The sequence below is a fragment of the Gorilla gorilla genome, chromosome 1, assembly GCF_029281585.2.
Source record: "Gorilla gorilla gorilla isolate KB3781 chromosome 1, NHGRI_mGorGor1-v2.1_pri, whole genome shotgun sequence".
NCBI lineage: Eukaryota > Metazoa > Chordata > Mammalia > Primates > Hominidae > Gorilla > Gorilla gorilla.
Genome location: NC_073224.2, coordinates 97,597,498 through 97,669,021, shown reverse-complemented (window position 1 = coordinate 97,669,021; position 71,524 = coordinate 97,597,498). Strand labels below are relative to the sequence as shown.

Here is a 71,524-nt window from a genome sequence, read left to right as displayed (position 1 = left end):
TAATCCCGTAGGAGATGCAGAGGCAGTGAAGGGTTTTAAGTAAGGGAGAACGATGATTTGATTTGCATTTTAGAAAGATCACTCTGGCTGCAGCAGATAATTTCAAGAGTGCACAGTGAAGAGGCTTTTTCAGTAGTCAAGGTAAGATATAATGGAGATCTGAACCACAGTAATAGAATTGGCTACATAACAGTAAATTGAAGGAAGATTGATTTGATACAAACAGTTTTGGGGAGACAAAACTGGCCATCCAGTCTCTTAAGCCAGAAATGTGGAGTGAGTCAAGGCTCCTCTCCCTAAAACTTTATCTTCCAAATTTAATCAGCTACTAAGGTCTATCCACTCTGTCTCTTTAACAGCTCTCAAATGTATGCCTCACTTTCCATTCCCACTGCTCTTGGCTTAGTTCAGATAGTTCATCCTCTGTAGCCAGGACTATTTGCTTGTTTATTTATTTATTTACTTATTTTGTTTTTTTTAATTACAGTTTAAGTTCTAGGGTACATGTGCGCAATGTGCAGGTTTGTCACATAGGTATACATGTGCCATGTTGGTTTGCTGCACCCATCAACTCATCATTTACATTAGGTATTTCTCCTAATGCTATCCCTCCCCCAGCTCCCCACCCTCTGACAGGCACCAGTGTGTGATGTTCTCTGCTCTGTGTCCAAGTGTTCTTATTGTTCAATTCCCACCTATGAGTGAGAACATGCGGCGTTTGGTTTTCTGTCCTTGTGATAGTTTGCTGAGAGTGATGCTTTCCAGCTTCATCCATGTCCCTGCAAAGGACATGAACTCATCCTTTTTATGGCTGCATAGTATTCCATGGTATATATGTGCCACATTTTCTTAATCCAGTCTATCATCAATGCTTATTTTGGTTGGTTCCAAGTCTTTGCTATTGTGAATAGTGCCACAATAAACATACATGTGCATGTGTCTTTATAGTAGCATGATTTATAATCCTTTGGGTATATACCAGTAATGGGATTGCTGGGTCAAATGGTATTTCTAGTTCTAGATCCTTGATGAATCGTCACACTGTCTTCCACAATGGTTAAACTAATCTACACTCCCACCAACAGGGTAAAAGCTTTCCTAATTCTCCACATCCTCTCCAGCATCTGTTGTTTCCTGACTTTTTAATGATCGCCATTCTAACTGATGTGAGATGGTATCTCATTGTGGTTTTGATTTGCATTTCTCTGATGACCAGCGATGATGAACATTTTTTCATGTGTCTGTTGGCTGCGTAAATGTCTTCTTTTGAGAAGTGTCTGTTCATATCCTTTGCCCACTTTTTGATGGGGTTGTTTTTTTCTTGTAAATTTGTTTGAGTTCTTTGTAGATTCTGGATATTAGCCCTTTGTCAGATGGGTAGACTGCAAAAATTTTTCTCCCATTCTGTAGGTTGCCTGTTTACTCTGATGGTAGTTTCTTTTGCTGTGCAGAAGCTCTTTAGTTTAATTAGATCCCATTTGTCTATTTGGGCTTTTGTTGCCATTGCTTTTGGTGTTTTAGTCATGAAGTCCCTGCCCATACCTATGTCCTGAATGGTATTGCCTAGATTTTCTTCTAGGATTTTTATGGTTTTAGGTCTTATGTTTAAGTCTTTTAATCCATCTTGAATTAATTTTTGTAAAAGGTGTAAGGAAGGGATCCAGTTTCAGCTTTGTACACATGGCTAGCCAGTTTTCCCAATACCACTTATTAAATAGGAATCTTTTCCCCATTTCTTGTTTTTGTCAGGTTTGTCAAAGATCAGATGGTTGTAGATGTGTGGTGTTATTTCTGAGGCCTCTGTTCTGTTTCATTGGTCTACATATCTGATTTGGTACCAGTACCATGCTGTTTTGGTTACTGTAGCTTTGTAGTATAGTTTGAAGTCAGGTAGCGTGATGCCTCCAGCTTTGTTCTTTTTGCTTAGGATTGTCTTGGCAATGCGGGCTCTTTTTTGGTTCCATATGAACTTTAGTTTTCTCCAATTCTGTGAAGAAAGTCATTGGTAGCTTGACGGGGATGGCTTTGAATCTATAAATTACTTCGGGCAGTATGGCCATTTTCACGATATTGATTCTTCCTATCCATGAGCAAGGAATGTTTTTACATTTGTTTGTGTCCTATTTTATTTCCTTGAGCAGTGCTTTGCAGTTCTCCTTGAAGAGGTCCTTCACATCCCTTGTAAGTTGGATTCCTAGGTATTTTATTCTCTTTGTAGCAATTGTGAATGGGAGTTCACTCATGATTTGGCTCTCTGTTTGTCTGTTATTGGTGGAGAATAGGAATGCTTATGATTTTTGCACATTGATTTTGTATCCTGAGACTTTGCTGAAGTTGCTTATCAGCTTAAGAGTTTTGGGGCTGAGAAGATGGGGTTTTCTAAGTATACAATCTTGTCATCTGCAAACAGGGACAATTTGACTTCCTCTTTTCCTAATCGAATACCCTTTATTTCCTTCTCCTGCCTGATTGCCCTGGCCAGAACTTCCAATACAATGTTGAATAGGAGTGATGAGAGAGGGCATCCTTGTCTTGTGCCAGTTTTATAAAGGAATGCTTCCAGTTTTTGCCCATTCAGTATGATATTGGCTGTGGGTTTGTCATAAATAGCTCTTATTATTTTGAGATACCTTCCATCAATACCTAGTTTATTGAGAGTTTTTAGCTTGAAGGGGTGTTGAATTTTGTCAAAGGCCTTCTCTGCATCTATTGAGATAATCATGTGGTTTTTGTCGTTGGATCTGTTCATGTGATGGATTACGTTTATTGATTTGTGTATGTTGAACCAGCCTTGCATCCCAGGGATGAAGCTGACTTGATCATGGTGGGTAAGCTTTTTGATGTGCTGCTGGATTCGGTTTGCCAGTATTTTATTGAGGATTTTCGCATCAATGTTCATCAGGGATATTGGTCTAAAATTCTCTTTTTTTGTTGTGTTTCTGCCAGGCTTTGGTATCAGGATGATGCAGCCAGGACTATTTGATATTTTAATAATCCCTCACTTGTCTATGTGTAACCATCCCTGCTCCCTTTCTGCCAATCAGCCACACCACCAACAGAGCAATTATAATTTTTCTTGAAGGCAAAACCCCTTAAAGTTCTCTCTTGTCCAAAGAAGAGACTAAAAGCCATCTGTGATCTGATTCCCATCCATTTTTGCAACATCAGTTACTATTATCCCCCAGCCTCCCCTCTCAGCTTACATTTTACAATAAGTACTTAGAGTTCTCAAAATGAAAAAAAAAAGGTTCCTTTTCCATACTAATATGACTTGGTATGCTGCAGTGGTTTCTCTTTTTGGAATGCCTTTCTCCTGTCTCCACCCTCACATCTGTCTGGAAGACTGTTCCTCCTCTTTGAAGACTCAGTTTCAATCACCTCATTTTTTATAATATCTTCCCTGACATCCACCACAACCCCAAGCAGACTGGATCACACCCATCTTCACACCATTACTGCACCCTGTGCATATGGCTGTCGGAGGACTGAGCACTCTGTAATGTACTCAATTTTGTGAATCTCTGTTCCTACCAGAGAGAGAGAAACTTGAGTTTTTTTACCCTTGATAGTCTGGGCAGTGCCTGGCACATGGTAGTTGTTCAATGTATGTTTACCAAAGAAAAAGAATCAACAATCAAAACCACTAGAACAAGTCTTTGTCCTCCTAGCCACATATCATCCTATAATACCACAGTTCTTGATTTTTGTAATGCAAATATTAGATGGGAACTCTTAAAATGACACTGAGAACTTTAGGCTTCTTCTGCTGGTCTACTTCAAAGTGGTAGAACATTCAACTTTCTCCACACCTCCAGTTTTCATATCCAGTCTATTCAATATTTCCTACTTGATGGGTTGCCCTCAGCTTAAACTCAATGTAATCTAACAAAATTGTTACAAATTGATTATGTCTCCTGCAAATTTAGATGTTAACACTCTAATCCCTCATGTATTTAGATGTGAGTCCTATGAGAGGTGATTTGGTCATGAAGGTGGAACCCTAATAAATGGAATTAGTGTCATTATAAGAAGAGACACAGGGAAACAATCTCTTTTTCCACCATGTGAAGACACATTGAGAAGGTGACTGTCTGCAAACCAGGAAGAGGACACTCAACAGGAATCAAATCCACCAGTACCTTGATCTTGGACTTCCCAGCCTCCAGAATTGTGAGAAAACAAAGTCTGTTGTTTAAGCCACATAGTTTATGGTATTCTGTTTTAGCAGCCTCAAGTAAGACACTAATCCTCCTTCATTCCAAAATACTAAACCCCACAAAAAGCTTCTCCTAATTCCACTATTTCTTTTCATGGTTCAGCATTTTCCAAGTCACTCAAAAGCCAAAACTGAGAGCTGCCTCAGCCTTCTCCCTCTGTCTTGCTTCCCATAACCAACACCAAACGTAGCACCTCTTTTCCATTCCCAATTCCACTGCCCTTGCTCAGGACTCTTTTACTTTGTTCCTGGATTTCTATAATCATCTTTTAACTCATATTCTTAGAATAAGCGTTTAATTTTAAAAAAATTAATCATTCAGTACATAGGCACACCATTATTATAAAAATATGAAGTATATAATATGGACAATTATAGTCCCCCTTATGACTTAAGTCTCACTCCTGGCCCAGAAAATAATTTTCCAAGTTTAATATGCATCTGAACAATAGAAACACTCAAGTGCCTACTATGTGCCAGGTGCTATTTAAAGCAATTTAAATAGATTAATTTATTTAATTTTCACATCATACCACCCTAGGGGTCATGTAAAATTATCTCTATTTTCCACACAATGAAAAAAAATGCTGAGGCGGTTAAGTATCTTGCCTGAAGTCACACAGCCAGTAAGTAACTATTCATTTACTTAAACACGTATTTATATGCATATAAGATTTTGCATACACATATGTATATGTTTTATGCTTTTTTCCCATTTTACACAAAAGGGATAGCAGTATGTGTATTTTCTTTGTATTTTCACTGAACAACATACCTTCTGTATCTTTCTATGTTGGTAGATATAAATTTACCTCATTCTTTTTAACTGCAATGTGTTATTACAAAGTATGATATAGCATAATTTATTTATCCAATTCACTATTGATGAATATTTATGTTGTCTTCAATTTTTCACTACTGGAAAAAAATGATGTGATGCATATCTCTGCACATAAATCAGAGCACTCATGTGTGAACAGATCTATAGCATAATTTGTAGAAATAGCACTGCTGGTATTTCTATTTTTAATTCTGATGCATTCTGCCAAAATATCTCCAAAAAGGCTGTGCCAATTTACATCCTCCCTAACAATATATAAAGGTGCCTATTTCCCTAAGCCCTTGCCAACACTGAATATTATCCATCATTTTAATTTTTTAACAATCTGATGGGTTCTTTGATGCTTTTTAACAGTCTAGGATCTCTTTGGTGCTGTAACTTGTATTTCTCAAAATCCAAATGCCGTTGATCATCTTTTGAAATGTTTATTAGACAACTGTATTTTTTTTCTGAGAATTCGTACTCATATCCTTTGCCCAATTTTCTCTTGGACTGTTTGTCTTTTTTATGTTTATTTGCTGACTATTTTGCATGTTAGCAATTTTGATACTTTGGCATATATATTGCAAATAAAATCTTCCCAGTCTGTGACTTACTTTTACGTTTTGTCTATGGGTCTGCAATTATATCAGTTTTAAAAATTATGCAGTAAATCTAATTGGTCCTTTCCTTTATCGATTCTAGGTGTTGTGTCTCGCTTAGGAAGGTCTTTCCCACTCTAAGATTAAGTATATTTTTCGACAGTTTTTGCAAACATTTTTAGTGTTGTTTGGTTTATAAAATTTAGCACAAGTCCACCTGAAATATATTGTCGTATATGGCATAAGGAAAGGCTAAACCTATCCCATACCAACTGACAGACAGATAACCAATTATTCTAATGTCTTTAAACAGTACAACCCTCTAGTCACTGATTAGAAGTGTAGTATATAATGAAGGTAGCACTCTTCATACACTAAATTTCCAAGTTGGTTTGTAACTACACTCTCTCTTCTGCTCCATGGTTCTATTTATGTATTCCTGTGCCAAGATTTCATGTTTTAATTGCTATAATTTTAAAGTTGCTTAGGATAGCTAGAAAATCATCCTCCCCCTTAGCCCCATGTGTTTAAAAAATTATGGCTATTTACTCTTGACTTTATCTTCCAGGGGAATGTTAGAATAGGCTAGTCAAGTTCCATAAAATATCTTATTGGAATTTAGCATAGTATTGCATCAAATTTATAAATTAAAAATTACCATCTTTACCACACCGAATCTTAGAATTAATCTTTAAATACCAATTCAACAACATAACGTCCTGCTACAATGTTTTTTCCAACTGACATTGGGATAAAGATAAAGCTCTTCAGTGTCTAGTTTTCAAATCCCACCTCCCAAATTTGGTTTAAACTAGCCATCTCATCAAATTGATTCCCCTTATTTTTCATCCACAAAGCTTTTCAAACCAGTATACTGATTCTATCCTAAATAATCCTTCATTCCCTGTGCTAGAGATGCCATGCAATTAGGAAAGGGATAAGGCAGTTATATTCTTTGTCTACACATCCTCACTTTGAAGTGCTAACATTCTGGGTCAATCCAAGATCCATCATTACCGTTTAACAAGGCAAGAATAGGTATACTTTTCCTTATTAACTTAAACAGATTTGAGTTTGCAGGGGGAAAAATAGAGCTTTTTATGATTAAATAATCTACGACAATACAGTCATCCCTCAGTATCTGCTGGGGATTGGCTGCAGGACACCCACACCCTTGCCACAGGATACCAAAATCTGCACATACTCAAGATCTACAATTGACCCTGTGAAAACAGCAGAACCAGCAGAACCAGGAAACTGGCATACAGAAAAAGTCTGCCCTCCATATCTGCAGTTTGCCCGTCCGGAGAATATTGTTTGGTTGCAGATATGGAGCCTGGAGATACAGAGGGCAAACTGTATTTATTGAAAAAAAATCCACGTATAAGTGGATCCACACAGTTCAAATCCATGTTGTTCAAGGGTCAACTGTACATTGTTTTTTCGTCATTCATGGGAAAGAGAACTTGGTGTTGAGCAAGGAAACAGATAATGTGATCTGAAGCTTGAGGAGACCTCACTGGGTCCAAACTCTCAACATGCAGGAAAGAATTCATGCAGTCTTTGACAGATCGGTAAATATTAAAAAGAAGTGAGAAAAGGTTAGAAGAACTGAGATAACACTACCTGAGAAGAGAAGACTAAAATTAAACTGAAAAATGTTTCAGGTGTGTGTTAAAACTTGGAGGAGGTGGGAGTTGGGTCTGCCAAGAAGTCTGGGAGAGGCTGCATTGCAGCAAAGTCACCACACTGAGGGAGCAGAGGATCAGGAATGACAAAGGGTCAGGGTGGCCACACGAGGGTAGTAGAGAGCAGGTTAACAGAGAGACCTTGGCAAAAGTGAAAAAAGTTATTGGAACTGAAAATCTAGATCCAAGCAGTGCTTTATACTCGGACAGTGAACACAGGGCAAGATTCTATGGTACACTCAGAGAAACAGAGGAACATCTCCCTGCTCTAGGGTGACGAGGTCACAGAGAAAGGTAACTAACAAACATGTATTGGGTTCTATGCTAGGAGTTTTACATAAATGTCCTCATTTAATAATCTTTATAAGCCTACAAGATAGACAATAACAATGTCTGATGTTTAACACATGAAAAGACTGATTTCAAATGACATAAGTGGCACAGCTGGTATTTAAGCCCAGATGAGTCCACTTTCTAAATCCAGGCTTTCTCACTCTCCTGCACTCTTCTGCCTTTCCAATGAGTCAGAAGTGTCTCCTTGGAGCTGGGCCCAGAACCTGGTTAACTTTCTCAAAGCAGCACACACAGTCGTTCCTAGGCCTTCATAGTCCACATGAAAACAAGCTATGGCCTTTTGTGAACATGGTGAGAACACTAAATGTATCTGCATCCATTCTTGGCTTAGCCACAAGGAATAGCAGCAGCAGTCATCAGCCTGACAGGTATGGGCACACAGGCACAGCGGTCCACAAGGAAGCCCTGGGACTGGAAACTGGTGGCAAACCTCAACAGATGTCACCTTGCTAGGGCATACTACTTTCAGTAATAGCAAGCTCTGGAATTTTAGGGTTTAAAAAGATTTTAAGACCAAAATGCACCACAAGAAACAGATTAAAAATAATCTGAAAAGAAACAGATTAAAAATAAAGAACAGTAAAAAACATACAAGAGGGCATGGAATAGCATATCATAGCTTATCATGTTCAACTCATGACCATCAGCCATAGCCTCACTCACCTACTGGACCTGTTCTGAACACAACTATTTAAGTGAAAAGGATCAGAGAAAAAGTACTAAAATGATAAAAGAAATGGCAGAAGGTTAAGAATTAGGACATTTCACCTAATGTAGAGGAGGTTAAGGGGCAATTTAATAACAGTCTTAAATCCTCTAGAGGGACATTATACAGAGGCTCATGAAAAGAAAGAGATATCTTATTTCATGAACCAGAGGAAAAAAGTCTTAAATGGCAGTAGGAGGTTTACTTTGGACCTAAGACAAAAGTTCTTGCTTGTAAAAATCAAAGTGTAAAATCAAAGAATGTGAACGCTCTTCTCTAAATCAACCAGCATTTAATAAGCACCTATTATGTGCCAGCTACTGTTATGTGCAATATCCCCTAAGTTCCTGGCAACTCGACTTTGATCAAAGTTGACAGGGTTTGTTTCCTCATGGAATTTACATTTACTAGGAGAAGGAATAAAGACAATAATAAACAAAAGATAAATTATTAGGAAAATAGAAGAAAATGACAAGTGATTGCAAGGGAATGAGATGGCCCTTTTGAGGAAGTTAATTTAGGCTGAGATGTGAAAGCAGAAGTGGCTTAGCATGAAGCAGGGCAGGAGCGTTCTGGTTCAGAAGGAAGAGCCAGTGCAATGGCATAGAATGGGAATGGGCTTGATGTGGTGGAGATACAAAAAACAAACAAACAAACAAAAAACAGATACTGTGGCCATGGGGTTACATGAGGTTAGAGAGATAGGGAAACGCCAGATTACACAGGATCTTACAAACAAGGTCAGCAATTGCTGGAGAGGAAGAGTCAAGAAAATTTGTTGAAAGACTCAGTGATATTTTTTGGTTTTACACCTTAACACAACTGTGTTCTAATGAACTACTTACACGTATGGTTCCCTCAGGAGCTAATGAGCTCTTGTCAGTAGACCCAGGCTATGGTGAGTCATTTCTCAGGCTTGTCAGGGCATAGGAATCACCCGGGAGCACCTGTTAGCACTATGGTCAGGAATCCTTATTATTAACCTAGAACCGAAATATCCTAAGCATCTGTATCATTTGTAACAGGTGGCTCCAGGTAACTGTTTGGATCAGGCACAGATGGGGATGCTGGTTTACTGGCATGACCAAGTTTTAGAGACACACCTAAATTAAGATCTCAGCCCCACCAGTTAAGGTGTGACTTGTAGGAAGTTACAAAATTCCTGAGCCTCATTTTCCTCATCCATAAAATGAGAATAATACTACCTACAAGTCATGGGGTTGTGCATAAGACTAAACGATAGAGCATAAGCAAGGTGCCAAGTGCATAGTAGGCACTCCATTAATGCTGAATAAATAAATACATGCATGAACATATGAAACCTATGGGTAAATAAAAAGCTAAATATATTCACATTCACTCTTTGTAATGCTTGCTGTTTTGAGCCTGCAATGTTCCTTACCACCAGAAAGAGCCCAAGATCTCAGAGAATGAAGGTAGGATCCTGGATAAGAAAAAAACCTCCACATTCTGCCTCCTACTTAGCCTTTCTTCTTCTCTCTCCTCCCATTCAATTGGCCTAGCTATTCCGACTCACCACCCCCTACCCCTTTCCCACCTCTACCCTCCCCTGAAACAGAAAAAAAAAACAACCTCACTTGGCTTTCCTCCCCCTCCAATCTGCCCTAGAGATGACCCCCAGCTCGTTGCCAGGGAGATGGTCTGGGTAACAGGTGCTACTGAGGGAAGGCTTTTTCTGCCAGGAACTGCTTAGGGTGACCAACCATCACAGTTTGCTCAGGACTTTCCCGATGTTAGCACTGAAAGTCCTGAAAAACGACTCAGTCCCTGGCAAACTGGGACAGTGCTCATAATCCTTCACACTTTACTCTACAAAACCTTATGTCGCTGCACACAGTTGTCAGCATCTGTGTGCCCTACAGCACTGTCCACCCTGCGTATCGGTGTCTGGGTCCTGTAACAGTGTTCTGCGTGCTATCTCTACCTTACCCATAGGAGCTAAGACAGGACCACACTCACTGGGTCCTGTTTAATCTCATGGTACTGGATTTGGGTCTCCAGAAGGGTCAGGCTTCTGTATCAAATGATGTGTATCCCTCCAATCCATCCATCCACTACTGCCAGAGTTATCGCTCTAAAATGTAAATCTGGCACTGACATTTCCCTGCTTAAAATCCTTCCTTGACTCCTTGTCTGCAGAATAAAGAGCAATCTCTAGCATAAATTCCTTTCAAAATTTAGCCACAACTAACCATGCTGCTTCCTGTTTTAGTGTTTTTGCATATGCCATACCCTCTTTTGTAATGTCTTTCATCCCTTAACCTGCCCCACACCTAGTCTTAAGGTTTTTCACAAATTTACTCTTTGCCTCCTCTCTTCTCTCACTGTGCCTTATACATAATTTTACTGTAGCACTTATCACATGATGTAGTGATTGTGTGCTCGCAAGCCTATCTTCTCTACTGAACTATGAGTTCCTTGAAGGTAGATTTCATGACTTACTCATCTTTGTATTCTCAAGTGACTAGCACCAGACGTTGACATTTTGTTGTAGCATTTTTTAACATCCACTTCTATTTTATGATTCTGAAAAGAAAACCATGACTGTCAGATTGGTCTTAATTACCAAGTATTTTGCATCCCCAAATATTATCCTATCCCCAACCCTTGCATTATCCTTCACAGCTAAAATGAGTCTCAAAAATGGGGTGGTAATTGGGAATAAGGGTAAGACCACCCACTGAACGTTTTATTCTATATATTTTTAAAAGCTAGGAGCTTATAAATTTTTTAATAGGCTGCAACAAAACATCCAGGTCAAAACAATTTCAACTAGCATTGTGCAGGCACATAGACACGCAAAAAATAAAATGAAATAAATCGCCAGGCGTGTTGACTCACTCCTGTAATCCCAGCACTTTGGGAGGCTGAGGCAGGTGGATCGCTTGACGTCAGGAGTTTGAGACCAGCCTGACCAACATGGTGAAACCCCCTCTCTACTAAAAATACAAAAATTAGCCCTGCGTGGTGGCATCCATGTGTAATCCCAGCTACTCGGGAGGCTGAGGCAGGAGAATCGCTTGAATCCAGGGGGGCAGGAGTTGTAGTGAGTCGAGATTGCACCACTGCACTTCAGCCTGGGCAACAGAGTGAGACTCATCTCAAAAATGATAATAATAATAAATTAATATTTTTAGTAAGTAAATAGTAAATAATAAATAAAATAAAACTATAAATGAATGAATAAATGATCAAGAAGTTCTCTTCTGGACATAATAACTTTTTGTGTTCTTATACACAAACACATTTGTTTCCCAGGCATGATATAAAATTGTAAGACTTTTGCTTGATTTTGTTTATACTAACAAATATACCAGAATGACACTGCTCAGAAACCTTCTAGAACTCCTATTTGGTAACTGCCTTAAGAACCAACAAATAAGTCAGCTTATAAGTCATTTACTATTACTTTAAAGCCAAGTCTTGTTTGTTAATATTACACAACACGAACCACCAACTTATCCATAAGACTTGAATCTCAAAGATGTCTGGCTATTTTTTAAATTAAAAGCCAGACTCAAAGGATAAACATTCTCCACAACTGAAGTTATGCAAAGGGCTGTGGCAGGTTCTAAAATCAATTCCAAAAATTACAAAACATACTTCAAGTAAGTGGATGAAAATATTTGTATATTAGGATCAGTTACTTTATTTTGGGGCATATTATATCAATGTGATCACATGCATATATAGCTGCAGGGGGTATGCCAATGAAGTCTAGTTATATGCATGTATGTGCTTCTGGGAATAAAATGATTTGTCAAGCCTATGTATTTACAGACATATCATTTGGGATTACCTCGGAATTAACTAAGAATCTATACTTTTTCAGTTTCCACACAAAGCACTCGGATAAATGAGATTCACAAAATATCATTCCTGCCCTCAAAGAGCACATGGAGGAGAAAAACATAGACAAATCATTGCAACACAAAGAAGTGTAATAGTGGAGATATATATTCAATACAGTGGTAGCACCTAGCAAGGAGTGATTATATGTAGATAGGAAGCTTCAAAGACAGGCAACACCTCATCAAAGTTTGGATGGATAAATGCGAGCACAAGTTTCATCAGGCTTAATGAGATGGGCAATCCAGGTATAGAAAATAGTATGTGCAAAGACACTGAGGCATGAAACAACATAGTGTGTTTGGGAAATTACAAGCCATTTGATATTGCTGGAGCACAGAATCTAAGGGAAAGAATACAGAGATATTTCGTTGGAGAAGCGACCGATAGCCATGTAACTGAAAATGTGTATTTTGGTTTGCAGATGATTATGTGTGTCTACTGTCTTTCCATAGTACATCAATCAGCCTGTAGCTGGAGGAACAGTGACACATTTATTTATTACATGATTTTATTTTTGCCTGAATTTATCACAAAAAAATGTCCCTGGTCTCTGCTCATATTTGTTTTACTCCCCCATTACTCTCTCAACTTTTACTCGTTTCCCTCTGCAATCTAGTTTCTAGCTCCCTTTCCCCTTGGAGTATCTCCTCCCATATTGATCTGAGTTCATCTACAGTCTCATAGGCCATTCTCTTTTCTAATATCATGCAACTCCCATCTTTCCTTCAGAACCAAACTTATATGACCTCTTCTCTGAGAAGCCTTCTTGGCTAAGTGTAATGACTGAAAATTTAGAGTTTGCAGTAAGACAACCTGTATTTGAAACCTGAGTCTGTCATTTACCATCTTTGTGCTCTTGTACCAGTCATTCTGCCTCTTCAAGCCTCACTGTCATCATCTGTTAAATAGGGGTAATGAATACTGACCAGCATGCTTGTGAATATTAAGACGGATAATAAATGTAAAGAACTTAGTATATAATTTGACCCTTAATAGTTATTGCTAATAATAAATTTAACTTGTCTAGAAATTCTCATGCCTAAGTCATATGTATATATAGGGTGATTTAATTTGGTAGTTATTTACCTTGACTTTATCTGCTTTTCTGGGAAGCCGTGGGAGGCAGTGCTGCTGCTTTGCACAACTCCAATTTGAACAATGCCCCCTGGAGTTGTGCAATATGGCAACTCTGGAAAAGAGGAGGGTTTTGTTTCCATTTATAGTTTGAATATTTTAACTTTATAAATAAATTAATGTCTTAAAAGTGTCAGTGGGGTCTCTGGGCCAGAAGATTTGGAGGCTTTTGTTGGGTTGGTTTGTATTTTGTATCACTATTTAAAAAGAAAAAAAGACTAAACCAATAATCACATGCTTTGAAGAAACTCAGTCTTTTAGAAGTCATTCCAATCGGTATTAGTTTTTAGTAGAAGTTCAATTAAAAAGTATTTATTGACAGAAAGAAGAATGAGCACAAGCCTTCAGGTCAAGTAGACCTGGATTTGGATTCACTATTTACAAACTACATAATCTTGTTAAACCTTTGTTTCCTTGATTTGGTAAGGGAGCTAATCATTCCAGACACACTTAGGTACTTTCTGGTACTTAAGTGAGCTACTGTGTACATAAAGTACCCAGCACAAAATCTGGCATTTGATGGGTTCTCAATAATGGTACCTATGATCATTTTTATTATGTGCAAGTTGCTGCTCTGGTTGCTGGTTTAAAACTGGTTAGAACCAAGATGCTGGTTAAAATTGGTGATTAAATTCAGGTTGGTATTAGGATTAATAGTCAGAGCCTATAATAGATTAGGGTTAGGACTGAAATTACAATTCCATTAAGGTTACAATTGTAATGCATACAGGGGTTATTATTAAGGTTGGTGTTAATTAAAACTGGATAATAGAAGTAAGAAGCAGTATGAGGAGTACTGGTTTAGCTGGGTAGAAAATTGAAGAGGAAAGCAATGTGGAAACCTATGTAGAATTTACTGATACAGAAAACTCATAGAGGAGAAAAAAGGGTTAGAGTACAAAGCAGAATCTGAATGGATATTAAGCCTTCTTAATTTTTTCCCTACAGGTGCTGTCATCTTCTCCCTGATGAATATGTAAAATTCACCCACTCAGGCTGAGTTCTTTCCCTTTTCCCTCCCGGGCAGGAGCAGCGTGGGGAAAGGAATGCCCAGTGCCCACACAGCTGCGTTTAGTCCAGCACCAGTGCCAGCATCACATTCCACACCCCCAGCTACCCAGGCTGTTGCTGAGTGGACAGGGGCACCTAGGAGGCAAAACCCGCCTTCTCTCCACTCCCTTTCCCTGCTTCCTCAGATTTTCACTGTAGCTACCAGCTCTGTAATCCCACAGACAACCTACTCCAGACTTTGTGCACGTCTCTGGGAAATGCATATTGTATGTCACAGCGTTCAGAGTGGAAAGTAACCATAGAGATCACAATCCAACATGGATACTTTTATTTTACCTATTTTCATGATGGGGTTAATCCTTGTAGGTCAATCTTTCTTTGTAAAACTATATTCTTAGTGAGTACGGTGGGCACCTGTAGGATGCTGGGTGCACATGTAAAAAGGGCATTAGAATGACTACAGGCAAGAAGTTATTCCAAATGCTAACATCCACATCAGTAGGAGAAACTACTCTTTCACTCTGAAATATGCAAGGGTGAGGAATTCCTCAAACTGGACACTGCTCCAGAGTTTTGGGAATGATTCCTCTTATCCTTCCTGCCTCCGAGGGTACTATCTCCCATTCCTCACCCAGTGGTGGCAACCCTTCTACCAGCTAGCTGTATGAACACAGAAAGTCATTTAGCTTCTCTGAGTTTCATTTTCCTCATCTGTTCAACAAGCGGTATTAATTAGATAATCTTGAAGGTCCCATACAACTCTAACATTCTTTTATTCTGTAATTCTAAAAGCCAGTGACAGTTTCCTATTCCCAGGACTTAAACTGTTGCCAAACTGATGCTGATGATGCAGAAAGGAGAAGAGGAGCCAGTAGGAAAAGAGCATTCCAGAGTCTCAATTGCTAACTCTTAATACTCTCTCCAAAACAGCTTTCCTCCTTACCTCTCACCCTTGGTTCTTGCCCCATGCAGTTACAGTAGAGAGTAGGGCCAGACCAGCAAGTATTACAGAATTAAGGGGGTCAGGCAGAAGGGGATCACTGCAGAGCAGCAGATGGAAAAGACAGATTAATTAGAAGACTATGAGACCTAATCCTACATCCTGCCCTCCCTATCCCACCCATCCCCACTCTCACTCCCCTCCCCCTCCATTAACCTGTTCTCTCTTAAGCCCACTTAGATGATCTCTAAGATGTCTTCTAGCCGCAAAGATAATATTCTTTATCCACTAAGATGCTTTAACTAGGGTAGTCTGATCTTTCCCTTCTGAAGCTGATTTGTTTTGAAAACACCCACATTACTGCCTGCTCTCTGCATAACTAACTTCATGCCAACATGGCCCCACCTCTGTGGGAAAGTTCAATCTTTCCTATATCTCTCTCCCACCCCCTAGCCCAGCCTCTTCTCTCTTACATCCAGGTTTCCACACCCCTCAAATATAGTACCCCCTTTATTTTCACTTTTTGGAGATTCCAAGATACCAACAAACCCTAGGAGACAGAATGGTCTGGAGTCACTAAGATATATCAAGTCAGGCAAGTCAGACAGCCAAAGATGGTCAACACTTCCCTGCAAGAAAATCTTAACTATCCAGGCACTCAAGAAATGTCCAAGAGGCAGGCAGAACTCTTCTCCCAGAAACCACCAACTCTAACAACCCTAAGAGAAAAACTGTGGGGCAGCATCCTGACAATCCAGAAGGATTTCCCTGGGGAATATTTCCCCTGACCTCTCCATCATTGCTTGTAATTTATATAGGACTTTACTGGTAACCAAGTACTTTCCACACCCCTGCCCGTGAGTTTCTGGGTGACAGAGACATAAACTACATCACAGAGGGCTGAAAAACTCTGTTTTCAAGAAGGAAAGATTACCCAAACATTAAGGATTAGCCCAGTGAGACAGTCATTAGCATACAAAGAGAGCTGGTCTAAGAGTTAGAAGACATGCACCCAAATCCCTCATCTAGGGATAAAATATTAGCCTCACAGGATTGGAAGACACTTTAAAATCATATTGTTGCACTTCCCAGCCAACACTTGTGTCTTCTACTATTAACTGTCAGTGTAACCTTGGTTCAGTTAGCCTCCTTTGAGCCTCAGTTGTACCTATATAATTAAGGGGTTGGAATAGACATTTTCTAAGAATTCTTACATATCTAAAATCATTTTATTCTAGAATTCTAACATTTAGAAATGTATTTCCAAAAGCTAAGTTTCAGTAAAACTGATTTAGAAAGATCCCTTTCTGAGATATATCAAGACTCGGAGATACTCAGTCACAAAGAATGGCAAACACCAGGGACTTGGGACACTTAAGCCAAGATCAAGTACAAACACCCTGTATCTCTCATCTTGTTATATCTGGCCTCAGGAATGACAGCTGCTTTGGTCACAGACGCAGGGGTCCTTGGAGGGTTTCTAGATCAGACTCTTCATCCATGAACCTTACTAACTCAAACTTGAGATGGGCGAGATCCTGCAAAAGAACAAGAAAGAAGAAAAAATATTGGAGAAAGGAACTGGAGGTTAAAGGGATGCAATAGGGAGGGTTAAGAAAGAAAACGACTGAGTTGCTTTGTTAGGCTGCCAGATTGGGCAAGAGTCTGGGGTGAAATCATGTTTTCAGAGGGTGAGTTATTTCCTTGACATGAGATTGAGGGAGACATTGGTTCCCAAGGCCTGGGAGTTTGTTGGAAGATGCCTTTCAAGGGAGATTGCCTGGGGCCACGAATTGTTGCTGGACAGATAAATATGGGCTCTTGGGTAAGAGGAATCAGGGATGTTAGGGTTTAGGAGAATGATGAGAGTTAGCAATTAACCACTGGACAGGTGTCCCTGGGTACACTGTTGATGGGGGACCCCAGGGTTTAAGGCCGGGGGCCACAAATTGTTGCTGGACAGATAACTATGGGCTCTTGGGTAAGAGGAATTAGGGATGTTAGTGTTTAGGAGAAGGCTGAGAGTAGTTATCCACTGGAGAGATGTCCCTGGGTACACGGTTGGTGGGGGACCCCAGGGCTTAAGGGGATCCCCAGTTGCCAAAGGATGGAGGGCGGAGCTGGAGGATCTCAAGCTAGTGGGCACGCCCTTGCCCAGGCCTGCAGTGGCCGCACTCGCCAGCTGGCCCATGGCCCTGTCCGACTCCCCTCCCTCCACCCCAAGCCTAAGAGGGGTGAGCGCAGGGTCCCACTGCTGAGCCAGCTCCCTCCCTCTGATCCACACCCGAGCCCGGCTGGCCGAGCTCCCGGGGGAGAGGGTGGAAGGCACCACGAAGGCAAGGAGGGGGTGTGGGAGGCGGGGGGTGTGGGGAATGCAGCAGCCTGGCCCCCCCGCGACCAGCCCAGCCCCCCGCCAAACCCCCTCCACCTCCAACCAAATGGTTTGCTCCGAGCGCCCTATTTAATCCCCGCGACTGCAGCAGCGCCGGCTCCCTCCCGGTCCCCACCTCGGCCCCGGGCTCCGAAGCGGCTCGGGGGCGCCCTTTCGGTCAACATCGTAGTCCACCCCCTCCCCATCCCCAGCCCCCGGGGATTCAGGCTCGCCAGCGCCCAGCCAGGGAGCCGGCCGGGAAGCGCGATGGGGGCCCCAGCCGCCTCGCTCCTGCTCCTGCTGTTCGCCTGCTGCTGGGCGCCCGGCGGGGCCAACCTCTCCCAGGACGGTGAGTGAGGGAGGGGGCGGCGCCTGGGGAGGTGGGGAGTGACCCGAGGCGGGGGCTGGGATCCGGAGTCTCGCGGAGGGAGCCTGTTGGCTTTGTTTGGAACCGGGGTTAAAGTCACCAGCCGCTGCTAATACCCTTGTGTCTGTCTCTGAGCATCCGTGTCTCTGTGGACTGTGGGTGTGCCGGCGTGTGCACCCTTCTGTGTACACCACCGAGCGTGTGTCTGCGTGTGCACCGGGGTTTGGCTCTCGGGGCTGATGTCCGTTAGGAGCAGCCCGGGGTCTGGATGTGTTGCTGTCCGTGTGCGCGCGCGTCTGTGTTGGTGTCTGGCTCTGCGTTTCTGTGTCAGTATCTGTGTGTATGTCTGTGTCAGTGTGTGTTGGGGGCGGAGTGAGATTTGTCGCTGTTTCAGTCAGGGCGTGTGTCGGGTGTTTGTGTATGTATGTCTGTAGGGGTTGGGTAGCCAGTGCAATCCCCCAAACTGCTGTATGCAAACATTTCTGCTCCCCCGCCCGTCCCCCACCACCCGCGGCGCAGCTCCGAGTGGGCAGAGAAGGGGGCCTGGGTGAGGCTGCTGAAGGGGGCGTGGGCAAAGAAGGGGGCCCTTATCCTTGGAGCAAAACAACAACACAGGGCGGAGGGGGCCCAGGATGGCAATATCCCTGGCAGTGGTAGAAGCTGGGAAAAGAAATCCGACAGGAGCAGAGGCGGGGTGGGGGTAGGGGGGAGCGCAAAAGAAAGAATCAAGATATTTGGGGAGGAGGATGCATGAGAAACCCAAAGCTTTCCTGGGCTAAGCACTGATTTTCCCAAATTTGGGATGGGGTAGCATACCTAGCCCCTTTGCCCCAGTCTGGAACTCAAACCTTCTTTGGTTCCTAATGGTAGAGAGATGAAGGAAGGGAGTCGGGGGAGAAAGGAGGCGGGGCCAGGGGTGAGGGGACTTGGGGAAGAGCCCCTCCCGCCCTGGGCCGGGCTATGTAGGTCAGCGCTGTGGGGGCACCTCAGCTTTCTTAAAGGCTATTAACGGTTAGTGGGATGGCAGAGGGGCAGCCTGTAGGGAAACCCGGAAGGGGTCCACAGCTCCGAGCCTCAGGTCCCTGAGGAGGGAGGGCAGGCTGTGAAGAGACTAAAGGAATGCATTCTCCTCTCCCCACCGCCCTGTCGGAAGAGGAGGAGGGCTGGGATGGAGGAAGGGGGAGAGGGAACAGGACCTCTGTGGAGCAAAGGGAAGTGGGGAGAGTGAAGGGGGAGGGTGGTGGCTATGCCCGGCCAGATGCCAACGAAAAACAGAAAGAACCGCAGGGGAGGAGAAAGGGGAGGTGGCTCCTGGGCGATGGACCCAGTGGCCAGCAGGGATGGGCACAGGGCGGGGCGGGGGTGGAGAGGGGAGGGGTTGAAACTGGGAAGGATGATGTAGAGAATTTCATCTGAGGAAAACAGGCGAAGAGCCAGGGTGCTGGAGGAATAATCGCTCCACCTCGCCTGACCTCCCCCATCCCTGTCTCCATCGTGATAAAGGAGCTTCCTCTGGTATGGGGACCCTGGGGATCCCCTCCCTATAGTTGGCTGGCGGACTCCTTCTGCCCTGTACCCATCAAACTCCCCAAAGGGAGTTCCCGCCCTAGTCACCACAGAGACAGCAGCCTCTCCTTTCCCCTACGTGGAATCCCCTTCCCCAGAGGACTGCACTGATGACCCCACTCACTGAGGAGCTGAAGGGAGTCCTTGGGGAGAGCAGGCTAAGTGCACGACAGAGAGGCTGCTGGGTGTTTGTGCTTCACTAATGACCCTGCTACTAGGCCTTGACTTTCAACTGCAGCCCCTGGCCTTCCTAACCTGCTGAGTTTTATGACGAGAGGCAAATATGATCCAAACTGCAACTGTTCGGCAATGGGAACTGATGGTGCTAGGCTGGGCCCCAAAAAGAGAGAAAGACGTCATCCAGAAAGCTGTGAGCTCTTCTACTCTAAGATGTAAAAAAAAAACTATAGACTAGAGTAAATCAGTATACTAGCCAAGTCTTTCTTCACCAACTACACTCTTCTTTCTTGGTCCTCAAACTGGGGGCTCAGCCCCTATTCAGGCTTAAAGTTGAGAGGAAGAGAAATGTTACATCCTCATATTTAGAAATATGCTTCAGAGCAGTGGCCTGAGAGAAACAGTGGAAAGCAGTAACTTCTGAATGGGGAATTTCTAGAGAAGAGGTGGGGAAGTGGGAGATGAACAGGAGGGGTCTGTTTCCAAAGAAGAGTCAAACCAAGCATCATTTTCCTTGAAGAGCATTATCTTTACAGATAATGGACATCTGTCTGGTGTGCAGTATCTCAGGACACACTGACGCATGAGACATAACCACCATATTTTCTGTCTTAAATTAATTCTATCTTTTAGTTTCTGGATCTAAGAAGGCCAGTGCTGATGGTGGGAGGTAAATGCATAGATTTAACGCTCATGGACAGTAATCCTGAAGACTATTTTGCACACAATCATGGACATGTGTTTCGTACCCCTGAGTTGGCCTGGGGCCCCTAGGAAGAAAACTAGACAATATGTATATGTATCTTAACTGGTAACGTTTGACCAAAACTATGAGAGATGTGGTGGGAAGGTTTAAGGACAAGATACTCTTATGGTGATGTTTGAATTGTCAAGGGTGTTGTGGTAGCATACCTATTCCCATTTAAAATAAGGAAAACACACTTAATGTGCTGCTGGGGCATATCATTCCCTGGAGCACAGCATAAATTTTTTAAGCTTCATAAGGCTGAACACGGATTGAGAGGGCAAGCAACTGATAACTAAGACTGGCCATGAGTGTTGTGGCTAGCTCAGGAACAGGTAAGACATTTAGAATGTCCTATCTGCCCTTCCTTCTCACATTTCCCCACTAGTTTTCACAGTGGTTGACAATTCTGGGTTTGGAGGACACAAGTCCTGTGAACTTAATGTGTCCTCTCTCTGGTGAACAGCTCAATATTCAACACTGTGACCAGCTTTCTTGGGCTCTTCCTTCTGAAGTTATTTCCAGCACTCTGTGACTTGGCCTAGGGTAAAGATAGATAGACGGATAGCCTCTCTTTGTTTCAGATAAGGTTATAGCAATTTAACCTTGTACTGCACTGCCCCACACATGAACATCTATTTCTTCTCAATGACCTCTGTCCACTACCATTCATTCTACAGCCCCCTGGCCAGATGCCCAGTAAGGACATCGTGCCCAATGTGCCACAGAAGTCCAGCAGGCATTCACTCTAGTGCTGTCCACAGATCTGTTTGGCAGATCAACTCCATCCAGTTTCTGTTCCTAGTTGCAGCTGTAACTGTTCTGTTTCTGTTCCTGTTCTCCTCCTAGTTGCAGCTGTAACTCTTGGGAAGGATATGCTCTCCTTTTAGACATGTGCATTTTCTGGCACAGAAAAGTTAAGACCATCACAGAGACACTTGCATAGCAGAGTTTAGTCAATTCCATGAAGAATCAGTGTGTTTCATGTAGGTCCTAATGTATGTAACGTCAACTGCCTACCCAGCAGTTATGCCATTCTATTCTAAGCTTCTCCATAGATCTGGATAGCACTGTTAGTTTTAATAGTTTCCTCTAGGGCAGCAGTTTTCTCATTTGTTTTTAAAACAAAGATATGAGACATTTTTAACAAATGAGGAAAACATATCAAAGGAGAATGCTGTTGTTGAAATAGTGAAGTAAGACCTATATCCCTTTTCCCTGTCTTACTGGCTTTTACACATTCTTATAATCCTTAAGGAACTACGTGGGGTTCTACCACACAGTTCAAAATCCTCTGTCCTAGACTGATAGAATGAGCCAGCTTACTACCCTTAGGCTCTTTCTCTTTCCTCTTCCAACTGAAGAAGAAAGAAGGTCCAAATCTAATTGCAAGAGTGCCTTGTTGGAGATATTCACTATTCACTTGGAGAGAGTGACTCATAGTTCTGCAGCCATAAAATTCCACAGACAGCATCGCTTTGGCGTTCTGGTTACTTTGAAATAACAAACTGAGAGGTTGTGCCATTGCTCTGTAAATTCTTAGATTTGATTTTGGTACTTCTTGATGTTACTACTTTCTTGCAGTCCAAATAATATGTAAAACAGGATCAAAAGTTTATTTTCCTTAAATCACTTGGTAGGAAAAAATATCACCAGAGAAAGAAAACCCCTGGGGCTGTGACTAGTCTTATTCTTTGTTGTTTCCTACTCCAGTGGAACTGCATACTGGCTCAACAATCCCTTTTTTGTCATCTAATTCTCAGTAATGGAATTTTACCTAAGGATGGTGATCTAGGTTCCAGATTCTTGTTGAAAGCAAGCTGTGGATTGGACCAGCTCCTTACTGACTACTGAGTGAAAAATTCAAAGTTATTATAAAGTTTTGGTAATTATATTTTCTTTTATTTTTCATGTTAGAATGTAATGTTTCATGTTTAACACTGACTACAGGCCCATGTACTAGAACATTTTGTTTCCTGTATGGGGTCTTGTTTTAGAGGTCCACCCTTAATCTCTGAGAATAGCAATCCCCATGGAAATGCTTACAAAAGACAGAGAGAAACAACATCAGAAAAGGACCCTGGAGAAGCAAGCCATCGGAAAAAGATTCTGTTTCTAAGAACTTGCTCAGATTAAGTATAAACACTTCATGTCATCATAAAATGAAGAAGAACAAGTTTCCAGGGCTAGAGACCTGTTTCTGCCTCTGGGATCAGCAGTAGTGATGATTTTTTACAAGGTCAGAACCAGCTGGTGCCCAGGGCTCCAATAACTACTCAAGTAAAAACCCAGTCCAATTCTGTTATATATGACAAGAAGATCCATCCCTTCTAGTACAGAGAAGTCGAGCTCTCAGGAGGCTTGAACGCATGAATCTGTTGAGATTTTTACACAATAGAAGCTAAGATGCTAAGAAGTAAAGGTACATATTCTTCACTGAAGCAGCAACTACTAAAGAATCATTTCTTTCTTTACCAAAATTTTCCTAAGCCTTAAGGCCGTCATCAAATTCCTCAACTAACAGAGAAACTTCTAAATCCTGAGAACAATACTCTTCTTAAGAGGCATGATTCCATACCTCTCTTCTAGTGTGATTGTCTGAACTACTTACAGCAATTTTGGATACATTGGGACATTCTGAGTCTGATACGTCTCATACCCTACCTGACGAAAATACATATTTTGACTTTCTTGCATCCTACTGTCTCTGAGGGGGCACAGGCTCTCTGTTCCCTCTTTAGAAGATAGGCCTAATTTTACTCATGATAAGTTGTAGCACATTAAAAGCCCCTCCATCACCACTAATATCTAGGTATTTAACATAATCACAGAGGATCATGTTGACAAACTGAGTCTGGTGGTGGTCCTCATTTTTCAGCACAGTCTCTTGACTGTGTATCAACCAGACAGGTTCAAATAAAGCACTTCAGGAGGCCTTATAGAGCAAGTGATGAGCGTAGAGTGATCCTGATAGAAGCCATGATGTCTGTTCTTTTAGTTCCTTTGCTTGAGAGCTGGCTGCCTTACCCCGTGATCCCAGTTCCCCTGTTCTTTATGGAGCAAACTATTATACCTGTGCTTTGAGCTCTCCATGGTGCTAGCCCCTGACAGTGACACTCCAGGCTTTTCTTGTTGCTCTCCATGGTCCTGTTTTACCTCCAAGTTTCATAATCTCCTTATTCTCCACAGTGCAGTCCCCAGAACAGGGCTGGAATCTCCCTCCCTGCCACCACAAACACGCACATGTTCTTGGTTATGCTCCCCGACCTGTTCCACCACAAACACATGACAAAACTCTGAGATATAGATCTAGGAAGTCCTCACAGCCATCTGATCAACTGCAGAAAGGGAACAGAAGGGCAAGCAATTCTTAGGTTAAAAAAGAAGTGCTAGAAGGTTTTTGTAAGATGCTCAGGAAATTGTGGCCTACAGTGACCTCAAATGGCCTCAAAAGAACTGAATGTTTTGTCATATCTGGATTCATAGATTAAAAATACAACTATATATAGTTCTGTTTTAGATTGAGATAGTATTGCTCTTATATGATAACCATATACAGTTGTACTTTGGTATCCATGAAGGATTGGTTCCAGGACCTCCCACAGATACTAAAATCTGCAGATGCACAAGTCCTTGATATCAAATGGAGTGGCATTTGCATATAACCTATGCACATTCTCCTGTATACTTCGTTATCTCTAGATTACTTACAATACCATATACAATCTAAATGCTATGTAAATAGTTGTTTTACTGTATTGTTTAGGCAATAATGACAGGGGAAAATGTCTATACAGGTTTAGTACTGGCACAGCTTTTAAAAATATTTTCAATCTTCAATTGATTGAATCTATGGAGGTGGAACCCATGTATATGCAGGATTGACTGTATACACTATAAGTGTGGAATGTAAAATGAATCCTACCCAGTTTATAAACATGTACCTCTTAATAGCACTCTGAGCATGACAACCAACTCTAACTTTCCTGTCATGGTGCTTTTTTACCCTTTTCCCTCAACCTTAGCAAAGACAATACATAACAATGGGTTATCAGAATAGATAATGGAGGAATCCAGTAAATGAGAGGCATAGAAAACAAGTATCAAGTATACATCCATACCATCCTGAAAGCACCGGATCTTGTCTGATCTCGGAAGCTAAGCAGGGTTAGGCCTGGTTAGTACATGTATAGGAGAAAACAAATATCAAAATCTTGACTTAACTTCCCCACCTTTATAACCACCTTGTACAAAACTAAACGGCTTTAAATATAACCATCTTCTCCCAGAGCACAGGTCCTTGGCCATATCTCAGTAGATGCATCTTTAAACTCTACCCTGCTATGCTTTAAGGGTATCTTCCAAAAAGCTGATGATATCAAACGGTGTAGGGAGCTGAGAGTGCTCAGCCCCTGTCAGTCTTAGATTAGCCAGCCTGTTCTTCACATCACATCAGAACTACACAACCTTCTCATCCCCTAAATGCTGATTTTCCCATGTCAATTTATGGATAAGAGTTAATATAATAGTTAATACTTATGAGTGACCTACAGCAGAGTCTAGTTGGAGAGGCAGGCTTTCAGGATGAATTTCCAGGACTCCTCTTTCATTTCTTCATTTGAAACAAGGAGAAACTTCATTCCTCAAGGACAGGTAATGAGAGTGATTTATCTCTATGAGCGAGCCTTCAGCAAGACAGAATTAGGGTTATAGTAACAGCTGGAGTGTCTCCCATCTACTCATCTTCCTAAGCCCCCTGTTCTCATGAAGAGCAGGCAGGTTTCAGAAAGGACTCAAATACAGAAATCTCAACATATTTTTCAGCACATATATCATTCTTTAATGTGAACTCTTACCCCTGGGATTCTTCAAGCTTCTCTTCTCTCTCTCTCTTTCTCTTGGAAGTCTCCAAGAGAACAATAAGAAAGCTAAATAACTTAAAGAACAAACTAAAATGTTGTCTTCTCTAAGGATTTATTTTCCCTTTCCCCAGCTAGACTTACACTAACTGTGTATTGATTGCTAATTATAAGCACCTTTGGCTCATTTACTTCTAGTTCAGGGTCAAAAAGGTCAGGTGCATCACCTTGCTCTAGGGAAAAAAAAGAAAAAGAAATGAAGGCTGATGTCTCAGGCACTCATCTGTAGGCTAGCCATTATTCATTTCTCCCCTTTTTTCATATACTCCCAAATACTGGCAAGGTAGGATGAAGAACTAGTACTTCTGACACCAGATTTTATTGGAAATATGCAGATTCTTGTTTCATATTTTACTTTTACCCTTCTATGACCTGGCGCTTTGCTTCCAATTCTGATTTCAGTAAGTACATCAATGGCAGGTAACTTGGAACTTAGCATAGCGGTCAGTCAGTCTGAAGAGCCTGGAGCTGAGTTCTTGAGTTATTATAAAATGAGAAGCCAGTTTTACCATCTGCTCCTAATCATTTTTTTTTTGCCCAGCAAATGCAAAAATTACAGTGAAACAATTGCACTCACTAGTTCTTGCTGTAGTTCTTAAGGATGAGATCTTTCCAAATACATATTATATGTTTCTTCCCATAACTTCTATCTGCTAATCTCACACAAATATAAAAATTACCACCACTAAGCCCCTGAGCCTCCCATATTTTCATTTATCCTCAATTGCCACTTAATGCCAACTCTTTTCTGGTTTCCAAGCCCTGGAGTCCAATGTCAGTGACAGATGGACTGAGCCTCAGCCCTGGAGAGGAGAGGATTCTGGCCCTCTCCTGGGGAGTTTGAGCAGAAAAGAGAGCCTGAATTCTGCTTTTGGGAGAATCTCTGAGTTTAAGCCATATGGTATTCTGGAAGTAAGGGGTTCTGATTAATATGGGCATGTGAAAAGGGCTCTGTATCTGGGTCATAATAAAATCTGTGTGTTCATGTCAGAAAAAAAACCCAGAAATATGATTAGTGAGAATCAGAGTGTCTTGTGTGTGTGTATTGAGGGGCACATGTCAAAATATGCATCTATCTTAGGGAACAAAAATGCGTGTTTGCCCACATCAAATAAGGGACACTCAATGGAGGTTTAAGAAGAGAGATAAGAGTTCTTTATGTCAGAACAATATTATTGTCCATTTCGGGGACTGTGAGATCTGTGGACTTGGGAGAATGTATCTATTTCACAGAAGAGTGAAATTCTCATAAAGTGAGGCTAATGCGAACAATGTACCACAATTTTAAAAATACAGATTTTTTTTTTTAAGTGAGAAGAGTGCAGGGAGACTAAATAGCAATTAGGATTGGGGGAATCAGTGAAACTAGAGTAGTGTGGGTGTGTAGAGAAGAACACATTTTTCTTCATGTAATGCTCCTAACCATTGCCCTGAACCTGTCATCCACACCCAGACTCTGATCATCCAGTGAAGGGAAACAGTAAAAACAAGTCAGGAAAATCAGAACCAGCAGAGATGAGTGCTTTCTTGCTTGACTTCTAACAAATTAAACTTTTCCACAGCATTGTTTTCCCACCACACCAAGCCATCAGCCTGTAATATCTAAAGTGCAACATAAGGAGCATAGGAGAATAAGACAGAGCCCACTGAGAAAGGGAATTCATCCATGCCCTCAGACAGGTATTGGGGCACTGGGATAGGTACTGCAGAGTATGAGCAAGTTGTTGGAACCTGGGCTGAGATTTTTCATCTCCAGAGAATATATTCTTTATTTCTGACTTTCTGGGATTTCTGGCCCATTCCCAGTCTCTATTTTCCCACACCCTTCCAATGAGCTAAATTGAATTATGCGTTTGACTCTGTTATGTTTCCTTTCTCAAGTACTTTCCTAAGATGAGGAACTTTTTCCCCCCGGTTTTATTACATATGTGTGAAAACAGCAAGACAAATTGAGGGAAAGGGTATAAAATCCCTCTACTTAGTTTAAGAGGACAACTAAGAGTTCAAAGTCTGGCCTCCTGACTGTATTGCATTAGAATGCAGATTTCAAGTCATACCTGTCCGTATGTCTAAAGTGTTTGATCATAGTGAGAAGGGAATGAGGATATGGGATAAACAGACACTCCTAAAATGGCTCAGGGCTGTTATCATCCTGTCTTCAGGGGCCTACTCCAAAACAACTGAAGACAGTCAGTACCTGCACAGAATCTGTGCTCTAGAGGTCCTCACTGAGCCCTCCCCCGTGCTCAGTTTCACCTCACCCTCTCATCCTCTTCGGGCAGAACACTAGATGCTTGTCTAGAGCACACACCCAGTCCCAGAAGGAAGAAGCTAAGGCAAGGAAGAGACTCTTCTGGGATCAAATCCCCTCCCTTTTTGTCTCTCAACTGCAGTTCTCCTTGCTACAACTCAGTATTGGCTACAGAGGGGCTTGTTTTGGTTGGGGGCCAGCCCAGGGCTCCCTCCTGGTGCTAATGCACCAAGAACACTGACTCAATAGCAAATCAAAGCAACAGCTGTCCCCACCTCCTTCCCTGCCACCCACTTCCCAGTCTCTGCTCCTCGGAATCTTAACTAAGTCTCTGAAGGCCCCCCTCAGCCTACCACAAGCCCACTTCTGCCTCCAGATTTTTTCTCTTTCCAGCTCAAGAATAGGACATGTTCCTCTGCTTTTTTTTTCTCTTCTCTTCTGGCCCCTGTCTCCTGCTTCACAATCAGGTTAGCATTCTCTCAGCTCTTCACCTTGCAGATGCCAGCAAGCACACACACACACACACACACGCACACACACGCGACCTGTCCTCACAGTCACCCTTTTTAGCTCCAAAGGGCATGGCAGTGACTTCTGCTCAATGGCCTCTTCTTCCGTGTGAACTGGAACCTGCCGGTAAAGCCCTGAAGTGTAAGAAGATGCCATCTGCCCCATCTTCAGGGACTCCCTCTTCATCATAACCAAACTTCTCCAACCTACTGGGCATTTAGTAGACTTAATTCTCTTAAGGTCCACGGTCCTGGAGTTCCTCAGTATCATGCACAGGAGATGAGGCATAGGAAGAGTGGGTGTCAGTGGAAATATAATCACACTTAGTGTCAAATTAACCACTGAATTAGCCAGTCCACAAGGACTGCTATAAACTGTCAATGAGTACAGGTCTCACTCACTGCCTGTGTGACCATGCTCAAGTTCCTAAACCTCTCTGAGCCTTGGTTCCTCATCTTTAAAATAAGAGGATTGGACCAGATGATACTTAATATCTTGTCAACTATAAAAATCTACACTTCTAAGAATCATAGAGGGGAGAATATTTTGGGCAGAATTAGGTGCAACAGAAAGAAAAAAAGGAATTACTGAACTTGGACAATAGAGAGTCAGAAAGGGCATTAGTTCCATCCTTCTGTAAAATCAAAAGGATCTTAGAAATAACCACCTCTGACCCTTAGGATTCAGTAGGCTATGACCAGATACGCAAGTTGGCTGCAAGGTTTTAGGAAATATGTAAAATATATGTATTCATAATACCTTAAAGTTTGGATAGGGGAAAACATTTGAATTTTCTCTTAAACTTTGGATATTAAAAAATGTTAAGAATAATTGTTTTTCAGTGAGAACCAAGGGTTAACTCTAAGATAAGCTTTTCATTTTAACCCCACCTTAACACCCACCACAGGCAAGCTAGCTGACTATCTCAAAGATTCCCTCCTCATTCAGCCTGGAAAAGCCTAGCCACACGCCATTCCCAAAGCAGAAAACAAAAGCCTTTCATTTTTAACCTGCTTAGGATGGAACCAAAAGATGTCTCCCAAGGTGTGATAATAAACCTGTTTGAGCCCAGATTGGGTACAGGTTCCTTCCAAATCTAAATCTCTTAGATAATCTAATAGTGTAGGACCCCTGGGTCCATAAATCCTGGATCTCTGGCCCAGGCTTTACCAAGCTAAGCAGCTAATACACATGTTAGGACTTCTTATAGTGAAGATTCTGTTCTCCATTCCTATTGACCATCTATCTTCACTCATATCCTGTATGCCTCCTAGGAGAGTAAAGCAAAGCTGGGACAGAGTAGTTTATCAAGAGGCTGCTTGATAAACAATACTATAGGAGGAAAAACCAGACAGCAACAGAAATAATAGAGGGAGGAAACAAGGAGGAGCAAGGTCTCAGTAGCCCAGCCAGAAAGAGGGTGGATGGGGCAGTGAGGTGGAGAGAAGGCCTAGATCAGGGAGGTAGGCAGCTGAAGCGTGACTGAGCTCTGAAGTTCCAAAGTGGATGTGAGCTGGAGCGCATTGGAGCTAAGGAAAGGAGATCCTTTAGGAGACTGCTGCTTGTGAGGGGACAAGAGGCCTTTCCCTGAGGAGCAACGAAAAAGGAAAAAATAGTATCTGAAAAGAAAGAGGGTACCAGATGACAGAATAACTCCCACCCCGTATGGCTCAGCTTCTATTTGACTGCACTATTATATCGTGGCCATTAGGGAATTAGGAATTTAATGGGGGACAGACAGAGTTAGAAAGGAATGGAGGGCAGGAAGTAAGAGAATATTTTGACATTCAGGCAATCAAAGTCTTAGATTAGGAAATTACAAAGTGACTTCAGTAAATGTGACATCGCTGCTGGCTGCCCAAGAACAACCGAAGGAAGTTAACTGTACAGAGTTCCTTCTGACCAGCGTTTTGTGCTCTAAAGTCAAAGCAACTCCCCCAAATTTTGAAGTTTTCAGCTAAGTCAGAATTCAGATAGAAGTGGTCTGATTTCTTCCAAATGCACAACCAAATATTCACTGTCAAAGAAAACTGTCACTCTGAGCATAAAGAAAAGCTCCAGGGGCTGAGTTCTAATCCTGATTTTGCTATGGCCAGTCTCTTGTGCATGCGATCCAACTGTACATAGAATTCACTAAGAAGCTGGGGTTAGGGAAAAATGAGAATGACATAATCTGGACAAGGAGCCCAGCAATGGATGTAGATAAACCATTCTAAAAGTGGGTCCCTTCAGTATTCTGGGCCGCAGCCCCCAATATGTTTTTCCCTGGGAGATAACACTCCTCCACCCACCTGTCATGGTAGTCGTGAGGAATAACAAGTAGGCTGGGATGAACAGTATTTTTAACTCTGGAGTTAGAGAAATGCTGAGTCATCATCATCATCATCACCATCATCATCAACTCCTACTCAGGGAGCTTTTTTTTTCTACAGTCAGGGAAGTGGGACTCTGGACTCAAGCACTGGCAAGGCCAGCAGCAGTTATTCAGGAGAGCTCTGTCCTCCTGTTCCACCATCTGACCTGTGCACCTGTGACCCTGTTTATGGCTGTAAGGCCAATATGTTATAAGTCCCCAAAACAGACACAGCAGGGACAATATATAAACCAAGCAATCCGGGGTTATACTGGCAGACTTTCACAGACTTTCCACTAAAGTTACTTAAATTCAAGACAATACATTTTTATTTATTTGAGTTACTCATTTATTTATTCAATAAATATTTATTGAGCACTTATTATGTGTGAGACTCTGTGCTATGAGTGAAAAACTGAATAACAGGTGCTTTAAAGAAGCACATTAGTAATTCTCCAATTCCCACCTCTGCCACTCTTAATATGAACAATCAATAAGAAGAAAATCAGTGGGTGAAAGGGCTACTTTGTCCTTTAAAATGCTGGAAATCCTAAAGATACTAGAACCCATGAGCAAATAAACCAAGAGTTAAGAAACCTCCAAAGCAATTCAGAACAGACAAGAAGATAATTCTTTAGTTTTCAGCCTAGGTGCTAGAGTGCTATGAAAACACAAGGAGATTTTTTTTTTAACTAGACATGCCATTTGCTTGGTTATCTGAAGAGTCCCACATGGTAAGGCACTTAGGGGTCCATGAAATAGTCCCAAAGGTATAGGTGCAGGCACATTAAGGCATCCAAGTAAAAATGTACATTCAATGGGTACAAACCACAGGACCATCAACACCACAGGTGCGCATTTCCAATTTGCTATACTGTCGTTTTCATCATACTGCAGGTGAATGTTGTAAATATTGTTTAGGTGAGTCACCCCTGGCCAGCAATGCAACAAGGAATCTTTCCCAGTTTACGCTCTACCCTACCACCACACACACAAAATACATGCTTCTGCAGAGGGGGACAGTGTAGTAAAGATGTGCAGAAAGCCTGGGCTTTGTGGTCAGAGAGGTCTAAGTTTAAAGTCCATCCTATCCCAGTACTTATTAGATACATCATAAGGACAAGTTTCTTAACTCGGCTTTAACATGTGTGTAATAATATCTAGCTATTAAAAGGTTGTTCTGGAATAATGAATATACAGCAACTAATTTGGATCCTGACATATAGAAACTGTTGATAAATACCAATTTCTTCTGTCTTATAGTTTTCTGGGTAGTCTACCATCTCCCTTGGCCTGTTTCTTCATCTCCTGTTTGGTTTGCTATTTCCTCTCTACCGGCAGATTTTGAACCTAACTCTTACAGTAGAAGATGCTTAGTATCTGATTCATTTAATAAAGAAATATTTATTAAGCACCTTCTATAAGCAATATGCTATATTAGGGCCAATACTGGATGCAAAATGCATCAGACCCTACCTATGGAATCGTTATAATTTGGGAGGAAAGTCAAACTTGCAGTACAAAGTAGAAAGAAATGCATAATTTAAGAAAAAGCAGATAAAGTGTGTAACTCAGAGAAATGGGGAATTATTTCAATCTGGGACAATCAGGGAAGACTTCTGGAAAGATATGCCACAAAATGTAGGCTTTATTCATAGATAAAGTTTGGACATGTGAAGATGGGTGAAGGGCATTATCAGCAAAGTTATTGCAGGCAAAGGAACGGATGCAGAAAAACAAAGCGTTCATAGAGAGAATTCCAAAAGGCTTCACATGCCTGGAATGCAGGGTGAGTGGAGTAGAGAAAACACAAAACTGAAAGGAAGCTCGGCATCAGACTGTACAGGACCTTGAAGGCTAGGCTGACAACTCTGGGTATTATCTGCAGAGAGTGGAGAGTCAGTGACGGTTTCTAAGCAGGGAAAGAATATGACCGATATGACTGAAGCTCTCTTCATCTGTTCTTCTACCTGAGCAACCTGGGCCTTCTCTCACTAATGGTTGTATGGTCTCAATGACAGAAGCTCCTTCCGAGCTCCTATTTCCACTTCAAATTCCATACCACCCATTCAGAGTACTCCTAAGTTTTCCTTTCCAGTCTGCATTCATTGAGAGAATTCATGCTGATGTCATAAATGACTGACACAATCTGAATCCAAAGAAGGTACAAGTCTTTCACAACCCAGGTTATAATTTCTGCTACTTATCCATGTTTCTGTTGATAGCATTATAATCACTCATCCACTCCCTGGGGAGTGGCCATTCGGAATTTATTATACAGGCTTACAATTTTATAAAATGACAGGATAACTTTCAAGCGTATTAAGAGATAGTTCTCAAGAGAAGACATGAGATCATAAGTGCATTTCAAACTTAGACGGAGAAATGTCACCCCTGGGGGAAGAAAAAAAAAGCCACCTCTTAACACAGTTTCTTAAGACACCACAAACCAGTGAGTGCTCTGTAAACCCATAGAGGCAATACATCATGTACATCCCAAATATGACATTTATTGGAGATTATTTGGTTATCAGTCCTCTGATCTGAACAATTCAGTTTGGTTTGAATGATCTACATCACTATTTCACTTATTCATCCATGCAGAAAAAAGATGCCTGTGAAATGCAGGAGGAGGGGAGGGATGAAAGAAATATGAGCAAGGAGAAAAGCAACTGAGGAGGATGCAGAAAAAAGCACAGATGAAAGAAGAAGCAGGAGAGTGAAGACTAAGCCCATGCTGTTGGACAGAATACATGCTCTGCCTGATTAACAATATACATAGCACAGTGCCAAGTGTGGCTGAATGAATTACCAGAGCCAATTAAATGTACCGAGAGCCCACTATGGGCTAAGTGCTAAAGATACAACGATGAATAACTTAAGGCTCCTGCTCTTAACCAGTTCAAAGTTTAGATGAGGAGACTGATAACTAAACAAGTAAATCACACTGGAATGCCGTAAGAAACACAGAATGTCAAAAAAGCCCCCAAAGCACCATCAGAGGCAGAAAGGATTCTGGAGAGGTATGCTATTTGTGTGCCTTTAGGTAAGTAATTGAACCTCATTGTAAAAAGCAGTTCTATCTGGCTGCCTATCTCTTGAGTTTGTTTTGAGATTAAATGAATTCGTGGTTGAAAATCCACTCTGCAAACTGAAAGTCCTATACTATGGTATGAGACGGCTATTTCCTCCACTCATTTGAGCAAAGGACTATTTAGTACTCACTGTGCACTGGATACCAATACCGAGGGGCTGAGTGTGAGTCCTCTCTGTCTTCTCCCTGTCCCTCTGCCGTCCCACACCTTGGCACAACCAATTTGGTTCCCTACTGTGTGTTGACGTTGACACAGTGCACCCACGAACACACAACCGGAAAAACAATATGAGCACTCACCACCTTCAGGTTGCCTCCATCCTCCATGTGCACAGAAGGTAGTAGGGTGAGTGTGGGGCACTCAGGGAGAGCCCCTGCTGGATGTGACAGTCCTGGCCCTCTCCCCAGCCCCCTTTCCTTCTCTCATTCTCATCCTGCTTGCCTCTCTTTTATGGACAGTTCCCTTTCCCGCCTTTCCTGCCTACTTCTCTCTATTTGTGACTGTTTTTCTCTGTTTTCTCCGCTTTACTCCTTCTCAGCATTTGGGCATTAGCGCTTCTCCCATTTAAGAACAGAGTAATTCCTAAAATCTCCTGGAAGCTGTCTGTGAGGAGCAGAGAAGAGGGGAGGTGCCTCCATGGAGGCCAGGGAACCTCCGCAGCTGTCTCAGAGCCCCATTCCCATGCTAGGACTCTCTAACGCTGCCTACTTCCTGCCTGACTCCCTCCCCTCTCCGGCCTCCCATTCTCTCCCTTCCCTCTCCACCCCTCTTTCTCCTGTACCCCTCCTCTTCTCCCTCCCCTCTCCCCTCTCCTCTCGCCCCTCGCCTCTCTTTCCCTTTGCTTCTGATTAGGCAATTCTCTCCCTAGTCCTGTCCTTTTCTTCCTCAGGGACCCTAAGCCCACGTCCCACTTTTCTTTGTAATCTCGACCTCCCGGCCCCCGCGCGCCCTCTCTCGGTCCTAGCGCCCCTTTCTCCCCTCTCCTCTCCCACCTGCCTCTCCCCAGCTGGCTCTGAGTCGCGCTGGGACGACTGGCGAAGTTCACCCGGGACTCCAAAGCCCGGACACGTAGCAGCTCTGGGCTCTGCTCAGCAGCGGATGAGCTCACTGAATTTTGCGCACTTGATTGGCTACTTCGGGGCGCTGCGGCGGGAGACCCTGAAAAGATTCGCAAGGCCGGTTTCTTTGTCCCTCCGCCTCTTCAGGTTGGGCTAGGGACTTAGGCCATTAGGTATTTCTTGGAAATGGAATTCCAGTAACCAAGAAAGGAATAGGCAGACAGGTAGGGGTAAGGTAGGTGCCAAAGGGAGCATGGAATTGATTTAAAATTGTCTGCAGGGGGATGTAGGAAGTAAGTTTCTTGGTTTCCTTAGTTTTCCTTGCAATACCTCAAGAAAGGCGTTAGGAGCCACCTTATAGGAAGAGAGGTGAGGAGGTGACGCAGGCCCTGGAAAAGGGGTTTGTTGTCCCAGAGGAAGGAGCAGACTCAGTCATTTAGAGGGGCTAAGGGTAGAGTAGGAAAAAAAGATAATTTGAGTAGCCCATAGAAGGTAGCAATCTGGGAAGACATGGTACGACTTTCAGCCCTAACCATGATCTGTTTCTTCAATGGTGGGAGTCTCACACTGAAACAAATAGAGCTTTGTATTTAAAATCAGGCATTGAATTTCTAGTCTTCATCTCCTATTTGTATGACCCTGGGCGAGTCATTTCATTCTATTTCCACTCTGCAAAATAGGAATGATAATGTCCTTGTACTTATTTTACAGGTTTATTAAGAGGGTTACATGTGAAAGTATTTTCTAATTATTAAATGTGTAGTAATTTTAGTGAATCATATGGTGGAGCAGAAAGAATTCTGGATAAGGAATGAGAAATCTTTGGTGGTCTTTCATTTTTCTATAGTGAACTTCACCAAGTCACTTTTAACCTTTAAGAGTTTCATTGTCCTCATCTGCGAAGTGGGAGAACTAGACTGGATGAACTCTTAAGATCTCTTTGGCACTAACATTCTATGACTGACTGATAAAAGTTAGCATCCTCCTTTAATTCACCCCTTCAGAGAAAAAGTCACTTCCTTTTTCAGAACTCTAGTTAATTTCTCCCCTTGGTAAGAACCCTACCTTCTCTTAGGTATCCTGGTGAACCTATTTTTCACAGGGACCTAGCCTTTCCCACATGCCCAGCAATGAAAGTAGAGCCCCACACTGTAGCAGGATACATGTAGGGCTCATGCTTGATGGAGATTCTCTCCCCAGGCTACTGGCAGGAGCAGGATTTGGAGCTGGGAACTCTGGCTCCACTCGACGAGGCCATCAGCTCCACAGTCTGGAGCAGCCCTGACATGCTGGCCAGTCAAGGTGAGAATCCAGGCCCCCTCATCTCAATGTCCCTCAGTTCCCTCACTCATCCTCACATCCTCTCCCACTCATGTTGCCTTCACCACATGTTCTCACTCCTCTCATTACCACACAGCACTTTCTCCTTTCCATCTGACATTTTAGTTCTTAGTCTGCACCACCAAATTCTGTTGCACCTACTCCTTCTCCCTTACTCCAGTACAGAGACCTCTGTACACCCTACACTTCTTTCCAAAAATAAAATGATTCCAGGGGAATATATTACTCAGAATAAAGAGGTTCTGGAAAGACACAATCAGGTAGAATTCTTCAAAGGGAACCAGGGACAAAGGGATGACTGGTCAAAAATTGGCACGTGGCTATGGTAAATGAAAGGTTTCTCAAACCATTTCAGAGGTTTTAGGAATATATCACTTTCAACTTTACTCAGCCAGCTCAGTCCCTGGTACACTAATCTCAAAATCATAGTTTTAATGCTCAATTTAGATGATGACTTGACAAGCATTTCAATGTAAAGGGCACCGTATTGAAAGACACAGGAACAGAGTTCTAATTCTAACTCAGATTAGTACAGTGAGCTCAGGCAATCATTGCATCTCCATTGCCTCATTGCCTACATTTGTAAAATGAGGGATTCCATGATCCCAAAGATCTCACTCAGTTCTACTAATTTTTACAATTCTTAATGCTGAAACTAACCACCAGGCTTGTGCTCCAATTTGGGAACAGTCACCCTGAACAGTCGATGCTATCAGTCAATAGCATCAACTCCAGCACGCACATCTTCATTCCTCAGGGCCTCTGCTCTGCTGGGAGCACCCATTGGCTATTTCTTGGAAATGGAATTCCAGTAACCAAGAAAGGAATAAGCAGACAGGCAGGGGTAAGGTAGGTGCCAAAGGGAGCATGGAATTGTTTTAAAGTTCTCTACAGGGGAATGTAGGAAATAAGTTTCTTAGTTTCCTATTCAGACATAAGCAATGTTGGTGAACCAATTTAGTGTCAAAGAACAGATTTTTGTGGATGCATTAGAATCAGACCTGGAAGGTGTTGTCTATTTTAGATTTGTTCGGTGGGGATCAGTGCTACTGAGTCACAGAGAGTCAGTTCTGAAGACGAGGGAATCAGTACAGGAAATCAGATTCCATGCTGTGGGGAACAAGGAACAACAGGAATAGTGTCATGGAGCCTGAGGGGCTCCCCGGTAGGTGTGACCAGAAGGCACAGTTGAGATTTAAATGCCTCATCCATAAGATACCTTCCTAGTCCTTTTTGTTTTGTTTTGTTTTGTTTAACTTGACTAAGGAGAGAAGGATTAGAAAGCATGTTTTCATCACATTGAAGAGAAAACCTTTATCCTTCCCTCTTTAAAATGACAACATCAGGATGGTGATTTGGGTTGTGTGTTGGGAGGCGGGTAACACTAATACCACGGGAAATATGCTAAGGGCCTTGATTGAAGGGAAGTTATTGTTAGACGAATTGAAATGTATGTAAAAATGTTTCACTTTTTAAAATATTTTGTTTGTTTTGCAGTTTTCTACCAGCTACCTCTTGTGTAAATGAATGTGCAATCCAAGAGCTGGTTTAGCCTTTTCCCCATTTTAGTTTTAGGATTATTAGTCACAACTGCTTCTCCTGTTCTTGTTCTTATATGTAGGTGGTGGCAGGAAGGCAAAACGTAGAACAACAGATATGTATGTGTGTTTTCAAAAGTAAATGGTAGAACCATATCAGAAAAGACACATGTGGAGTGGTATGTGCAGATTTGGAGTGCCTTTACTCCTCTAAATGTTCGCGGCCCTGTCAGTTCATTCAGGAAACATTTAACAAGTGACTGTTTGTTTTTCTGTGTATTCAAAGTAAGTAAAACTAAGATCTGTCTTTCCCTCCACCGCCACCACCACCTCTTTTCCTTCCCCCATGAAACCTTACGGGTACACAGAGACCTTGTGTACACAAGGGCCTTGGATAGTCTGAACTAGATGAGGTGTATTTTGGCTCAGAAATGGGAGGAGGGGCTAGGGGTCCTCAGGAAACTAACACTCTTCTACTCCTGCAGACAGCCAGCCCTGGACATCTGATGAAACAGTGGTGGCTGGTGGCACCGTGGTGCTCAAGTGCCAAGTGAAAGATCACGAGGACTCATCCCTGCAATGGTCTAACCCTGCTCAGCAGACTCTCTACTTTGGGGAGAAGAGAGGTAGTATCTCATGAGTTATCTTTCTCCGTGAAAACCATGGGCTAGAGAAGGGGACTGCAGACACCGAGGGGAACTGTTCCTGTCATCCAGAGGCTGAGAAACATGGTGGTCTGCTGTTTGAGGATGTAACAAGCCATGAGTTCCCCAACTGGTTCCAGTAGTGCAGCTCTGATTTACAGCATGCATAATCTTATAGGGTTCTGGAGTGACTTCACCCCACAGGAACTCTAACAGGAAGCTGACGTCAGTGTTGCCCTAGGTATCTGACAATGAAGCTCACGAAATCCAAAGAATTTTCTGAGTATCTCTTAGGCTACTATGTCTAATGACCCAGAAAAGTGATTGAATGACTTAAAGACTGCTTAAACGCAGGAGCAGTTATTTTTTCCCCACCCACCATACTAGACCCCTTCCCCCAAAGAAGCTGGCCTGGGATTGGAAGGTAAACATGAAAGGTGCCAGTAAAATCCTAGCTTTCCATTCTCTTGATTTCCCCAGCCCTTCGAGATAATCGAATTCAGCTGGTTACCTCTACGCCCCACGAGCTCAGCATCAGTATCAGCAATGTGGCCCTGGCAGACGAGGGCGAGTACACCTGCTCAATCTTCACTATGCCTGTGCGAACTGCCAAGTCCCTCGTCACTGTGCTAGGTGAGACTCCCAAACCCCAGTGTCTCTACAACATGCTTCCTTGCAAACAAACCTCCCTAGATGGGTCCCTGAAGCAGCTGGGAGCCAGACAAGTCTCCAAGCACTTTAGGAAAGTTCAGCCTGTGTTCCCCTGGCAATGGGATAAAATGTAAAAAGAAATGGGTTTTAATCCTTTGTGCTCTACTTGCTGTTTGATCTAGGACAAGGTTCTTACTCTCTTTGAGTCTGAATTTTCTCTTATAACAGAGAGATGATCATACCCCTTCTACTTACCTCCCAAGATGGTGTGAGGAAAACACAAGACATGCATGTGTTATAATTTCCAAAATAAGTACCCCAGTTGCTTACATGCTCTCATCTTCATCCTATATTTCATCCTATATTTCAACTTCCTTCTTTGCGTCTCTGAGACTCACACTATTTCTGTGGCCACCCAATTGTGCTGTAAGTGGAGGGTCATATATCATGCCTGTGCTATGGCATTGCTCCTCACTGCCATGCTGTCTCCCGCAGGCCTTCCTTTCTGGTCCTCAGGGAGGAGATCAAAAAGAAAGATGATTTATCTAGTCTTCTACCCATCAGAAATTATAGTAGAACCTAGGTACACAGAGAAACCATCTCCACAGGGAGAGCAGAAGTGTGACCCCATGGGGCCTCTCCTTCCTATCCTGGCCATCCCCTATCCATGGCAGGAATTCCACAGAAGCCCATCATCACTGGTTATAAATCTTCATTACGGGAAAAGGACACAGCCACCCTAAACTGTCAGTCTTCTGGGAGCAAGCCTGCAGCCCGGCTCACCTGGAGAAAGGGTGACCAAGAACTCCACGGTGAGTACCTCCTGCCTTGGGGTTACAGGAGAAGGTGGTGCTGGAAAGAGAGAGAAGTGCCTGTCTATGAACGTACACAGGAGGCATGGTATGGAAGAGAAAAGGGGAATGACATATATTTTGTGTGCACTCAAGTGCCTATGTGTGTGTTGGGGCCTACATTCTCCCTGCCACAACTTTCTAAGTTTATCTAGGTTGAGACTCACCATCTGTACATCTACAATGAGGCCCACATGATATCTGTATGTTAGGTTTACTATGTGTCTCTCTCTGTGTGTTTGTGTGTGTGCCACTGTTTCTGCACTCTAGGAGAACCAACCCGCATACAGGAAGATCCCAATGGTAAAACCTTCACTGTCAGCAGCTCGGTGACATTCCAGGTTACCCGGGAGGATGATGGGGCGAGCATCGTGTGCTCTGTGAACCATGAATCTCTAAAGGGAGCTGACAGATCCACCTCTCAACGCATTGAAGTTTTATGTATGTCATGGGCTTGGGGATGAAGAAGGATGAGGTATGAGATGAGGACCAGGGAGAAAGAAAATGCAGGTGACTGTGCGTGAAACAACATGCACAGTTAAGTGAATAGGTAAAAAATGAAACAAGGACTGCCAGGACTAGGCCGGGGTTGGCAAACTCTTTACAGAGGGCCCAGTAATGAATATTTTAGGCTTTGAGACCCATACAGCCTCTGTGTCAACTACTTAATTCTGCCGTTGTTGTAGGGACTTAGTCATAGACAATATGTAAACAAACGAGCTGGGCTGTGTTCCAGTAAAACTTTATTTACAAAAGAATGCAGGTGGCAGGATTTGGTCCAAGGGGATACCAACCCGTGGGCTAGGCCGGTGTAATGTAGCCAGGCTGCAAACTGTCGTCGTAACTGTGGTAACTCAGGATTCCCAGGAAGTAGTTTCTAGTCTGCACTCCACCACTTACTAGCTGTGTGATATTCAGAAGATTACTTTACCCCACTGAGCTTGATTCTATATTTGCTAAGTGAAAGAGATGAGCGTGGGGATCACTACAGTTTTATCTTGGTTTAACAATTTATGATTTCAAGAAAATATGGGTGGTAGGAAAGCACAGTTTCCCTGGCATCATTATTCCCAGATCTTTTCCTTACTGACTACTCTTCTATTTGCCCCAGCTCCATGTATTTTCCTGGGATTCTGACCTGAAATGGCCACTGTCACTGTCATTACTCCTGGCCCTTCCAAGGACACTCACACCCTCTGTGGAATTTGCCTTTAGTATGGTTAGGACACTTCTGAGGAAGTTTGGAAACGGGAATTTCTCATCTGAGGAAATTCAGAAATTTGTAAAGAACAGCCTCTCTGGGTGGAGGAACCAAAGGGAAAAGAATCAGCTAAAGTCCAATGGGAGAAGTTAGAGTTAGGAAATGGTGTATTTCTTGTGCTAACTTACCTAAAAGTTGGGCAGTTTTCAAAATAACCAGAGCCCTTCATCCTCTTCTTGTGGAATCGACCTAGGCCCAATTATTTTCCTGACTTCAGTGTTATTTAATCATATCTTAGACCCATTACTCAAACTTTAACCTGAGGTAGGTTTAGGGTGCATCACTATTCATTGAGCAGACTCAATCCACAGGCCGACAATCCGGATTCTAGCCGCAGTGCTGCCGCTTACTAGCTGTGCTCCTTTGGCCAAAGCATTTCATCTTTCTGTGGCTCCTGCTTACTTCGCTGAGTTATTGTGAGGATAAATAAAACAATGCATGTGAAAGAACTTTGTAAATGTCAAAGTTCTATATTCCTATAAGGTGCTTCTCTAATTATTAGTTCCTAGTGTGAGGCCCTGACCTGGAGCTTTTCCCCCCGCCCCTTGGTCCCTGGCCAGAGCTAAAGCCTTGGTCCCCTGCCTGAGCCCCAAAGACTCCTCTGTTAGATACCAGACCATCTGGCAGTTACTCGCCAGGGACCCTTTTAGCCCAACTGTGATCAGCAGTCAATCAACAAATGCTATACTCCAGGCACTGTGCTAGAGGTTTCTATGGCCGTGGGGTCCCAGAACGCCCATTCTTTCACCTGGCCTGATTCTCTGTGTCCCATTTGATTTGGCTGAAACACGTTCATTAACTGGTTGTTAAGGTTGGCTCTATCCTTAGGGGAAGCTTCAGCCTCTTTATCTGTTGTTCTTGACCAGCATCTGGTTGTATTGTTCTGAGCAGCCATCTGGACCTAGCCTCCTAAGCAGCCCTTCGGCGTCAATGGCAGATGCCATTCTTCCTTCACAGAGCCCTTCTATATTGTGTCAGTGCCTTTTTGCAGCCAAAATATGACCCTGGTCTCTTGCTGTTTCAAAGCTCTCACTTCGTGTTTGCACTGACCATTCAAAATGATGTTTTGTGTTCAAGCATTGCTTCCAGTTCTAAGCTCCCTTGCAGAGCAGAGAGAACTGAGAAGTTGTGAGCTCAATATGTGACAAGTTCAAGTTTATTTGTTCTGTAAAAAATATGTATTAGGTCTTTCCTATGTGCTAGGAGGTTTGCTAGGCACAGGTAAACCACTCATTTCCCTTCTCAGCTTTCTGTTAAGACATCTCTTAGGGCCCACCACAGACAGACCTTCCAGAATCCTATCACACAAGGTTGCAGGAGAAGTTGCTCACATATTCAATAGCAATATTGGTCCTTGTTCATGAGAAGTAGGAGAAGGAAGGTCTTTGTTGCACTTCTTGAGCTGCGGGAACATTTAGAGGTAGAAGCTATAGTGTGCAACTAAGTGAGGGAATCTCCTAAGCCATGTGGGGAGGTTTTCACTGACACCGTTTCCTTCTCCACAGACACACCAACTGCGATGATTAGGCCAGACCCTCCCCATCCTCGTGAGGGCCAGAAGCTGTTGCTACACTGTGAGGGTCGCGGCAATCCAGTGTAAGAAGATCCATTTCCTGGTCTCCTCCTTACTCTCCACATTCTCAGATTGCCTTCTTCACATAACAGCTCCTTCCTATCTCCTCTGTGTTGTCTGACCTGAGCCTCTCATTTCCCTGACTGTCCAATAATGTCTGCCTGCAATTAGTTCTTCTGCAAAGCAGCACAAGTGGGAAGGGGCCACTCCCTAACTCAGTCCCTGAGTTTCTCACAAAGGCCAAGTTAAAGTAAGATACAAGTTTGGAGATCTACAGCTTCCCCAGAACGAACCCCAAGAGGCCACCTGGAGTATAGCAGCTCCAGTGTCTCTGGCCCCGGTAATTTCTCCAGCCTCATCAAACAGTCCTTGACATCCCTGCTCCCAGTTATTTTTTTTTTTCTTTTAGCTCCCTGGCCTATGCTCTCCTGAGCTCTTCTGATTTGTCTGCCTCGACAGCCCCCAGCAGTACCTATGGGAGAAGGAGGGCAGTGTGCCACCCCTGAAGATGACCCAGGAGAGTGCCCTGATCTTCCCTTTCCTCAACAAGAGTGACAGCGGCACCTACGGCTGCACAGCCACCAGCAACATGGGCAGCTACAAGGCCTACTACACTCTCAACGTTAATGGTGAGCCCTCCTCAGTTCTCTTCCTCCAGAATCTCCTTTCTCTGTCCATCTTATGCCCTTTTTTAAAATGCTTCCTGATAACATCCCCAAACTGTGACGGGGAGTGGAGTAAAGGAAAACCAGCCCACCACTGGGGTCCCTGAGGGCTTAGGTCCCAGGTCCACTCTAGAATGTGTAATGGCCGCTTAGTGAAAAAACATTAGAAGGGTGGGCTCTCATCTGCCTTTCTTTGGTAGTGGTGGCCTGGGTGATACCATCTTCCATCCCCTGCACTTGTCTGACAGCAAGAACAATAATTCTGTGTGCAGAGGCCCCAAAGCCTCTCAAGTGCAGGCGCAGGTGCATTTCCTTCTCTAACTGGCTCTTCTCAGAGTTGCTTCTCCTAAGACTAGGTATTGGGTGCATGCAACTGCTGTCATTTTTTTTTTTTCTGCCCACCTTAAGCACAGTGTACTGGGTCTGGACAGAAAATAGAGAGAAGCTTGTACTATGCCAAGAGACAGAATCTTTTCTCAGATGCCATATCTTCTAGAAGGACCAGGTGATGCTCCTTCTCTGAAGTTCTTCTCAAAGCTGTGACCACAAAACCCAGCTTCAGGAGTAGTGACAGGGTGACACAGAGGCCCCTTTATGGAGAGTTGACGGGGGATTTTTTTGAAGATCCCAATGGCTGTGGGTCCCACCAGAAAGTCTTATCTTTTCTCAGAATAGGGGAAATGCATTGTCGGGCAAACATCAGAGGCTCCCTTACTTGAGACACTCATTAAAACAGTTGAGGGGATAAGAGCCAGGCCTCCCAGCGATAAGAGGTCTGAGTTCTTGGAATCAGAATGTCTGGATGGGTGATTCCCACTCCAGGGGCAGACCTCAGCATGTGGGAGCTGCCTCAGCACAACAAGGCTATTGTAGGATGCCAAGAGCAAGGACAATGCACTGAGCTCCGGTCTCTGCCCCCAGATCTCTCCAGACCAATCTGATGATGATTGGCAGTGAGAGAAAGTTCTTGTGCCCTTGTGGTTGGTATCTTGCTGATCTCCCCTCTGCCCTGTGCTCAACAGCCAGGCAGAGGGAGTCCTGTTGGACTGCGTCTGTTTCCAGTGCTGACGCCTGGTGGTAGAAGGAGCTACTGCATCTTATTCCAGGAATATCCTTAAGTGGGCGGGACTGGAACGAAATTAAATGCAGTTCTACCTAGAGACAGGGGCCTGTAATTGATGACCCCAGAGGTCGTTTGGCCATGGAAACCTGTGCTTCTCTAAGGAACTGCCATTTCCATAGCCTGTGGAATAAGTATCCAGGACTGATTTTCCATGTGGACTGTGTCTCGCATACTCCCTGAGAGAGAGACAGCAGGTAAACTCACTCTGCTTCCTCCAAGTTACACCATCACCTCCACCCCAATCATATCATAGATTTCCTGGACTCATCCTCTCCCTTCCTCCCAAGCAGGGCATAAAAAACCAGAACACAAATGTTTTCTTTTCGAATAAGGTGTAGACAGGCAAGGAACTGAAACGCGGGCCCAGCCAAGCCTGAGGAGACATAAGGTAGGAAAGACAAAATATGTAAGGAGTCAATGAGGCATTAAGACTCAAGCTGAGTCCATGGAAAACAGCAGCTCTCCCATGGGTGGGAGAGTTATGTCTATGGCTACATCAGAACTGTGTGCTGGGCCCGTGCGAGTCCTCAGATATTTGGGACTCTGGCTGTGGCTGCTGATGTCTTTGCCACACCCGGCCCAGTCTGTGCTGTTGATCCTCTATATAGGTTGTCAATCCTCTACATAGGTTGCCAATCCTCTACATAGGTTGCCATGGAGGATAGATGCTATATATTCAGTGGCAGAGACATCCACTAGCATGAGAGAAAGCATCTTTTCCTTTGCACAAACGCTTTGAGGGTGGCAAAGTGAAGGCGGAGTCCCAGGCCTCCTCCTCGGGAAAGACTAGAGGCTTGGAGTTTCACTGGAACACTAAACTCCCCTGCCACAAAGGAACAGTGTTCTTTACATAGACGATAGATTGTGGCTCCTTACATCTATCATCTTTTGTAAGGTGCTGTCAAAGTGCCTAATTCTTGGCTCTATCAGGTTTTACTGTTCCTTCCCTATCTGATCTTAGGGCGGTGGGTGAATAGGCTGAGAAGGCCCTTAGAGCTAGGGGAGCTGGCTCAGAATATCAAGCAGACAGGAGGGTAAGAGGGAATGGGGACAGAGAAGGAACACTCTGATAACCCAGAAATTAAAAAGAAAAAGAGGGAGAAAAGAAAGAAGGAAACAGGGCAGGAGGAGGGAGGAAAGAAGGAAGAGAGGCAGGAAGAAGGAAGGAAAAGAAGAGGGGGAGGGAGGGAGGAAGGAAGGAAGGAAGGAAGAAATGGAGGGAGGGAGGGAGGGAAGGAGAGGCATTAAAGCAATGATCTTTGACCAAGGCCAAGCTTCAGTGCCAAGAACTCAACTTAGATGACTAGGTATAGGCAGATTTATTTATTTATTCATTAATCCATCAATTTGTTTTAACAAATACTATAATCCAGGCGTGGCGTATAAGCACAAGATAAGGCATGATGAATGATACTGCTCCATTTCCTGATGTTAGTACCTGTTCCCTGCTGTGTAAGACTATTCATGGCCAAGTTGGAATGCTATAAGATAAGGGCTCTCCCCGGATCTGACTGTGTGTGTTGCCCTTTCTTCCAGACCCCAGTCCGGTGCCCTCCTCCTCCAGCACCTACCACGCCATCATCGGTGGGATCGTGGCTTTCATTGTCTTCCTGCTGCTCATCATGCTCATCTTCCTCGGCCACTACTTGATCCGGCACAAAGGTCAGAGGCACAAAGAGAGCATCAGCAGAACTTGGGAGGGGCAGGCAGACCAATCAGAGGCAGGCATGAGGAGAAGCAGACAGTGGAAAGGGCCTTCAGAGACTTGTCAGCCTTTTGGAGTGTTTAGGGAATTAAAAATGGAGCCAACCCTATCATTGCCAACCCTGTGATAACTGAGCACCACCAACCCCGCAGTAAAGCCTGATCACTTGGGGATCGTCCAAGTGAAATCAAACCTTCCCACTCAGTCAGCGGTTGCTCCCATGCTGCTCTACCTCCAGGTCTCCTGCTGCAAGACAGAGAGCTCGTGAAACTGCATCTCCATCTCATTGCTTCCTGCGCTTTCTTCCTTTCTGTCTGTTTAACCTCATTTTCTTTCTCCTTTGATCTCATTGCCTTTCTTTCCTCTCCCCCTTTTCTACCTTCTCTCTTATATCCATGCCTTCTCTCTACCCTCTTCTCACATTCCTTCCTCTCAGACTTCCTGCTCTGCTATTAATTCTAGCCAGCGGCCTGACTCCATAGGCTGGTCATACATAAGCCAGATCTCAATTGCTTTGCTCATGAAGCTGACATAGCAGATCCCCCATCACCAAGTTGCGTGCACACCCATGCATACACACACACACGCGTGCACGCGCGCGCACACACACACACACACACTTCTCTTTCTTGCTTTGTATTATAAATGAGATTCTACTTAGGGGTAGGATTCATTATTCATGAAGGGTGTGGTCAGGTGAGGCATGTTGGAAGCAAAATGTGAATTAGGTAAGGTGGAGTAGAAGAGAGCTATTGGCAAGAGAAAAATTACTTGAGCAGTATGTGACTGGGTGGGTGAGAAAGTGGGCAGGGTGGACTCAGAGGTTGGGAAGCTGCTTCTAAGAGGAGAAGCCTCTGTCTCTACACAGGAACCTACCTGACACATGAGGCAAAAGGCTCCGACGATGCTCCAGACGCGGACACGGCCATCATCAATGCAGAAGGCGGGCAGTCGGGAGGGGACGACAAGAAGGAATATTTCATCTAGGGGCACCTGCCCACTTCCAGCGCCCCCCAGGGGCCCAGTGGGGACTGCTGGGGCCATCACCAACCCGGACTTGTACAGAGCGACCCCAGGGCCGCCCCTCCCGCTTGCTCCCCAGCCCACCCACCCCCTTGTACAGAATGTCTGCTTTGGGTGCGGTTTTGTACTCGGTTTGGAATGGGGAGGGAGGAGGGCGGGCGGGGGAGGGGAGGGTTGCCCTCAGCCCTTTCCGTGGCTTCTCTGCATTTGGGTTATTATTATTTTTGTAACAATCCCAAATCAAATCTGTCTCCAGGCTGGAGAGGCAGGAGCCCTGGGGTGAGAAAAGCAAAAAACAAACAAACAAAAAACAAAACCCTGGAGTGTTAGGAGGAGAGTGAAGGTAGAGGGGTGAGGAAGGGTAAGGGGCAGGGCTGGTTTGGAGCTGGGGGCTCTCACCAGCCCTCCTTTCAGCCTCTACAACAGAGCAGCTTCCCGGACTTCTCCAGGAACCCAGAAACGGGATGGTTGTCGGCAAAGGTTGGGAGTGGCTTTTCGTCTGGTAGCCACACACCTGAGCACTACGGACAGGGAGGCAGGTGCCACCTTGACACCCCTCTTCCATAGCAATGGGAAGGTGATGAGTGCGGGAGTCCTGAGGAGATGTGGCCTGCAGACAACACGCAGCCATGCAGGGACCCAGGACTTTAACCTGGGGAGGACGCAGGTCCCTGCAAGGAAGAGTAGATTTGGAGAGGAAGGATGGAGGTGGACTATTGCCCCATTCCCCCCGGAAATGAACAAAGCCGGGCCCTTTCCATAGGAACTGCCCTTGGAGATAGCAGAGTGTGGCTGCCCCTCGTTGCTCCAGCAGCTGTGGGAGAGGCACTGCTCTGGGGCCTGAACTGCCTCTGCTTCCCCCGCTGAGGGGCCCCTCACTCTTACCCAAGACTCTGGATTGTTGCACGGCAACCACTCCTCCCATGGCATTGCTCAGCAACTACTCCTCCCTTCCTAGCCACCCTGTGCCCCCTTCCTGGTCCCAACGCCAGCCCTTCGTCCTTCCTCCCTCAGCAGCCAGGCAGACATAACAACAAAACTACTAAAAGGAGCTTCACTGCAGTGAGCTGTTTCCTGCCCAAACTAAGGGAATATTGTGAACTGTGTGCATGTGTGTGTAGTGTGTATGCATGTGTGCATGTGTGCGTGTGTGTGCATGTGTGTGAGTGAGTGAGAGGCAGAGCGAGGGACTGAGGAGGAGGGCTAAGAGCCAGGGGTCCTGGGCAAGTGGACAGGGCTGTGGGACATGTCGGGGAGGCTTTGGGAATGGGGTATTCCTAGTCAGGGTTCACACCTCACCTGGGATGTTGTTCCATGCTGGTATTTCCTCTGCCACCCCCAATGCCCATCCGTCTTGGAGAAAGGAGTCCCCGGGTATGTGTTTGCCCAGCTGTCCATTCTATCTCTCCCTTAAACACAGAGCATTCAGCCCTTCCCTGGATTTCCCTCCTTTGAGCCATGGAGTCAGTGCCACAGCCTTTGCTATGCACCTCTCAGGCCTCTCCTTGGCGTTGACCCTGGAAAGACCTACCACCACCTATTTTTCTCATAGTCTGTACCCAGTGAGTTGAAGGCTGGGTCCCCACCCTTCCTTTTGATTTCCTGTCTTCCTTCTCATGGCCCCAGCTGGTTGCCATGGAGATAAGGTTCCTGGTCCTCCCTGTCCTGGCCGGACTGCCCCGCCTCAGATCCAGGATGCCCTTGGCATCGCTCCCACCCTCCGCCAGCTTTTCTTCCCTGGTCTGACAATGGGCATGCAAAAAGGGGCAGCTGCAATCTAGCAGGCCTGCCCACCCCCCTTCAGTTCAGGTAATACAGTTGTGAATCTTCCAGCCGCTGGTTAGGGCCCTGGGCACCACAGGCAGCCCCTCACCTAAGCCAGGGCCTACTCCTCTTACAACAGCAAGAGAGCCCTGGGGCCCCAGGCCTGTCGAGCTTCTTGTCTCCCAGCACCCGCTTTTGGGAAAATGACTTTTCCTCTTCAAGCTGAACCACTCTGTCCATATTACACAGAAGCCATATTTGTACGGGGGGTGGGAGGGAGAGGGGCTGTTGTGCTGTGTGTGTCTGTCCAGGGGTGGGGGGGGTGGGGGAAGGGAGCAGGGAGGGGACCGTGTATCTTTATAATCTTTCTAACTCTCCTGTGCTAATCTCAGAGGGGTCACCCTCAATATATCTGGATTATCCGTGTCATTCAGCTGCCTCCTTTCTGCTCCTCTTGCTGCTGCTGGGATGTGTGTATGTGAGGGTCTTCTTCCCATACCCCTTGCACCTGGTGCCTGGTGCCTCAAAAGGTGGTGTGTCCCTTGCCAGGCCACTCTCAAGAATATCTATGTACAGCAACAATATAACTCTACAAGGGAGAGAAGTGTGTTCACTTCCTTTTGCTAAGCCCTTCCTTTCCGGAGAGTGTCTTGGGGGGCATCTGACTGCTTCCCCCCACCCTCTGCCAGGCATTGCTGGAGAATGTTAAGATGGCGATGGAGATGCCATCAACCCCACCCTGCAGAGCATCACCAGACACCACCAGACCAAATTCACTTTCCAGCCCCTTCATGTTGAACCTGAAACTTGAGCTAGTGTCTTGGGAGAAAAGGGGGAAATCTCTACGAGGTACCCATCCTTCTGCACCTTAGGTCTGAGGTGCTTGGCCCCCTAGGAAGCCCTACATGAATGGGACAGAAGGTCCTTAACAACACTGGAGATGAAGCAGCCGATGCTGTTTTGGACAAATGAAACAGCGTCCCCTAACCAGCCCTTTCTATCTCATTGCTCTGACTTGGACACGCCATGGCTCACTGCTCCCAAAGTCCCCACTATGTCTCCCTAGCTGAGGAAATAAAAGCAGAGAGGGGTGATGAAACAGTGACGATCCTGGGGAAACAGCTGAGGAGGGGAGGGAGGGGGAAGAAGCCACTAAAAAAGTGAAATGGGCTTGGGAGAATCGGCCTGCCTGCAGGGTAGATGCCCTTTCTCTCTGCTGGCCAGCTCTGCCCCTCAGTGAGAAACTTTACATATTGCTAAGATGCCTGGCCAATGAAACAGTTCCAGAGACTTTATGTCCCCCAGTAGGAATATGAATAGAAATCACCCTGTGGGCAATGGTCCCATTTTAAAATATGCTGTCCCATTGTCCCCTAGAGCCTACTTTAACTTGTCAGACCATGTATTCCACTTCATATGCAAGAGGCTTGCACTGAGCCCATAGGTGGCTAGGCAAACACCCAATAGCTCCCTGAAATGGCTTCATTATGCAGCCTCGACAGCCACCCCAACCCTCCCACTCTCACACTGAAACACCCAGACCTAGAGATAGCTAGACACACCCAGACACCCGCCAAGCCCCTCACATACAGATATGTGCACAATGATACACAGCAAACGTACACAGAGTTCAGTACACACAAAGAGCTCACGCCCACATGCACACACCCCTCAGGTGGGACAGAGTTGACCACCACCACCTTTCTCCCAAACACATGGCTTTTGAACTGCCTTTCCTTGGATCAAGTTCAAGGGGATGGAGGAGCAGTGAGAGTCAGCCGCCCTTCCACTCCAATTTCCCAGCACCTCCCTTATCTCTGCCCCACAAGTCACCCAGCCCCCCTCTCTTCCTTCCTTGTGCTTGAAGAATCTCTCCTCGCTGGAAAGCCCCCTGTTTTCTCAATCTCCCTTTCCACTTTGGTAAAATCTCTACTTGCTGGAAAGCCCCCTGTTTTCTCAATCTCCCTTTCCACTTCGGTAAAGTGCCCACTTTCTGGTCCCCACCTTTTTCCTGAGAGTAGTCTCAACCAGTCAAATCCAACCTCAAAACAGGAAGCCCCAAGGCCAGTGACCCCTATAGGCCCGAGGCTTGTGCAGGCAGTGGGCGTGGGGTAAGGCTTCCTGATGCCCCCTGTCCCTGCCCAGAACCTGATGGCCCTCATTAGTCCTTGGCTCTTATCTTGGAAGCACAGGCGCTGACAGCCGTCCCAGCCCTTCTGTCTGCGGGCCTGAACCAAACGGTGCCATGGGGAACTGTCTGCACACGGTGAGTATGGGGCCAGGCCCCAGAGTCCCTTAACCCTATGCCCCTCATTTCCCCTGCTGTTTGCCCCTCAGTCTTTATATCTCTTCCTTTTCCTCCTCATCTTTTCTCCCTTCCCTCTTTTTCCTCATCCTTCAAAGTCTTTTTCCTTCTCTCCTTCCTATGCTAGCCTCCTAGCTCCCTCTTGTGTCCCTCCCTTTGCCTTTGAGTCAGTTCCATCCTGGTCTCTTGGTGCCTTTCCTTCTGACCTTGCACTGCTCCTCCAGCCCCAGCTGCCCTGGCTTCCCCAGGACTGTTCCTGCTCCGGCTCTTCAGGCTCCCTGCTTTGTCCTTTTCCACTGTGCGCACTGCATCTGACTCCTGCAGAGACCTTGTTCTCCCATCCAACCTTCCTCTCTGTCCTCCCCTCCCACCTGCCCCTCAATTCCCAGGAGACTCTTCCGGTATAACTCTGATGGCCTCCTCTGGGTATGTCCTCCAGGCGGAGCTCTCCCCCTCAACTGAGAACTCAAGTCAGCTGGACTTCGAAGATGCATGGAATTCTTCCTATGATGTGAATTATTCCTTCCCAGATGTAGACTACGATGCCAACCTGGAAGCAGCTGCCCCCTGCCACTCCTGTAACCTGCTGGATGACTCTGCACTGCCCTTCTTCATCCTCACCAGTGTCCTGGGCATCCTAGCTAGCAGCACTGTCCTCTTCATCCTTTTCAGACCTCTCTTCCGCTGGCAGCTCTGCCCTGGCTGGCCTGTCCTGGCACAGCTGGCTGTGGGCAGTGCCCTCTTCAGCATTGTGGTGCCCATCTTGGCCCCAGGGCTAGGTAGCACTCACAGCTCTGCCCTGTGTAGCCTGGGCTACTGTGTCTGGTATGGCTCAGCCTTTGCCCAGGCTTTGCTGCTAGGGTGCCATGCCTCCCTGGGCCACAGACTGGGTGCAGGCCAGGTCCCAGGCCTCACCCTGGGGCTCACTGTGGGAATTTGGGGAGTGGCTGCCCTACTGACACTGCCTGTCACCCTGGCCAGTGGTGCTTCTGGTGGACTCTGCACCCCGATACACAGCACGGAGCTGAAGGCTTTGCAGGCCACACACACTGTAGCCTGTCTTGCCATCTTTGTCTTGTTGCCATTGGGTTTGTTTGGAGCCAAGGGGCTGAAGAAGGCACTGGGTATGGGGCCAGGCCCCTGGATGAATATCCTGTGGGCCTGGTTTATTTTCTGGTGGCCTCATGGGGTGGTTCTAGGACTGGATTTCCTGGTGAGGTCCAAGCTGTTGCTGTTGTCAACATGTCTGGCCCAGCAGGCTCTGGACCTGCTGCTGAACCTGGCAGAAGCCCTGGCAATTTTGCACTGTGTGGCTACGCCCCTGATCCTCGCCCTATTCTACCACCAGGCCACCCGCACCCTCTTGCCTTCTCTGCCCCTCCCTGAAGGATGGTCTTCTCATCTGGACACCCTTGGAAGCAAATCCTAGTTCTCTTCCCACCTGTCAACCTGAATTAAAGTCTACACTGCCTTTGTGAAGCGGGTGGTTTCTTATTTTGTCTGGGGAGAAGAAGGAGAATGGAGAGAGAGACATTTTTATGTCAGACTTTCTTGCCAGTGTCTGCTTCTATAGCTGGCTTGGGAAGAAGGTGAATGATAAATAAATACCCTCAGGGTACACAGATGTTCTCTTGAGGTGTGGGGTCACTGCCATCTCAAGGGAGAAGAGAAGAGGAACCAGAGCATGAGGGGAGTCGTTAAACCAAAAAAACCAGAAAGGATGGCTTAGCTGGAAAAAAAGCTGTTCTGAGAAGCAAATGGAATAGGAACTCAAACTGAGAGATAAACAGTGAAGAGTGATGACAAAGCCCAGAGCAATACCACCTCCCCCTGTCCGACCTGCCCAGCCTCTCTCTGTCTTCTGTCTCCTCTCTGGCTTTGTTTAGTGATTAGGACAGTGGTGGGGAAGGTGAAAGAAGCATCCCAGGGGATGTTACTCAGTTCAGGGAACGTATCAAGGTAATTTAAAAAGCCACTTCCTGGGAGTCATCTCTCCCAGGTTCCTCAGCATAACCTGAATGTGTGTGCGTGTGTGTGTGTGTGTGTGTGTGTGTACACATCTGTTTCTCGATCTGTTAGAATCTACCTTTATGTTAGATGTATGCATGTAAAAACATATGTCCACCCATGAGCTTGCATCTCTGTCAGCACCTGAACTGCGCACACCTGTGCGTGTGCACTGACTTTTTTCAGGACCCAAACCCCCACTCAATTCTGCACCCATCCCTGTTCACAGGATATAGAATCGGGATTTATGACTCACTCCTTACCCAAATGAGTTTTCTTTACCCTGGTTTTTAAGCCTAGTCTTTTCTGTGTAGGATGTGTGGAGGGAAGAAAAGATCAAGAAGTTGTGAAGGGTAGAGAAACTTGAAGGGGGAGGCCCTGATTTGATTCATCTTCTGCTTGGAATTCCCCGAATTTCCCTTTCAGAATCTCAGCTTTTGAAATAAACCTTTATTTCCCACATACATCTTTCCTTCCACCTTCCACACAACACCCCAATCCCCTGGGCACCTGTTTCCCAAATATACCCCTGATTCTCTGGCTGCTTAATCATGACCTTTGAGATTTTTATCAGTCTCTACCTACCCAAGTTTAGATGGCTGGAAGGACAGAAGCCCCTCCTCATCAGGGGCACAGCTTTTACCACCAAGAGCAAATTCACCCTCTACCCAAGAGGCTACAAAACAGTTAGTTCCTACCTCTAACCCAACTAAAGCCTGGGGAAACTTGAGCAGATACGTTCTATCAGTTTGAACCCAATTACCATCTTTCCATTTTCCGAAGATATGCTATACCTGGTTTCTTTACTAAAATGTTTCTGCTTGACTCTCTGGGCTTGGGAATAGTAGGCGAGTGCGGGAGAGGTGCAGAGATGAGTTAGAATAGCTTAGGCAGGAGGGTGCAAAAGGCTTAGGGAATTTTCCTGGGTGGGTGCCACGACAAAGCCTCTAAATCTCCCACCTCCTGTCTCTTAGCAACCACCAGGTCAGCTCCTGATTGGTTCGTCCTAAATTGAAAGGCGGGATTTAGGGACCGATTGAGACGCGGGAGACATTCTGAAACAGAAAGGAAGGGAGAGAAAATGAAGAGAAAGGAAATAATTTACAAACCTAAATTATGCTCTGGCTTCCAACCACAGTTCATGAATGTGTTCTAGTATTTTTTCCCCCGCTTTTTTTTTTCCAGGCTCCTCTCAATATCCCCCTCCCGTCCTTGACCACTCTTCCAATTCTACCAGATGTTGCTGTCCTCCCTTACAAGGTACTGATTTGGAAGCTGACCTATTTGAGGGGGAGGAGAGGGCGTTTTTGACTCCCTGAATCTTCCAGTGTCAACCTGATGCAAGGGAGGCTTAATTTAAGACCAGTAGGCTTGTCTTATCTGCCCCCAACCCTGTGCCTCTGGATAGAAATCCCTGGTCAGTCAGTCCAGTTAGAGAGAACCCCAGACTCCTGGGTAATAGCTTGGTAGCTCTCATGGCTTTCACAAGGGAAAGGCAGCTGCAGAAGCCCGAAGCTGCTAAGAGGTTAGGGTGGGCTGGAGACAGTGCCCTACCCCCGCCCCCTGCTACATCCTCCTCATCCCCACCCCCACCGGGATTGCTCCAGGCCTTTTGGGCTGCCCTTTCCCTGCCATTACCTAGGCAGCACTTGGAGAGCTCCTCCTTAAGTCTAACCCGGACCTCAGTCATTTCTTTAAAGCTTTCTTGGGGACCTGCCACCCCATGCATTTAACCCACTGCATGCCATCAACCACTCTAAAATTGGTCTGAGTCTGGCATCTTTTCTGCAACCCTTCAGGAATACAAATCCTGTCCCCTTAAAGCCCTTAAGAATTTAATCTTAGGGTTGGCAGGGACTTTAGCTGTGTATGAGATATTGGGCATCCTAGCTAAAGAAAAAAATCCTCTCAGAAAGATGAGAGCCAGGGAAGCAAGCTCTTGGGAAAACACAGGACCCTGAGGAAGGTCAGTTTGCTTTGCTTTCTAAAGGAGAGAGATCTATTATTCAAGGGAAGCTTGAACATCACATTGACGCTCATAGTTCATTTATTCCAAGCTGAGGCCCCTCCCTTAGGATTTAGAAAACAAATGCTTGGTCCTCACACCCTTTTTCCATTCCTATTTCCCTATCCCCCAACCCCATCACCACCTTCCTCCCTCAGAGGAATTCTGATTGAGAACTTCACTGGGATTTCAAACCCAATTCATCGCCAACTCTAATTGCCAGAGATTTGCATGAAAACCATCGTATGCTATCTAATTATTCTGACAACAGCAGCCCGCCGTCTGGGCACAAGGAGAATCGGAGTTTTAATTAACAATAATGCACCTTGCCGACGAATGCGACTGTTTAGGTTAATTAACAAGTCCAAGTCCTTCCAAATCATCTCTAGACATCTTCTAGGTGATTTGGGCAGGAAGGGTGTGCGGAAAACAGGGAGGGATGGGGAGTGTTTAAGCATCATTTCTGCAAAAATGCATGTTAGCTTTCTTCTTTCCTGTAACTATTTGGTGAAGGGAAGAGAAACTCTCTAAGAGACTGGCTCTGGAAAATTGGTTGGGGGATTTTGGTAACATCTTCTTTTTTTTTTTTTTTTTTTTGAGACAGAGTCTCACTCTGTTGCCCGGGCTGGAGTGCAATGGTGCAATCTTGGCTCACTGCAACCTCCACCTCCCAGGTTCAAGCGATTCTCCTGCCTCAGCCTCCTGAGTAGCTGGGATTACAGGCGTGCACCACCACGCCAGGCTAATTTTTTGTATTTTTAGTAGAGACGGGGGGGTCTTACCAGTTTGGCCAGCCTGGTCTCTAATTCTGACTTCAGGTGATCCACCTGCCTCAGCCTCCCAAAGTGCTGGGATCACAGGCGTGAGCCACCGCGCCCGGCGGGAACATCATTTTAAGGGGATGTATCAGACATCTTTATGTTGCACTTAGATTTAGGAAATCTTTTGGATACATTTTTACAAATGAGAAGATTAAGTTCTTATAGCTCTCTAGTATCTCAAAATCATTGCCTGATTGTTTGCAAACTTGGTTTCTAGCATGAAAGTCTCAACTTCCCCATCAATGCCATTTGTCCTCAGCTTTCTCTATATGTTCCTACCACATCTGTGGTCATTTAAAGTTGCCTACTGCTTGTGAACCCGGGAGGTGGAGCTTGCAGTAAGCCGAGATCGTGCCATTGCACTCCAGCCTGAGCGACAGAGTGAGACTCCATCTCAAAAAAAAAAAAAAAAAAAAAAGAAAAGAAAAAAAGTTGCCTACTGCCTTTGGTTTCCCAGATAACGTGTCAAGTTTCACCCTTGCCCTCTTCAAAGATAACTGTATTTTTTTTTTCCTGGGTAGTTCTCTGTATCATGCAAAAATACATTGTATGTAGCTCCAAACTGTACCTTTCATCTTTCTAGTCTTTCTAAGAGCATGGACCTAGTCTTTTTCCTCTAAATCGGGTATTGCTAATGTTTACGGGATAGGAGGAGGGTTATAGGCCTCTTAGAAAATCCAGTGATAGTAATAAACTTACTCTTTACAAAAATCCAATATTATACCCTAAATTTGGCATCTAGTTCTTCACTACTGCATTTAAGTTAATCCTGAGTGTTTCTGTACTCTCTGACAGCACTTCCACGATTAGCCGGTGGCCTTGTCTCCCCACAGCTCAAGAAGCTTTATGCTCAGGGGTGAATTTTGTTCTTTGAAGGGGCAAATCTGTTTTCCACTCTAAGAGTCTTTGCACTTGATATCTCTTCTGCCCCAAAAGCTCCTTCCTGTGCTCTTTATATGACCGACAACTTCTTGTCCTTGGGGTCCCTCAAGAGTGACCTTCCCTGACATCCAGTGGAATGTAGGCTGGCCATGCCACACCCAATTATTCTCTACCAGTTCACCTTGGATGTTTCCACTGTAGCATTTATCACATGTTAAAATTTTATTTATTCGTTTATTTGCTTATCAGTTTACTGCTCGTCTACCTCCTCCCTCCAACACTACAAAAGAAACTTCAACCATGCAAGAGTCCTTTCTCTGGCACATGATCAGAGCTCAGGAAACATCTACTAAATACCCAAGTTAATTTCATGAATAAAGATTCATTGCCCACACTGGAACATTCACAGTCCAGAGAGGGAAGAGGAACAAGTAAGCAAATAACTGATGCAGAAAACTGACCTCTTCTCCCTAAGTCCTCCAGAGCCTCTCCCATGTCATTCCAGTGTCTGGGGGCTGAAGAGGCTGGAGAATCTGTAGATTTCCAGCCTGTGAACCTGTTTTTTTGTGTCAATTCATGGCTGACTGGAGCTGAGGACTTCACCACAGTTCCTGAACCACGCATTAAAGAAACAATGCTTCCTTTCCTTTGGGATACTGCCGGGTTTTTGGCCAGCAGGGGAAAACTGGGAAAGGTTGTCATTTTTCATCTTTGCTTGAGGAAAAGTGAGTCACTGAGACTCCCCCAGAGTTCTGGGAGACAAAGTCCTTCACTGGCTCGGAATCAAATTCATAGTCCAGCCACCTCCTCAGATTGCATCATTCTCAGGGAGAGCCCACTACCCCCCCTGGACCGAAAAGTCACCATGCTGATTTTTTTTTTCCTTCGGTCTTCTCTCCTTCCTTTTAGTTTTAACTTAGCTCGCCTTCCAACCCTACCCCTTCCCCACCTGTGAACGCTGGTTCCTACTCTCACCTTCTGGCCTCTGTCGCCCCCCTGTGGCAATTGATGTCTCTGCAGTTTTGGGAACAGGCTCACCCTTCAAGGCACTTAGGGGTGTATAATTAATTTCATTTAAAGAATTTGTTGAGTATCTACTACATTCAAGATGCTAGTGAAAGTACTGGAATACTTGGAAATGAATCATACGCAATTATTGGCATCAGAATCTCTCTGGGCCCACCTGGTCCCCCATCCCCTTCCTTCCTTCCTTCCTCGTTTCTCAAAATTTCCCAGTCCTCTCCCAAACAACCTTGAACAAACTTGGATCCCAGAACACATAGAAAATCCACAAATCCCTCAGTCACCTAGACTTCTCAGAGGAAACTTCTGTTTCACAGTCAAAGGCCCGTAGCAATCGCACAGCCTCTAGTCAGTGAGTGTTCCTGTCTGTGTCATGTTCAGAAGTGTTCCTTACATGCAGACACACAGAAGATACAAGAGCAAGAAGCTCTTGCCCTTTCACACTCCTCCAGGGTGGTTGTGGTGGATTCTGGAAGCCAACGCGCTGAAAGACAATTACACAGAGTAGAGGGAATGGGTGTGGAGCCTTGGAGAAGAAATTTCTTTACAAATTAGTTGGCCCTTTCCTGTCTGTGACCTGATGAATAGGGGAGGAAGAAGTAGACTGTCTGTGCTATCTGCCTGGATGCTTCCAAAAACACGACCATGCTTCTCCTCCTCCCATTATCTCCCTCAAGCCCCAGAACAGGGTTGTTCCCTTCACATACTGGGTTGATTGACAGGGGGGACTTCCATGGAATGCTTTGGGGAATGTCACAAGAGCAAGGGAAGGGAAGGTCACTGGGATAGCAAACATATGCAGAAATTAAATAAAGTATAATAGGGATTATGCAAAACCTGTGTTTAAAAAATCAATTGCACAAAAACAGGATGGAAGATACCTGGCTCAACAGAAGTTCTTGTAAAAAAAAAAATTTAAAAGACGTAGAGGTTTCACTTGGCTACAAGCTAAAGATGATTCAATAGTGCATGTGGTAGCCAAAACGCTAATGCAGACTCAACTGCATTAAGAGACAAAGTGTACGGGACGAGGGAGTGCACAGCACCACCCCTGCCCTGGACAGGCCATATTTAGAATAGAGGGCTTGGCTCTGGGTACTGCATGTTTAAAGGCCACTAACAAATGAGAGTTCTTAAAAAGGGGGTGGCCAGGCTGGGTGCAGCTGCCATGCTTATAATCGTAACATTCTGGAAGGCGAGGTGGGCAGATTGCTTAAGCCTAGGAGTTCCAGGGCAGTCTGGGCAACATGATTAAACCCCATCTGTAAACACACACACACACACACACACACACATACAAATAATACAAAAATTAGCTGGGCATGGTGGTGTGTGCCTGCAGTCCCAACTACACAGGGGGCTGAGGTGGGAGGATCCCTGGATTCTGGGAGGTCGAGGCTGCAGTGAGCCGTGATCATGTCACTGCATTCCAGCCTGGGCGACAGAGTGAGACCTTGTCTGGAAAAAAAAAAAAAAAAAAAAAGCGAAGACAAGGGAGAGGGAGCTAGTGGCCAAAATGTCGGCAATCTAGAGACCATGTTACTTCTACACGGAGAGACTAAAGGTGCAAGGGGGTCAGGGGTGGGGGAGATTTACACTGGAAATGTGTAGAAAATATATAGTTGTCTTTAACTCAACAGTTGTGCTGTTCAAAAAGCATTAGGCATGTATGTAGCTTCAGAATTAGAAACACTGAATGAGAAGAAGTAACAGGGAGGCTGATTTTGGCTGAATGTTAGGAAGAGCTTTTGACAATTCAGTCTGAGCCACAGAGATGGCTGTCACATTCTGGAGGGAGGGAGGGAAGAAGTGGAGGGAGGAAGGAAATGTGTATGAGCAGACCGTGTGTTATGCACTGCTCTGTGTTCTTGTTTTACAGTGGTGAGCATATCAGATGTGGGCCTTGCCTTTGTGGTGTTTGGAGACTAAAGTGAAAGGCAGTAATTAGACACATAAACACACAAATAAATTACAAATGCTGTTATGAGATAACAGCATTTAAGAGAAATGCAAATAAAAAAATTTGTATCTCTGGTGCAAATAAGAGAAAGAAAATAAGAAGGTAAAAGCAATTTGAGTTATGAGTTCATAGCTACAGAAAGGATCCAAGCTGTGGCTTGACGGTAATAAATTATCAAAATGTCGCAGAAAGCATCCCCTGAATTGGGTTAAAGCTGGGACCAGTCCAACTGCTTTCTATCAAATTGGCAATACATTGGAATCACCTAGAGGAAGATTTTCAATAGTCCTTGATCTAATCCAAGATACCATTAATCATAATTTTTGGAACTAGAAGACTCTGAAACTCTATGATAATATGTTAAGTGAAAGAACTAGACTAAAATGCATCTTTGATTCTGGTGTCTGGGTTTCACTTGTGATGACTTTAATCTCTTTGCTTGCGTTATGGAACTAAATTCCTCTGGTTCAGAGCTAGGATACCTTTGTCTCTTCAGGAGACCAAACAACGAAGGGATTCCTAGCCAGATATGCACCTGACCGGAATTTTTCCAAGAGGTGGGTACCATTCCAGGCACTAGCTGCTGCAGAGAAATTGTAGCTGGTGCCTGGGGTCCCTCTAGTGGTCAGAAGCTGTCACTTCAATTCGCTTCTCTGGCCCAGGTTTGGCCCGAGAATTAGAGGGATGCAGGAGTCCCGCAAAAAGCAGGCAAAGAAACCTAAATACGTGTATATTTCAGAAGGTTCCTCTCTATAATTAACACTAAAAATAGAGGTGACATAACTCACGAATTTCTTTCCAAATTTTTCCTGACTCTTTTTACCTTGTCTTGGCTAATTTAAATTTAGAGAAAGAAGGGAGTTGAGAGAGATACAACTTTTAGAAACCAGAGTAGACAGCTCCCCAGGATACCAGGCCATCAGTTAGGGATTCCAAGTTTCATTTTCATTCCCTGGCAAAATGCAAAACATATCAGAGTTGGGTGGTCAGATAGAGCACTGAGTTGAGTAGGGAGACATGAGTTGTGCATTCTGAGCCGTAGCACTTCGCAGCTTTCTAAGTTTCTAAGAGAAAAAGCAGGTAATGACACCTTCCTTGCCTGGCTCACAGGTCTGATGTAAAGATTAAATGGACTGACTGACAGATGTGGAAGCTCTGAAATCAGTTACAGCTGGGAGGAAATACACTGCAATTAGTATTAAAGAAGAGTTTGCCCTGCAGGCAATTCGAAAAATGTCCATTGCCTTTTGGGGTCACTTCACCCTAAACACAAGTTCTTACAAAGGCAGGAGCACGTGGGAGCTGGACTGCTAGGAGTTAGCCTTCCAGCTCTGTCCTTGGGTGTGTTCTCAGCCCTGTGACCAAAGGACTCACGGAATCTGCCTAAAACAGTGTTTCACAGGGACCTCTAAGGAAGAATTCCCTTACAACAGAGGTCAACAGGGGGCGAGGGAAGGGAGCGGGTGATAGTAGTGATGGTAATGGGAGCTGTTGGTGGGTATTTTAATGGCATTTGGGCTGGCTTTTCTGCATTATAGTATTGTTTAGAGAAGGGCTTAAAATGCTCTTGAACTGCCACAAAATCTTTTATCATACTTAACCTTATACAGGGACCCTCAAATGACCACATTGCAACTTTTCTCACAACCCTCTCCTGTGGGTTATGTTCCTTGGTGTCCTTTGGAAGCTCCTTGTTGTGGGAGGGTGGAGTGGTTGGGAGAACTCATCTGCTTATCAGCCACGGAGCTCCCCCAGCTCATTGGAAATACATTAATGTCACGTCATCTACTAATGCCATTCAAGTTGTGGGCTATGGATCAATATCGGCATCACTGGGGAGCTTGTAGGAAATGCAGACTTTCAAGTTCCATCCCAGATCTGCTGCTGAATCAGAAGCCGCACTTTCACAACATCCTAAGTGATTCGTTTGCACACTGCAGTTTAAGAAGCATCCCACATTTTGTTGGATATTCAAAAAAATGAGAACCTGACTTTAGGGTCTCCTCTCTCCCACCCTACCACTACCTCCAGCAGTCTCCTTGTCTTCTAGATTCCACCTTAAAATTCAGGAATCACCATGCACTGAGGACAGCCCTGCACAAACATCTAGTTCCCATGCTTTAGGAAAAGTGACAAAAACCCACACCGCCTTCCTTTCCCAGGCTCCCTCTGCCCCAGAAAAATAGAACTTCCTCAAATCTTCCCCCAAGGCCGGGTGCAGTGGCTCACATCTGTAATCCCAGCACTTTGGGAGGCCGAGGCAGGAGGATCACCTGAGGTCAGGAGTTCAAGACCAGCCTGGCCGACATGGTGAAACCCCATCTCTACAAAAGTACAAAAATTAGCTGAGCATGGGGTGGTGCCTGTAGCCCCAGCTACTCGGGAGGCTGAGGGAGGAGAATCGCTTGAACCTGGGAGGCAGAGTTTACAGTGAGCTGAGACTGCGCCACTGCACTCCAGCCTGGGTAACAGAGAGAGACTCTTCTTAAAATAAATGAATAAATAAATCTTCCCCTAAATGGCACAGGTCTGAGCGCTGTGTGGCAATGGGGGACACAACCTTTCTACCTGTCTTTCTTTCTCCTGCTCTGGGTGGGAGGGGCCTCTGGAAAGAAAGGTGACTGTGGGGAGCCATCACTATGTCAGGTGTAATGCAAAAGTAAGGTCAGAAGTGAGTGCTGAGGGGTGCCAAAGAGCTGGGCATAGGATGGAAGAATGTGCCCCTGGAAGGTAGCAGAGAGACCACACAGAGTCACGAGGCATGTGGGGTCTCAGGCTGTGCAGCCCCAGACAACAGGGCAAGTGGGCACACTCACATGCACATGTGTACACAGCCACGCACGGTCTACTGCTTCTGGACTCTGTGTCCAGGTACACATCGCAGAAGGCAGGCGGAGGCCATGCCACCCCATTCCCAGTGGCCAGACCTTGTCCGTGCTCAGTGGCACAGACACCTTATAGCCCAATCCCCACACTCTGTACACACTCTGCTGATGCCTGAAATAACTGCGACGAGAGATCTCTCTCCTTGGCAAACATTGTCCACTCTCTGTGCTCCTCTTTTAACACAGACATTTCTCCAAGAGGGGCAATGGATTAAATAACAGACACTACTTGTAAGTTAATGAATCAGAAATGTTGCCGCAGGGAGGGTCGAGGGCAACAGGAGAAAAACAAGGAGCTGAGGAGGGACAAGGAGCTGAATGAAAGAAGGAACAGGGGCGCGGCAGCTGGAAGACAGATTTTACCCGCATCACAATTACGCCAAGGATCAGTGCTGGCCTGTAGTGCAGGATGGGGGCCTGGATTACACAGATCTGACTTCTCAGGGATGTATGGGGGAACTAGCATTTCCAGGCTTCTGATGGTCCTCCTGGGCTCCAGCCAGACTCACCTCAAAGCAATTCCACCTGCAGTCACAGTCAATTCCACCTCAAAACAATTCCACCTGCCAATCTATCCCTATCACTCCTGCAAGTATCCATGGCTTCCCCATCATCCTAGTGTAAAGCCAAGCTTAGCACAGCTCCCAAGGTCCTCCCGAACCTTCCCCAAACCTGTCTCTCCAGCCTCATCAATCATGCTAACTTTTAGACATGATGAATGACTAGTAGTTCCCCCAAAGCAAGCCACCTTCCCTCAGGCCTCTGTGCCTTAGTGTGGGGCCGCTCCATTGGCCTGGAAAGCTCTCAACACCTCCCCTTCATCTAGCTAATACCTACATGTACGAGACTTAGCTCTGGTGTTTCCTGACCTGAGCCCATCCTCTCTGTCCCCACAAGCTGGGTTGGTGAGGTAGGTGTGACTGCTCTGTGCTCCTGAAGCACACTGGGCGTAATAATGACTATCGTGTATTATTTAACCTCTGTCCTTATGTGTTGGTCCCGCCAACCGGGTTTCTTAAGGACAAAGGTTGTGGCTTCCTTTTACTTTCCAGAACATAGCCCAGTGCTGGACAGATAGTATGCATTCCAAATGTCTGTTGTGTATGTTAATGTACATATTGAGGATAGAAGTTAAGTACAAAACCCTTTGGGAGCTAGTGGACTCTTTTTACTATGGAGAAAAATGGGGCTCTCCAATCAGAAGCTGTGCAGCTTGTCCAAGTATCAACTGTTAGAAACCAGAAAATTCTGAGATTTGAACCCAGGTCTATGTTCCAGATGAATTTAAGGTCCTTGTTCCCTTTTCTCTTATGTGCTCAGCTGGTGATAAGTCATAACAGCACTACCCTGTTGCTGCATTTCCCATCATAAACTCAAGACATTCAGATCTAACCTTCCAGGAGGGACCTTAAAGCCAACCAGATTTTGCCTTTGTGTTTCTATTTTATTATTTATTTATTAATTTAGTGGTTTTTTTTTGTTTTTTGTTTTTTTGAGGTGCGGTCTCACTCTGTCGCCCAGGCTGGAGTACAGTGTCACGATCTCAGCTCACTGCAACTTCCTTCCACCTCCGGGGTTTAAGCGATTCTCCTGCCTCAGGCTTCCAAGTAGCTGGGACTACAGGCATATGCCACTATGCCTGGCTAATTTTTGTATTTTTAGTAGAGATGGGGTTTCACCTTGTTAGCCAGGCTGGTCTCAAACTACTGACTTCAGCTGATCTTCTGGCCTTGGCCTCCCAAAGTGCTGGGATTACAGGCGTGAGCCACCACTCCCGGCCTGCCTGCTTGTTTTACAGATGGTGGCTGAGGCCCAGGGATGTGGAATGTTCCCACATTACTGTAATACTCACAGCAATATGATAATGTTATCATGTTATTACATCATGGTGGGGTCAAAATGGGATGGCAGGCACTGGGCATGAGGCAGGGGACAAGGATGAGACAGGCTGGTTCTTCTACATCAGCCCAGAATAAATCAAAGCAATGTATATTTATTGACCGTGAGCTTATCTGGGTGCCCGAGCCCCCTCCCAAACCCCAGCAATAGGAGAAAGGTGACCAGGAGAACAAAGGCGGATGTTTCTCCAGCTACTCTCTCAGGTTAGAGGGAGAACTGGACGGAATCCATCACTTGGAGACTGCTTCCTTCTGGCCTCACCACAAGGGGCCACATCCAGATGGAGAAAATAGTTAGGAGGGTCGCACATTTGCATACATTTGCATGTGTTTGCATATTCACACAGAACATGCAGCTCATTCTCAGGCAATTTTCAAGTAAATGTGATTATTGCCACCTTCAGGTTGTCATGGATAGATTTTGCTCTTCTCACTTTCATTCTCACCCACCCACGGTCTCTGGGCCCTGATACAGGACGAGCCAGTGTGTGCGTGTCGGGGAAGGGGATACGTGAAGGCGCAGGAGCACCAGCACCAAGGAGAGGTGGCACCCGGGGCCAGGCACAAGGGCAGCACAGCAGCCTCTCCTTAGCCTGAATCCTCAAAGCACGCCATGCCGGCTGCTAGGTGACATCTGCTGTGTTCCTGCTAACAACTATGCTGATTGGAATGGACATTCTCAGCAAGTTACATGCTTTTTCACTGGTGAGGTGGCAGTGCAAGACAAAAATCTCTTTGGCACATAGGACAGTGGGCAGATGATGAGCATTATGTGAATATAAGCTGTGAAGTCAAACATCAAGCTCCCAGTCCCTTGAGACTCTTTTCCTCTAGAGTGTATTACCCCCCAATCCACCTTTTCTTATAGAACCTGCTTTCCCTACTGTTTGGCTCACAGTAGGTTCTTCCCAACAGCCTTTTAATGGTTCAGGGACTCAAAAGGCCCAGAGGGGAGCCTGTTTGTTCTTGCAGGCTGCCAGACAGTGGGCAGGCACAGCTATGTGCATGGAGAACACAGGAAATAAAGAACAAGCCTGATCGTTGCTGTTCTGCCTGGTGCTGAGAGGAGAGTCTCAGAAGCAACAGGACGTCAGGGTGTTCCTTCTTTGAGTTATTAAGTCAGAGAAAAGACTCCCCTGGCTGATAATTCCTGTGAGTTTGAATACTGAGATGGCATATGAGTTAAATGAGAGAACTGTTTTACTAATCATAGATTCAAAATTCTCCTATATGAATTTGCTGACCAACTAATCAACAAATACCTTCTGTGTGCCTCAGCCAAGCTGAGTAGCTGAACTCTAGTAGGCATTCAGTAAACATGTTAATTTTTTTTTATTTATTATATTTTAAGTTTTAGGGTACAATGCAGTGTAGATATTGTACTGTTATTGTGGAATTCAGAAATTAAAAACATACAGACCTTGGCTTCTACGAACTCAGAGTCTATAAAAATTTTAATACTTGAAATATTTTATTAATATTAATAATATAATAGAAGGCATATAACACAGTTGTCTTAGTCTCTTCAGACTGCTATAACAAAATGCCATAGACCGGGTGGCTTATGAACAACAAACATCCATTTCTCACAGTTCTCCATGCTGGAAAGTCCTAGATCAAAGTGCTGGCAGATTTGGCATCCGGTGAGGTCCAGTTTCCTGGTTCTTAGACAGTTGCCTTCTTTCATGTCCTCATGTGGCAGAAGAGACAAGGGGAGTCTCTGGGGTCTCTTTTATAATGGCACTTAAGCCTTCATGACCTAATCTCACTCCAAAGGCCCTACCTCCTAACCATTATATTGGGGGTTAGGATTTCAACATATGAATTTTGATGGGACACAAACATTCGCTCTTACAGCAGTCATTAAAAGTAGAGGCACTGAAGTTAGATATCAAAGTTCAATTCAGCTGTGCAACCTGAGACAAGTCACAGAACTTCTCTGAGTCTTAGTTTCCAATGAAAGTAGACCAGCAGCATCTTTTACATTGGGTTATTTGGAGCATTAAATTGACTGACATGTACAGAACTTAACACATTGCTTGGCACTGAGTAAGCTTTCAAGATGTTAGCTAAAATTTAAGAAAGGCATAATTAAGTACCAAAATACATGATTTAAAGTCGTACTATTTTTAAAATTAGAAAGAACCTTAAAAACTCTCTAATCCAATGTTTCCCAAATAATGGTCTGTGGACTGTTGCCAATTTGTGACTTTTTTTTTTTTTTTTTTTTTTTTTTTACCAGTCTGTAGCAAAATGGAATACAGAAAGGCAATGTGGCAGTAAGCTGTTCTTTCCTTGCTGTTCAGTTTCTTTTTTTTTCAGTGAGCTGACAAAAGGTAGGTGGTAAAATTGTTAATCCCATGTAAGTTCTCCATTTATTATTGTTGTTGTTTTGTTCATGAAATGTAGAAGTCTGAGAACCACTGCTAATAGACTAAATTTCCCATCAGTGGAGTCACTTTATGTGTCATCCTGTTGGCTCCATTTGAACAGGGTCAGGGTGCTGAAAAGTTATTTATACTTTAGAGCTCAGATAGAGTTAAGAGGACCAGTCTAACCCCTCTTCTACATGATTGTCTTTCAGATCTTTGAAGACAGCAACAATAAGGGAGCTTGGTTACAGTGAGCAGAGCCTTTGGCTTAAACTCGTTCCAGTTCTGCTACCATCTTGATTTCCTCCTCTGAACTTTTGTTAAATGGGCTAGGAGTATCTACTGGTGAAGAACGTTGTTGGGATCAAGGAAAATAATGCCTGTGAAAGCACTTTGTAAATAGTGAATTACCATGCAACTGTTATACCTATGGTTTTATTGTTGTTGTTGTTGTTGCTCGAGTTGGAGTTTCGCTCTTGTTGCCCAGGCTAGAGTGCAATGGCATGACTTTGGCTCACTGAAGCCTCCCCTCCTGGGTTGAAGCGATTCTCCTGCCTCAGCCTCCAGAGTAGCTGGGATTACAGGCGTCTGCTGCCACTCTCGGCTCATTTTTTTTTTCTTTGGTATTTTTAGTAGAGACAGGGGTTTCACCATGTTGGCCAGGCTGGTCTCGAACTCCTGACCTCAGGTGATCCACCCACTTCAGCCTCCCAAAGTGCTGGGATTACAGGCATGAGCCACTGTACCTGACCTACACCTATAGTGATAAGACAGCCCCATTTCCACCAAGAGATCTCCACACAGCACAGTACCTATTGTTTACCATTGGTTTTTACTTCTCTGGACATGGGTGGAGTAATGATTAGTCAATACTCTCCACAAAACGTGATACCCAGAACTGAGCATAAACTTCAGATCTAGTTGGTAACATGGAGTAAAATGGGACAAAGCACTGGCCTGCATGGTCTTTAGGGTCTTGGCTTCCATGATATTTCCCTTTTATACCTTCTGACCTGAGCTCTCTACTTTTATGCTACAATCACAGCACAAATGTGTCTTATTTCCCTTTTGGCCAGTTAATATCTTCAAAATCCTAAAACCACTAATATTTTAGAGAAACTGGAAGCTTTGCCTTCTTAATTTGGCTTAAAGGCTACAATATTTAATCTACCTTTTCCAACTTAAAAACCTCTCTGGAGAACATGGCAACAATTTAAGAGTTTATTAGGGCTGCTTTTTCTTTGCCATGTTTCCATTTTACCACCTCCATTTTATTCTATCATTTCTTCTTCCTTTTACATGGAATATCCCCTTTGAAAGCTATTTGAAACTATATTTTGCCAAAGCCCTATGCATTCTGCTCTGACTTGCCATACAATGTCCTGAGGAGTATTGCAAAATAGAAGGAGAGCATAGAGGTTAAGAGTGTCAACTCTTGGACCAGCTTATTTAGATTAAAATCCCAACTCTGCTACTTATTGGGTTTTTGGCCTTGGGTCAGTAACTTAACCACTTTGTTTCTTAGATCTTTCATCTATAACAAGAAGCTAAATATGACATCGACTTTGTCATGCTCTTCTGAGGAATCAGTTTGTTAATATATGCAAAAGTGCTGAGCACAGTTCCTGGCACATAGTGAATCCTCAGTGTATCGTGAGCATTAATCTTATTATTGTCCTCACAGGACCATGTGAAGTTTTGGATTTGTTCTGCTATGTTCTCCTCCTTATATCTTTTGTGCAAGCCTTTATTCAATCTGAGCTCATCAAAGAGCTCTTTATGAAGCCCCATGGGTTTTGTTAGCTGCCTTCTCCTTTTTTTTTTAATCAGGATGACTCATGATTATTTTATTTGAATTTCATTTCTTAGAAGGGCCCATCCTGTTAGAGGGTGGAGCTCCATTATTAATTTTGCATCATGGGTCACAAGATCATAATCTTTTGCTCTGAACTATTAGACATTTGTTCTCCTGGTGTCTGGGAAGTACTGATCTAAATATTTTTGTTAATTTATTCATGCACTGCTTGTTTCCTAAAAGGAATTGAGATAGTTGCCATATTTTATTATAATAAGGGGCCACCCTATCATTTATTGTCAGTTTTTGGAAATGTCACAGTCACTTTCCTCCCAGTTTCTTATAACACACACACCATTATCCAGGTCTTCCTTACTGGTCATAATTAAGCCTTGACTAGCAGTTTCCTCTCATTACTTTTTCTGCCTACTGAGAGATGAAGTTGTCAGCAAGGCCAGGCAAATATTCATCAGATGTTCTGCATGAGACTTCCAGCAGATGTCCTGCTAGTTGAAGTCCCTCGTCACCACTAGATCTTGCCTCTGCCAATTTTTGCAATTCAGAGAAAAGCAACTAGAAAGATATCTGTGTACCAATTTTACATGCGCGTGCGTTATCTCCTCTGTAAGAATAAAAGTTCCTGGAAGACTCCCTATTGTAAATGCCTTTCATACGTGCCTAGGGCTCTGCTGGATTATTATTATTTTTAAAATAAATTATTATCTAGACTGTAGGATTATTGCTTAATATGAAGTTCTCTTGAAAGAAATAACCGTTAAAGACCTTTTGGGATTTGATTCTGTGTGCTATCGGTCAGAGTACCCGCCACCGTTCCGCAAAGTGTGCCCCTCCTCCAGAAACCTGAGGGAAAATGTAAAATACCCTTACTTCTTGTAAACTTCTTACCGGAGACATCTAACTGACTTAAATCATCACACCTCTGGCTGGCCATTCAGCCAGTCTGAGCTGTTTGTTGTTGGTGTGCTAGACATATTTCTTTTTCTTTTCTTTCCTTCTTATTTATTTATTTATTTATTTGTTTATTTATTTTTGAGATGGAGTCTCACTCTGTCTCCCAGGCTGGAGTGCAATGGTGTGATTTTGGCTCACTGCAACCTCCACCTCCCAGGTTCAAGAGATTCTTCTGCCTCAGCCTCCCAAGTAGCTGGGACTACAGGCATGCACCACCATGCCAGGCTAATCTTTTGCATTTTTAGTAGAGATGAGGTTTCACTGTGTCGGCCAGGCTGGTCTCAAACTCTTGACCTCAGGTGATCCATCCGCCTCGGCCTCCCAAAGTGCTGGGATTACAGGCGTGAGCCACTGCACCCGGCCTGCTAGACACATTTCTATGTATCGTTCATCTGCATACTAATTCTTGGTGCCTCATCTAGGAGGCACCTTCCTAGGAGGCATCAGAAAAGAACCCTCAGAAAAGGATGGCTCTTTGCCATACTAATAACAAGGTTAAATTGTATATAACTTTCCTGAGGGAAGAGGTCACCTCTCTGATTTACTCCAGCTATCAAAGGAAGTCAGTGAAATACAGTAAAACAATTACTTATTGAGCATCTACTTTGTGTCAGACACTGTTGTTAGGATAAAAAATATAAAGATGAATAAGATCTCCCCTGCTATCAAAAAGCTCACAGGTATGGTGGAAACAGGCATATAAATAGATCATTGCAACACAATGTGGTCAGTACAGTGATGGAGATATTGGTCTGCTTATTACAAGGCACAGAGTGAAGGCACTCAGCCCAGCCAGAGAGGAGTGGGGGAAGACCTGCTTGTCAGAGTGGCTTCATGTCAGCAGTGATGCTGAACTAAGTCTTAAAGCTTCATAAGAACACCCTGTTGTAAATGAATGTCATCCAATTTCATTTTTATTGGAGAAATATCATTTTGGTGCAAAATGAACCCTTATTTCCGCTTACTGGGAAAATGATCAGCCTTTGGGTTTAAAGGCTGGACGGGAAATTGCTAGGTAGCTGTGGTTGGCCTATGCAATCACATGTAAATAGGCTTTGGGGCAAATATCTGGTTCCCAGTAGACCAACACCCCTATTATGTAAGGAGGCTGGAATCAGTTCTTGTTGGGAGAAGTCTGAGAGGATCTCAGGGGAACACAGGAGAAAAAAAAGCTGTTAGGGCCATGAGTCCCTGAAGAAGCCATTTAAAGAGCTAGGCAGGACACTGGACCATAAGAGGTAAAGGTTGGTGGACAAGAGAACAGGCTGCTTGGAAGCAGTGCCTACACTAGAGGATCATTCCAGCAGTGGCTTCTAGGGACAATCTTCCTAGAAGGGCAGCTGGCCAGTCAACATCTCAAGCTCTGACCATTCCTGTTCTCTAGGGACACAGTTATCGCATGCAGTCCGATCTCTGCCTCAGATACGTATCAATTCTTCAGTCAATGCAATGGGTCCAGTTATATCATGGATTCTCTGATTTGACTCACTCAAGTAATGCTCCCAGACATACTAAGACTTTAGAAAATCCCTGGTCACCTAATAGGATAGTGGAAAAATTGTTTTGAGTTCTTTTCTATCACCATCTAGTGAATAAAGAGCTAAAAAAACCTCTTCTCAGGAGCCAGACTGAAGCAACATAGAGACAGAGGGAAGTGGATACCTCTGTTACCAAAGGACAAATAGGACCTAGGCAGGTGAGCTG

At 44.5% G+C, this 71,524-nt stretch overlaps 2 protein-coding genes across 3 annotated transcripts; both read left to right on the top strand.

Moving 5' to 3' along the window:
* Positions 1-17,790: 17,790 nt before the first annotated feature.
* CADM3 (cell adhesion molecule 3) lies at positions 17,791-48,193 on the top strand. 2 transcript variants are annotated; one of them, XM_031012500.3, is made up of 10 exons: positions 17,815-18,064; positions 35,957-36,058; positions 38,121-38,261; positions 38,760-38,912; positions 39,605-39,742; positions 40,052-40,222; positions 42,548-42,638; positions 43,075-43,244; positions 45,940-46,065; positions 46,977-48,193. In XM_031012500.3, exons 1-10 carry the CDS (start codon positions 17,983-17,985, stop codon positions 47,093-47,095), a joined length of 1,293 nt encoding a protein of 430 aa, XP_030868360.1. In that variant the 5' UTR covers positions 17,815-17,982; the 3' UTR covers positions 47,096-48,193. The 2 variants fall into 2 exon arrangements, with proteins under 2 accessions (XP_030868362.1, XP_030868360.1); XM_031012502.3 differs by lacking the exon at positions 35,957-36,058 and having other exon boundaries at positions 17,791-18,064.
* A 1,295-nt stretch (positions 48,194-49,488) lies between these two features.
* ACKR1 (atypical chemokine receptor 1 (Duffy blood group)) lies at positions 49,489-52,679 on the top strand. The gene is made up of 2 exons (XM_004027056.5): positions 49,489-51,161; positions 51,640-52,679. The coding sequence occupies exons 1-2, from the start codon at positions 51,141-51,143 to the stop codon at positions 52,627-52,629; spliced, it is 1,011 nt and encodes a 336-aa protein (XP_004027105.1). The 5' UTR covers positions 49,489-51,140; the 3' UTR covers positions 52,630-52,679.
* Positions 52,680-71,524: the final 18,845 nt, after the last annotated feature.

What these genes read in the sequence shown, in the direction of transcription:
- ACKR1 (XM_004027056.5), top strand. Translation starts at nt 51,141, where the DNA reads ATGGGGAACTGTCTGCACACG. An exon ending in TGGGGAACTGTCTGCACACG is followed by an intron (nt 51,162 to 51,639) that starts GTGAGTATGGGG and finishes TATGTCCTCCAG; the next exon opens with GCGGAGCTCTCCCCCTCAAC.
- CADM3 (XM_031012500.3), top strand. Translation starts at nt 17,983, where the DNA reads ATGGGGGCCCCAGCCGCCTCGCTCCTGCTCCTGCTGTTCGCCTGCTGC. An exon ending in CTACTTTGGGGAGAAGAGAG is followed by an intron (nt 38,262 to 38,759) that starts GTAGTATCTCAT and finishes TGATTTCCCCAG; the next exon opens with CCCTTCGAGATAATCGAATT. An exon ending in CTACACTCTCAACGTTAATG is followed by an intron (nt 43,245 to 45,939) that starts GTGAGCCCTCCT and finishes CCTTTCTTCCAG; the next exon opens with ACCCCAGTCCGGTGCCCTCC.